The sequence below is a fragment of the Panicum virgatum genome, chromosome 4N (genome assembly GCF_016808335.1).
Source record: "Panicum virgatum strain AP13 chromosome 4N, P.virgatum_v5, whole genome shotgun sequence".
Lineage (NCBI taxonomy): Eukaryota > Viridiplantae > Streptophyta > Magnoliopsida > Poales > Poaceae > Panicum > Panicum virgatum.
In genome coordinates, this window is record NC_053148.1 from 45,392,324 (window position 1) to 45,461,274 (window position 68,951).

Here is a 68,951-nt window from a genome sequence, read left to right on the forward strand (position 1 = left end):
GAATTACAACAACCATGCTATTTATATGCTATAAGATCTTTGAAACATAAAAAAAATAGGATAGTTCATAAGAGTGGCGTAGCCTAGCCAAAGAATAGGGGGCAGCCTTTCTTAATTGAGCTGCTAAAGCAATGAACAATATCAAGTTACTGTTTAACTGCTAAAGCAATGAGCATTGTCAAAAATACTGTTTAATTAGTGGAAATTTTTGCAAGGCAAGGAGGTTATGGCCTTCTATGGGTATAACTACCCTTCCGCCAGTGTTCATAAGAAATATGAAGGCGAGTGCCAATCTCATCCTCTGATTCATTAAGGAACTGGCGAAGCAATAAGCGTTAGTATTTGAGTCTTATACTACTGTTCTTCATCAATTGTTTTGTTTGTTCATATGCATCATTAAAGTTTTAACAGACCTTGTGTAATGATTTTAAAATTTTAGAGAATATCTTGAACTTAAAATAATTTCATTTAGTCATATCTCTTGCTTTTCCATGCAAAGAAGGTCAATATCTAGTTTTATTTTAGGCTAGCCTGGTAAGGAAAGTCAATATAATTATTTGGTAGGCTGGCTAGAGGGGAAGAGGGGAAACGGTAGCTTTTATTTCTTTTTTATTTTTACAAAACTCAATATATACTTTGCAACATAAAAAAACTAAAGACATACTTCTTTTGACCACGCTTGGTGAACCTGTGAGTGCCGAATGGGTTAAAGCAAATTACCTATTGTGTTGAAACAATCAATTTCATGATGGAAAAAGTTTGTATAATTTCTTTAGTATAAATCAAGAACAGGGCCAAACATACACTAAATACTAATAAAACGTTTCTTTCCAATTTTTGTTTTTTGGTAAATTATGGATAAGTTTGGAATTATACTTGACTGGAATATCGAAATTGTCATGGTTGTTTCTGAAAAGTGACTGACTTGTGGGTGTTCTTTACCATTTTCGCAGAATTGAGACCCGACAGCAAAAGGAAAGGGAAAGGCGACGTTTCTTTCTCCTCGTTCCGGCGCCCTACCAGTACCGGGAGTGTGAGCTGCTGTTCTGCTCGAACGCCGCTTGTCGCGCGCACCGCGGCCTCGATCCGACGAGCTAGTAAGTTCCCCTCAGTTCCATAAGTTCATCGGATTTGAAAGCTTGGTTTTCTCGTGATCGCGATTCGGCTCCCTGAGTAGCGTCGCTCCGGCTAGTGAAGTCTTGCCGCTTCCCTGTTTCTTGGATAACTTCTTCACTTTATTACTGTTCGTGATAGATTTCTTGGCAATTAATTGCTCCTCCACTTCGATTTCCTTTTTGCCGGGTTTCTACTGAAGAGTTAAGATCGCCTGGCAGAGCGATGGTTCTGAGCTCTAACTGATATCTAGAAAAGAGGGGAAACACTTTTCTGGATCGATTAATCCAAGATCTTATACTAGCTATTGAAACGAGCGAGGTTGTTGGGTGAAATAGGTGGCCTCTTGGATTCTGGATTGCTGGGACGTGAAATATACGGTAGCTTCTTTGTAGCAATCCCCATTTCGTTTCTTGTTTGTTTATTGGTTGCTTTGTTGGTCAGCTCGATTACCGTGATAGACATCCGTCGAATGTTTCTTTGATCCTGTAAAAGGAAAGATTTTCTTGGATTTTGTGTGACAAGAGGCATCGGGAAGACGGGAACTGGGAAGTGTCTGAAACTATCTATCCTACACAGAAGTTACAGTTAAAAGACACGCTAATGAATGCTTTTCCCCCCTGGGGTGGGGGCCGGTGGGAGCCTATTTCTCTACTGCTCTATTGTTTGCTTCTTGTTGGAATTGGAATATAATCTCTAGAGAATCCCATCAGATCAGTAAGGTCTCATGAAGTAACATAATGAGTAGGAATGCCATCAGGCATTTCCTAGGTCTAATCAGGCAAACAGTGAACGTTAAGGAGTGTAATGCTGGGAAAATGGGTTTTCTTTTAGCTGCTTTGAGCCTTGTTTCCAGTATTTCTTGCAATCCTTTGGATGCATGCTGCTTGAGTTACAGCAATGTACCACTGCTTGTTTTCTCTGAAGCTGATCGCTGTCAATGTTCATTGTGAGGTAGCATGTCCGGGGAACAGGATCATGTTAGTAAAAGCTCTAGCTCAAGCATCAGCAGCAGTACTCTGGAGAGCGAGGAGGAAGTAAGTGTAACCATTGGTAGCCTCCTTGCCCAAGCAAAGAATAGCAGTGGACATAGTCTTGGGAAGCGCCTGTCCCATTTGGGATCAATACCGGTAATCGAGATTCCAGAGTCAGTCAGATGTTTGTTTCTTTATGTAGTTGTACTCTTATTTGCATTATTGAACTTTACATAACTTCATTGGTATAGTACTCAATACTCCCTCCATCATTTTGCTATGGTACCTGATCAAACTAGTAAATTTTGGCCTGCGATTTGTCAACCAATATACAAGTTTCTGTGATACAAAACTGATAGTGTTAAATTTATATTTGGAAGTGTTGTACTCTTAGTGATAATATATCATGAAAGAAGGCAACAACGTTCTCTTTTACCAATTGTGCTACTGCTAAATCGAAACAACTATTCTAATGTCATATTATGTATTTTTACATCAATAATCCTGTAAGTCTGTAATGTCCTTTGCTTTGCACTAGCAGGTTTTCTGCTAAGTTTTATGATCTAGTTAGTAACTCTCTCCTTTATGACAGTACACTCCCCGAATTAATGGAAAAATTCCCAATGTTGATAATGCAACACTGGATCACGAAAGATTGCTGGAAAGGTAAAATATCATCTGTCAGTCTCACTTCATACGAGCAACACAAGAAGCTACACTGTTGGAATTAGTGTTGTGGAATTATACATGTTTTTCTTAACTGTAGCTACAAGTGTTGTGTGCTTTCTTTTATAGTTTATGTTAAGTTCATTTACCATTAAGGTTCTTTTGACAGGTTGGGCACTTATGGTTTGGCTGAATTTCAAATAGAGGGGGATGGAAATTGTCAGGTTTGTTTTTCAAGCACTAGTGTACATTTCATTCCGTTCATTGAATATATTATGCTGCACCATCAGCATCTGAGTCTTCTAGGTTGCTTGTAATTTAGCTCTCTCATAGAGTGCTGCTGTTACCTCATACTGAAAAATTAATTGGTCTCTCCTAGAAGGAAATTTATTTGGTCTGGGTTGTTTGAGCTCAAAATATTAAGCAATCAAGCAATACATGGCTTCCTGAACTCTTCTCTTCCTAAATGATGTACTGTTTCAGTTCCGAGCTTTGGCAGACCAGATATTTCACAATCCTGACTATCACAAACATGTGAGGAAGGCTGTCATGAAACAGGTTTGATTTCCTTGTGGCCTTCATTTCCAGGCTTCCTTTGACCAATAGATACATTACCACACTACATATTTAATCATACGTAATTGTACTGGAACACCCTGTATTTCAGCTAAAGGAATTCAGAAAACAGTATGAAAGCTATGTACCGATGGAATATAAGGTGTATTTGAAGAGAATGAAAAGGTTCCTACTGAACACTGATTTGAGTTGCTCATCAATTCACTGTCCAGAGAGATACTCCTTTTTCAGTTACTTATCTGTATATTCATAAGTGTTTTTCTGCAGATCTGGGGAATGGGGAGATCATCTGACTTTACAAGCGGCTGCAGATCGGGTAATATAGCACTTAAGAGTTAAGAGTTTCAAGCTAGTTGATTTGTTTCTGGGTAAAATTAACTTTTAACTGCATATTTTTCCACATAATTTTCTTATGTATGTAGCTCGATATCCTTTTTCCTATGAACCCAAGGGCAAGTTGTGAAACTAATAAAAGTGGTTGATACTATTGGCTCACATTTGATGTGGATTTGCTTGGTAATCCTCATCAAAGATGCCTCATGTTCCTTTTTTTTTTTGAATTATGCAGTTTAAATTTTAACATCACTTGTTGGTTCATCAGTTTGGTTTTTGCTTGTTTTTACGTTCCCCTTTAGAAATATCTTGTTTTTATTAGTATGTGTTGTTACAGCATAAGTATATCTAATGTCTGTAAACTGTATATTGTCTAACTCCTCTTGTTTCTCTAATTGCTTGCAGTTTGGTGCCAAAATTTGTTTGCTGACATCATTTAGAGACACCTGCTTGATTGAAATAGTCCCCAGGGAACTGACTCCCACGAAAGGTTAGAGCTTGGATTACTCTGGTGCTCCAGTGCTAAGATATTTGGTTTCAAGTCAAATTCTATGTCGTCAGTATCCATTCTGCTCTTGAGATACTTCTGAATTGTATTTTTGCAAGGCCAACTGGATGGTTCCTTTTGTAGTATGTTTAAGTTCGAGGTTCCACAGGAAATTTGACATCTACCCCTTTGCTCGCACATATTTTTGCAGTGCTTTGGCTAAGCTGCTGGTGTGAGGTCCACTATAATTCCTTATATGGAATTGACGGTGTGTATTTTTCTTAGACCTGGGTGCACTAGCAATTTGCATTTTACAAATTTACACCATCGAATTTAGCGGAACCTAAACTGTATTTTCCCGGTTGCTGGTTAGTTATAAATGAGTTCCTTTTATGCAATCTGCAGATCTCTTGACTCGCAAGACCAAGAAGAAGCACTGGCTGTTCTAGGGTTGATTCTGAAGCTTCTCTGAGTAGCCATGTTCTTTGCAGCCAGTGTAGACTCTTTTGTAGTTACTAGCCAGCCAGTACTGTAGCATATCCTGAGCCTACGTAGGCTTTGCCCTCTTATGTACAGTTAATTTCACTCTTGTTGCTCAAAAAATCCTGTAAACCTTCCTCAAGGAACAAACCTGGAACTGCACAACTTTCAGATGCATGAGTCTCATGTTCCTTTTACATGGCGGTGTAGTTTTTGCCTTCGCAATGTACATTATAGTTTTCGTGATCTTTGCAGGTGAATGCTTAATTATTAACACTCTGAGTGTGCTTGCATGAGCTAAACAGCTGACATGTAGAACGTACTACCATTGGCATTTTGATATAGCAGTTGGGGTTGCGTTCTCTTTGATTTTGATTCGGATTCGAATAAAAAACTAGAAAATGCATAGGGTAATTAGAACTTTGGAGGCCAGCACGTCAAATATTTCATCATTCCTACTCGCCATGGCCCATCTGCCGAAACAGGCCATTTTCATGGATAGGCCGGGCCATTTTGGCCCCTAGCCGCGAGTTCAGCCCAGCCCGGGCTGTGCAGAGGCGAGGGGAGGAGAGATGGGGCACGGCCGCACGGCCGCACGCAGCGAGCCAGCGAGCGGTCTCCGGACGCCATTGCTGACGGTTGCAGAAGCTCCCCGTGCGACGAGAAATTTCCATGCGTCCAATTTCCCCGGACCGTGGAGGCGTTGAATCGTGCGTGAGCCATTACGTAGCGTCGACAACCCCCACTCAGCTGCCCGCCGTCCCATCGCCGTCGAAGAGATCCCCGCCTCTGACTTTCTTGTTTCACTCAGCATCGTCCCGCACGGGTGGAGAAACTGAAACACCATCCCAACCAATCCGGAACCTGATTCGGTGGTCACCTCCAATTTCATCAGTACCGAATCCCAGGGCCAATAAGAATCGCTCCTTTTAAGTTCTCTCCGAGCTTAATCTGATCGTGCTGCTCGGGCTCCGAACTTGAGATTGCGATTTGAGGAGTTGCGGGAGGGAGATGGCGCAGAGCAAGGAGGAGTTCTTGGAGCAGTTCGGCGGGGACTACGGCTACCCGGACGCTCCCAGGGGCATCGACGAGCTGCGCGCCGCCGATTTCAAGCGGCTGGAAGGTGTGAATTCGCGACCTTTCCGATTCATATGCGAAAACTTTAAACTGAATTTGTTGGTTTCTTGTTAAAAAGAGAGAGAGAGGCAGAGAGCTTTCTGATGTTTGTTGCCGTGGCTCATGCACTCTTGCACTGGTAAATTTGAGCTTTGTTGTTGTGGCAAAGGGAAGAAGTGATGCCAATTTCGCATTTTAACATTTATGGGAGTTTGCAGCTTACCAGTTTTTAATGATGTGCTGGTATTGAACTTCTGATGAGCAGGGATGGTTTACCTGGACCATGCCGGTGCAACACTCTACTCAGAGGCACAGATGGCGGATGTTGCCAAAGACCTTATGTCGAATGTCTACGGAAATCCCCGTATCCTTAAATTTGGAATTTGTGTTCGCAAGAGACATTGCTGTTTTTCTTTTTGTTGATAGCCATTTACTTAGAAAGTTATTGTGGCTGTGTTCTTTGACATGCTTTTTAGATAGCCAGAGCGATTCAAGCATGGCTACAAGCGACCTTGTCACTTCTATGCGACATCTGGTACTGCATATTATAAAAATTTCAGACTTACCAGTTCTTGTATTTGTGTTTTCAACTATCTATCAACTTTTTATATTCAATGCAAAGAACCTACTTTACGGTGCTGCAACAGTTTTCTGGGCAAAAGAACGCCAATGCTGGTGATTGGCATCCATTATTTATTTTATGCTGAAAATCTTAACTATTTTCATGTCCATTTCAGCCTGTGGTCTAAAATAGAAATACTTGATCACATGTAACTAAAGTTAGACAGGAGTATGGGTATAGTTTGCATGCTTCATTCTGATCTAAGGAAATGCAAATTGATGCTAACATCTTACACCGTTGTATGCACTTGAGAGAAGTTGCAACCAGCTCTTTCTTGCTTTTGATACAAACTTTATCCCCACAGGTCCTAAAATACTTCAATGCATCTCCAAGGGACTATAAATGTATATTTACCTCCGGGGCCACAGCAGCTCTGAAACTTGTCGGCGAATGTTTTCCATGGAGTGGAGATAGCTGCTACATGTACACAATGGAAAATCATAATAGTGTGCTTGGGATAAGAGAGTATCCTACCATGATTTTAACTCTACTTACTGACTAGCTAAGGCATATATCACTTTGCAAGTGCATGCTCTAATGGCAAAATGTGCCATAGCTTGATACTCTGATGCCCTCGAACTCGAATACAGAACAGTTGCTTTCCTTTTCTGTTCCCTTTATCAGTAGGTTCTGTAAAGTTCTCAAATTGAACTTTGTGGAACTGAGTTCTTTTCTTGGTAGCCTATATTAATGGTTGAGAAACTCAAATTGACGCACACTGTTAAAATGCACATTGGTTCAGGGCATCTTTTAGATTTTGTGTGTCCTTAATGTATTCATAGGTATGCTCTGAGCAAAGGAGCTACTGTATCAGCAGTTGATATTGAAGAGGTTGTTGATCCATCAAAGAACCAGGGATGTGATAGTTTGTTTAAGATTTCAAAACGCTCAAACCAAAGAAGAGGTGACGATGTGCTTTTGCATAATTATCAGAATGGAAGCCTGACAGCTATTTCAGGTAAGCACCTTAAAGGTATAAATGTGTTTCTTCAGCTGTGACGCTTTGTTCCCCGATCTGGCTGCTAATCTATAGCCATGCTGATGTGATTCTTATCTCTCTCTTTCTCTGTGGTTCAGGAAACAATTTAAATCTATTTGCATTCCCTTCAGAGTGCAATTTCTCAGGGCATAAGTTCAACCTCAGCTTGGTCAAGCTCATCAAGGAAGGGAAATTCATCGGTACATCACAGCAACAGTAAGTAGGAAACCCCATATTTTGGTCATAACATTGATTTGAACTAAAGAAGGAAGTTTTTTTATTTTTAAAGAGAAGGGATTGGAATCACGGTAGCAGTAGATTCGATGAATACAAGGCCGTACTGTACTAGACAAGTAACTGAATCTGTCTAGCAGTCCTCCCATTTTCCTTGGATTCTGGTATCTTTGACATGCTTATTGAGTACTTGAATTTCAGGGGCCGCTGGATGGTTTTGATAGATGCTGCAAAAGGATGTACAACTGAACCACCAAACTTAACTGTGTATCCTGCTGATTTTGTTGTCTGTTCATTCTACAAGGTAATCTAGGTACAACTATTTTGTTTGGAAGGCCTTGTTTAAAAGATGTAACCAATTGTTATCCTCTGGTGAACTTGCAGATATTTGGCTATCCAACTGGTCTTGGTGCCTTAATTGTAAAAAATGGTACCACAACAAGCAGTTTTCATTTTCTATTATTATTGTGTCATTTCCTTTCCTTCTATTCCGCATACATTGCTTTAAGATATATTCTAGAGGATAAGATAAATTAAGTTGCTACAATAATTTTTACATAGATAATGGCGATCCTCTTCCCAAGAAAGCGGAAAATGCTCTAATGATCTCTTCCCTACTTTTTGTTCTATGGCAGAGGCTGCTGGTTTACTGAACAAGACGTACTTCAGTGGAGGTTAGGACTTTAATGTGCTGCTTAGTTTTGATTTTGTTTGTTTCTTGTCCTGCTTTTTAGTTACCTTTTGGAATTCTTTTTAACATAGGAACGGTGGCTGCTTCAATTGCTGACATTGACTATGTTCAGAAAAGAAAGAGCATTGAAAATGTTCTTGAGGATGGAACAATCTCATTCTTGAGCATATCCTCTCTTCGATATGGGTTTAAGATAATCGACATGCTAACTATTTCAGCTATTGCAAGGTACCTATCAGAGGTTGTTTTTGGTTCTAATGTTCTGTATATGATGTACTAACACAGTTCTTCTCTTGTAGGCATACTGCATCTCTTGCTACTTATGTGAGAAGGAAAATGATGGACTTGAAGCACAGCAATGAGAAAAATGTTTGCATAATCTACGGACAACAAGCTTCTAAGGTACCATAACCCAGTCACTTGATGCCTTTTTGTTTTTTGCTTTTGCTTTCTTCTACCTCTAGGGAGTTATCACAATTAGCAGAAGAGATACACATCATGAAGATAATATGGACTTCTCTTAATTTTTGATAACTCTGCGTATTTATTATTGCTAATAACTTTTGTTTTAGGTGAAAGATCTGAAGATGGGTCCTACAATCACATTCAATTTGAAAAGAGAAGATTGCACCTGGTTTGGATACCGCGAAGTGGAGAAGCTTGCTTGCTTGTCAGGAATTCATCTGCGTGTAAGGGCAAAATTGAGCTATCATATTCCTCTGATCCTCGCTTTCTCTCTTTTTATATGGTTTATGGATTTACCTAAGTTTCACATGATAACTAGTAAACTACGCTTGAAGGAATCACGATTCTGGGAGTCTGAACTATTTTCTTATTGATACTTTTTTTTTTCTGGGCTCAGTTGAGAATGTGAATAAACATTTAGTCAGTATCATCAATGCTAGATTTATGAACAAGTACCATGGTGTAATACACGTCTGCGCGTGTTTTTTTTCTTTTTCTTTTTCATATATTGGAATATCATAATTTTGGGTTATGCAAATATATGCATATGTCAGTTAACTCAAGCTTATTTCAACTGCTTCTGGGATCTTGGCTCAATTCGTTCTTCTGCTGTTTTCCAGACAGGCTGCTTCTGTAACCCTGGTGCATGTGCTAAGTACCTTGGCTTGTCACACTCAGATCTAGTTTCTAATTTTGAGGTACACAATACCACCTTATTTGCTCAACACAACAACAACAATATTATTATGCCTTACAAAAGTAGTGTCTTGCCGACATGTTAGGCTGGGCATGTTTGCTGGGATGATAATGACATAATAAACGGAAGACCAACTGGTGCTGTGAGGATATCATTTGGCTACATGTCCACATATGAAGATGCAGAGGTGCGATATTTTTTTCCATTTTACTTATTTGGAGGTCCATCTCTAAGCTGTTATCTCTCATCTTATAACTCTTTATTTAAATTTTGCTAGGAATTTCTTAAGTTTCTGCAGTCATCTTTTGTGTCCAAAGCTGTAGGATTGAACAATGGCTACATGGTGAATATGGATACTCTTCATTTAGTAGGTAATGACATAATTGCCTTAAAATATGAATCCGATCATATATTGTGTTTTTATATTTTCGCATTCATTTAAATTTTTGACTGATATGGTTTATTATTGCAGATGATTGGAGCCAACAAGCTACTTCAGATATCCGCTTAAAATCCATAACTATATATCCTGTGAAATCTTGCCAAGGATTTAGTGTGCAGGGTTGGCCACTGACAACTGGTGGTATGCATAAATTTCAAACCTAACAGCTGTCTTTCATTTGTAGCTTTGGCTACAATTATTTTGGTGGCATTATATATGCACTTCATAAATATGTTGTCTTTTTTTTTTAACTTAGGTTTAAAATATGATAGAGAATGGCTTCTCCAAGGATCAGGTGGTGAAATTTTGACACAGAAAAAGGTAACTGAAATATTATTTTTTGTCCTTTATGTGTTAAACTTATAAAATCTGGGTGGTGATTTTATGTTCTCCCGAAACCTGAAAGCACAATTTCCAAAGCAAAGTGAGGGCATCATCTGCAACCAGTCGTTACTTTTTGCAAAATAGTTTTATGATTGCCAGAAAAGCGTTCTTTAGGATGCTATGTGCGAAGTAATTTTTATTTATTTGTTTCTTAACTGCTGTATTTATTGCATGAAGTAGAAGTCTTATTCTTTACAGCATAATTAGCATAAGACAAAGGCATGAACATGTCAACATAATATATTTCTTACCAAACATATGTAGAACTGCATTTTTCTAATAGTCTGCTCAAAATCAGTTATCAAATCTGTGTTAAGGGCTTGCATCTAATCTTAGGCAACATTCATTTCAGGTGCCAGAGTTGAGTTCTATCCGCACATTGATTGACCTGGAACTTGGGAAACTCTTCTTAGAGTCTCCAAAGCGCAAGGATAAATTGCAAATATCTGTTCTAGAGAATTTGACTCATATAAGTGCAGAAGTAGATGTTTATGGTCAAAGGTATGATTATGGAATTGTGTACATGTTCACCTTGTATGAGTACGACAATATCTGTTTTCACACTCATCTCTTCTCCCATCTTCTTTTGTATACTATTCCCCATATAGTCAGGGACGACACCACGTTCATCTTTCCTGGTGCGTGTGATAGTCCAAATGAAAATGTATAGTGGAGCAATTACTTGAGAATTATAGGGTTGCTAGGGACATTATAAGGAGGTGCACCAGAGTGCTCTTGCATCTAGCCTCGCCCCTGCATATAGTTCTCTTGATCCTAATTTTCCTTTGGGTTTATTTAGGTTAAATTTATTTGGTGATATTATATCACAGATAGCTTTAGATTTATTGATAATAATGACAAGTTTCGGCAAATTACTTCAGGTATGAGGTGCAAACTTACGGTGACAAGGTAAACTCCTGGTTCAGTGATGCTATTGGACGTCCTTGTACCTTTATGAGATGCACAAGCTCCAAGCACCGTTCCTGCACAATTAACGGCAGGAGAGATCGCCTATGTAGAGATACTCGAAGCAAACTTAGTTTTGTCAACGAAGGACAGCTGCTACTTGTTTCCGAAGAGAGCATATCTGATCTCAACAGCCGGTTAAGTTCAGGTATGCAGTTCTCCTTTCCCCTTATCATAAAAAAGGAAAAAAAAGTTCCTCTGTTCTGTGCCCTGTTTTACTGCGAAAGGACCAAAATGCATGCGACTACCCAATAGGCTTGTACTCGCAGAACCAACCAATATAGCTCTTGTGTTCCAGATTGCTCGATTTCATCAGTACATAGTGTGTACTTTGCATCTATTCTTTTTGGATAACCTTGTTACTATAACTCACTTTGTAGTTACACACTTTCCAGGTAATGTAAATGGTAAGCAACAGATGTTTGTTGACGCAATGAGGTTTCGTCCAAATATTGTTGTCTCTGGGTCTGCATCATACGATGAGGATAACTGGAAAAGGCTTAACATTGGGAAGGCGTATTTTACTGTAAGTGCTTCTCCCTTCAGATTCCATTGTGAGCAGAATTGATCATTTGAGTGCCCACAAGTACCTTTGCCATACTAAGGTGACCATCAAACAGTAAAGAAAAATTAATTGCTGGGCACATTTGCAGAGGCACACTAGACATTGACGATTCGCTGATGTATTATGTACAATGCACACTAATTCTACTTTTGTCAATAGTGAAAATGTAAAAGGGTTAGTCAGTTATCTACTTCGTTAATACTATTGTACTAGCTTTTCAGGCATTTTATCTCATTTGCTGATTCCTATATACTTTTTTCGTTTTTGGATTGGTCCGTGGTGCAGTCTATGGGAGGATGCAACCGTTGTCAAATGATCAACCTATATCAGAGCTCAGGGCAGGTGATCAAGTCAAAAGAACCACTGGCAACTTTAGCATCATATAGACGACAAAAGGTGGGTTCATGTGCTATGATTTGCTTGTCTTTGTTTTTCGGTTCTGTAACTCAACAATTTCACACGTGAGCAGGGTAAAATTTTGTTTGGCATCCTGCTGAACTATGAAGACAGTATGTATGAAGAAGATGATGCCGTTGTAGAGAGATGGATTAAAGTAGGGCAAGAGGTGTATCCTTCTACAGAATGACGTGGGCAGAGATTAGCACAAAGGTTTCACTTGCACAAGAAGCGGAATGGTATAGGCATTCGGAATGTATAGAGTTCTTTTAAAAAAAAGAATGTATAGAGACTCTCAGGTATACCATGTATGTAATAATTTCCTTTTTTTTCATGCCTGTATGTAACACAAAAGGGCTTGAAGCCTGTGTTCCAATCCAAAAAAATATAGAGGGAAAATGAATGAATATAATACGAAAGAAAAAAATGTATATCCAGAAATGGTTCATTTTTTGTAGTTCCTCGGTGAAGTGTGATCAATGTACCAGTGGTATTTGCACGTCGAGGAACTGAATATATGATGCAAATGAACCGGACTCATAATAGTTTGAGATTTGAACTTGATAAGTACTAACTAGGAAGGGCAAGAAAAGAACACGTCCAAGCGTCTAAACCTCTTTACATAATTCGGCAATGGCACTTGTGCCGGTTGTTGCGCCGAGGCGACAGGTGCACTAAAGACTTGGGTGACTGCGAGATTTCAACAGGATTTTGCGGAGGCTCAGGCCTCGGCTGTGCTGTATTACCAGGGGCAAGAGTTAAAGAAAGGGGCAGATCACCAGGGGCAAAGTAAGGGGAACAGGGAAGCTAACAAACGTTATCTCAGATTCAGCCATTCAGGTCATTCAGGTATCATGCAGCAGCAGTTGATGTTAATCATAGCAGCCATACACTATATCCTATACCATTTGTACACAGGAAGGCATCCCACAGAAACGGACAACAAATAAAGGTCAGGACACCAGCTTTAGAGGAGAGGTTAGCGACAGGTTCATGACTTGCTATTCGGCTTTCTTCTCTTGATGGAACAACTTTGCACGGACAACTTTCCTGCATCCAACATATGATATTGCCATTAGACTAACATGCCAAGTAGCATGATTATGGTTCAATGGTGCATGAGAAAAGAAAAGGTTGGATAAGCAGAAGATGACCTTGGAGGGCGATGCTCCTCGTCAGATAACACCTTCAGTAGCCTTTCCTCGAACGGTGTGGTGTGCCAATGAACCCTTTGATCCTGCAAAAGTTGAGTCAGAACCAAAGCACATATACCCTCATATTTTAGACAAGCATTAGTGATAAATGCATACCTCTTTGTATCTGTTGATTGTGTTGGGAATACCATTACCATCCCATGTCTTGGGTAACCTAGGAGTAGGATTCTCAATGTCCCACCCAAGATCAGAAGCATTGAAGCCAGGTCTCTCCGTTACAAAGCTGCACTCATCATATGATTGATTGCCTGCTGCACCCTTAACATCACCTTGGTTCTCAACATCTGTAGTGGAGGAAGATTTCACCCAGTGGGACAGGCTAAAAGCATTCTTTTCATCTGAGTTGGTATTTGATAGTTCTCCGCTATCCAATAATTCCTCAGGAGAGAGTGCTTCTTTTACCAGGCGTGAAAATGATGATGAAGTTTCAGAAAAACCTGATTTAACCACTGAAGTCAAATATGTTTGCTTTGGCTTCTTGACAGAGTCTACTTCCAAATCTTTCCTTTTGGCAGGATTGGATGGTGGCGATGTTGAAGAATCTTCTGTCACTTCCATCTTCTGAAGTCTGTTCTCGATCGGTCTCAGGACCGGGTAGATGAATTGTTTCCGGGTCTGCACATGCTTTCCAGACATAGAAGCCCCTCTATGTGAAGTATAGATTGTTCCAGGGGTCTGCATATCATCCCTGAGAACTAAAGGAGTTGCAAAGGGTGAACCATTACAATCAGCCTGCTTATGTTGCATGTTCTGAAAAGGGTTCTTTCCCAAGAAAGCATGAGGAACTAATTCAACTCCTGGAAGATGCTGGGTGTTGTGGGGATTTTTAGGGGTACCCACAGCCGGGTGGCGGAGCGCACCCGCCTATTCCCAGTGAGGGAGTACTCGGGGAAGTACTAGGCGATGGGGCTGGATCTTCGCTGAGACAAGGACTCAAGAACACTCGATTTAGAGTGGTTCGGGCCGCCGGAGCGTAATACCCTACGTCCACTGGGAGATGTATTGTCTTGGTTGTGTGAATGAACCTATCCTCTGCTGGCCTTGGCTCTTGCCCAGCCTGAGGTTTTCTAGCGGCGCTCCCTCCTTTTATAGATCAAGGGGGAGCGGATACATAGGACGTCGATGCCCCGACAGGTGGGCCCAACGTGAATGCGGCTACAGTGGTAGCGAATCTTTCCTTCGATATGCGTACTGCTGCTCTCCTGTCACAGGGGTCTTCTCTTGTTCCGTCAGCTAGGTGCCCGTTGGAGTAGCGTAGCTTGCGGCGTGGCCTGCTGAGGCTATTATGTAGCGTCATAATGGGTGAAGCCGAGCCGTCGTATCCGACTGTTACGGCAGACTGGCAGACGCGGCATGGGCGGCGCCATCGGCTCCACTGCCTTGGTAATACGCGATCAATAGTGCCCCCTGGTCAGTCAAACGCCTCGGCTTCCACTATATCAAAGTGGATGTCCACCTACTGCAATGAATGCGAAGGTAGGTGGACCTCAATATGGAGACCAAGGACTTCATACACGTGTCGGCCCCGGACCGCCCTGAGGCGGGGCGTCCAAACTTTCCCTTCGAGAGGGGTCCGGTTGCTATCCAGGACCCTATGAGGGGTCCGGGACCCCGCGGGGGTCTGGATTCCTTGGGAGGTCCGGAGCCCTGGCTGCTTGCGCTTGAGCGCCTGTTTTTCCTGGGACACGTGGCGTTCCCAGACCTTCCCCGGCCGCGGAACAGGTCCGGACCTTTGTCGGGAGGACAGGACTTCGGACTGCAGGGGTCCGGCTGTTTGGTTGTAGTCAAGGATGACTACTAAGGCTCTTGCCTAGTCACAGCAAGAGGGGGTACCCCAGTCCTGGGGTACCGACAGTGGCCCCCGGGCCCACCTCGGGAGAGGTATGAACCCGCGGGTGGGGCCACCACCGTGATGTGTTCCGACGCAACTTGATTGCGTTGGTGTGCTCTTGGAGAGAGTGGGCATCCCGGACCCCTGAGGCCGGTATGATTGTTGCCTGGTTTAGGTACTAGAGTGCTCTCCACGGGGCGACGAAGGTGTAGGTTTAGGGTACAGAACCAAGCTAAGCGGCTACACGGACTTCGGATCGCTCAGGGGGTAGCACTACTTCCCGGACCCGGCTTTTGTCGACCGTCTCCGCCGGAGCGGGCCACCGGAGTGGACTTGGAGCGACCGGGGCGAGCGGTCTCCGCCGGAGCGGGCCACCGGAGTGGACTTGGAACGACCGTGGCGAGCGGTCTCCGCCGGAGCGGGCCACCGGAGTGGACTTGGAGCGACCGTGGCGAGCGGTCTCCGCCGGAGCGGGCCACCGGAGTGGACTTGGAACGACCGTGGCGAGCGGTCTCCGCCGGAGCGGGCCACCGGAGTGGACTTGGAGCGACCGTGGCGAGCGGTCTCCGCCGGAGCGGGCCACCGGAGTGGACTTGGAGCGACCGTGGCGAGCGGTCTCCGCCGGAGCGGGCCACCGGAGTGGACTTGGAGCGACCGTGGCGAGCGGTCTCCGCCGGAGCGGGCCACCGGAGTGGACTTGGAGCGACCGTGGCGAGCGGTCTCCGCCGGAGCGGGCCACCGGAGTGGACTTGGAGCGACCGTGGCGAGCGGTCTCCGCCGGAGCGGGCCACCGGAGTGGACTTGGAGCGACCGTGGCTGACAATCCGATGAAGCATGTTACCGGACCTCATAGTAAGGTGCAAAGAAACCAAGCCTTATACTAGAAGAGAGCCCGGGACCTCTAAAGTCAGCAGTCCTGGATACTAGAGTACTTGTAACAGGGTAGTGAAGTACGTAAACTTAGGGTACATTACCAGGCTAAGCCACGCGGAGCTTCTCTACCCCAGGATACAAATACCACTTCTCCAGAGCAGGTCCTTAGGGGTCCGGACCGCCTTCCAGCTAGAAGGGGTGTCTTTACCTGACCACAAGCCAGCAACTTAACTTGGATTGTTAGCAATAAGGGAAACTCCGGTCAAGAGAAAAGAATAGTTAAACCAAGGCGAATAAATGTAATCAGGGTGGAGCCTAGGCAAAACTGAGGAGGAAAATCTCCTTTATTATTGTGGTTGTCACGGTATACATCGGAGGTCGGGATTACGAGGACGGACCTCCACCGCTCCGGACCGCTTTTGCCTGTTTGTGTGATAGGGCCAGAGGTCGGGTTTACAAGGTCGGACCTTGACCGCTCTGGACACACACGTAGACACCACGCTATTACAAAGGAGAAAATCTCTCATTCCTTTCTTAGGAGTAACCTACGGCTGCATGCTATACAGCGTGTTCTTCTTCGGAGGTGAAGGCGCCCTGAACGTGCCTGAACCGCATCATCCAGCATCACCTCGGGAGCTCGGGGGACCCCTCCTTGCCTAAGAGCTGTCACATGCTTACATGGCATGAGACAAATTCTTTGGCTTTGAATGGAAGAGGCCCCCTCCCCCTGCCGTCGCCGTTGCCGATGGAAACCAGAGCCCTTGCGCAGCAGATGGACCGGTGCGACGCGTGGAGAAGTGCGGTCGTTCGCCGGCTTGTCCTTGGTGCTAGCGCCAGGGGCCCCCGCACGAGGAGGCGGGGTCCTGTCTGCAGCAGCACCGAGCAACGCTGAGGTGGATCTCCGGCGCTGGAGACGGCGGGACGACACGGTCAACTTCCTCCGGGATGGCCGTCGGCTCCAGGCTCCATGTTGAGAGAAAGCCTTGAGCCGACACCATGCCACCGCTGAGGAGGCGTGGCCGTTGCTTGAGAGAAAACCTTGAGTCGACGTAGGAGCAGCGGCGCGCAGCGGCGCCTCCGCTGTGCGTTGCTACGCCGGCTCTGAGGTGTCGCGGTGGCGACACACAGCAGGCGCCGCTGCCGTGCGCCGCCGCACCGAGGGCGTCGGAGTGCCGGTGCCATAGCATGCGGAGTGAGTGTGCCTTCCTTCATCTTCAAGTTCGCCGTTGCAGAGGGAGAACACAGCCTAGAGGCCTGAAGATCCAGCCAACGCCTGTCGTCCCCACGGACAGCGCCAAAATGTTGTGGGGATTTTTAGGGGTACCCACAGCCGGGTGGCGGAGCGCACCCGCCTATTCCCAGTGAGGGAGTACTCGGGGAAGTACTAGGCGATGGGGCTGGATCTTCGCTGAGACAAGGACTCAAGAACACTCGATTTAGAGTGGTTCGGGCCGCCGGAGCGTAATACCCTACGTCCACTGGGAGATGTATTGTCTTGGTTGTGTGAATGAACCTATCCTCTGCTGGCCTTGGCTCTTGCCCAGCCTGAGGTTTTCTAGCGGCGCTCCCTCCTTTTATAGATCAAGGGGGAGCGGATACATAGGACGTCGATGCCCCGACAGGTGGGCCCAACGTGAATGCGGCTACAGTGGTAGCGAATCTTTCCTTCGATATGCGTACTGCTGCTCTCCTGTCACAGGGGTCTTCTCTTGTTCCGTCAGCTAGGTGCCCGTTGGAGTAGCGTAGCTTGCGGCGTGGCCTGCTGAGGCTATTATGTAGCGTCATAATGGGTGAAGCCGAGCCGTCGTATCCGACTGTTACGGCAGACTGGCAGACGCGGCATGGGCGGCGCCATCGGCTCCACTGCCTTGGTAATACGCGATCAATAGTGCCCCCTGGTCAGTCAAACGCCTCGGCTTCCACTATATCAAAGTGGATGTCCACCTACTGCAATGAATGCGAAGGTAGGTGGACCTCAATATGGAGACCAAGGACTTCATACACGTGTCGGCCCCGGACCGCCCTGAGGCGGGGCGTCCAAACTTTCCCTTCGAGAGGGGTCCGGTTGCTATCCAGGACCCTATGAGGGGTCCGGGACCCCGCGGGGGTCTGGATTCCTTGGGAGGTCCGGAGCCCTGGCTGCTTGCGCTTGAGCGCCTGTTTTTCCTGGGACACGTGGCGTTCCCAGACCTTCCCCGGCCGCGGAACAGGTCCGGACCTTTGTCGGGAGGACAGGACTTCGGACTGCAGGGGTCCGGCTGTTTGGTTGTAGTCAAGGATGACTACTAAGGCTCTTGCCTAGTCACAGCAAGAGGGGGTACCCCAGTCCTGGGGTACCGACACTGGGTATCTTCAATGCTCAGTTGAGATCGTGCATGATTTTCCTCACATCTGCACATGCGTGGCATAAAAGAAGGCACTGATTTTGTGTTTTCATGATAATGTAACAGAATTTCAGACTTTCGTGTAAATGAGAGCAGTTCGTACCCTTCAGATGTAGTTTCAAATAATGATGCACAGTTTGTTGCTGCTACATCGGTTGGCATGTTATCACACTGCAAGTCCAGAATGAAAGTATCAGATAAGAGAAGTAATAGCGGAGGTGATCTCAGAAGTTTACTCCCACGGTTCCACCCCATTTAGAAGCTCAGCTGGGGTTTCAGATATAGTGCCACATAACTTGAGGTAATTTGCCTGTGTAGAGTTAAGAATGCCATGAAAATTCAACTTTGAAGAGGATAAACATACAATTCCCTCGAGTATGTACTGGCAGTTCATATCTTTCAGAGTCTCACGAGATTATACAAAAATGAAAAATATAAGGGAAAGATTATATAGCTGAAACCTGAGACGCGTACCTCGAGCCTAAGCTCCTCCTCATCAGTGCGACCACCATCAGTCAAATCCTCGTGGCATTTCCCATTCCTTCCTAAACATTTCACAATTGAACAACAAGCACATAAAACACCCACATAACCATAACATCACCGCGCATCCGCCCCCCACCACCACCAAAAAAAAAACAAAAAACAAACGCAATACCTCGGTCGTCGTCCCAGAGCACCTCCGCGGCCCGATCCCCGTGCACAAGCGCATCCTGCACGAGAACACCGAATCGATCATCGCCACGGGACAACCAGATGAGCGCGAAGGAAGCGGGAGGAGGGTCAGGGGCTCGACTTACGCTGGAGCCGGAGCCGCGGCGGGGGCGCGGGCGGAAGCACGCGAGGAGGCAGCCCACGAGGACGGCGTCGAGGAACGCCACCACCGCCCTCGCGATCGCCGCCGCGCACCGGCACATCGCGGGACCGCTCGCGGCGAGCCGCGCTGCCGGTGGAGGCCTAGGGTTTAGCTGCGGCGCCGCGTGCGTGGGGGATCCGGGTGGGAGAGCCGTAGGCGGCTGGAGAGGGGAGACGGCGAGGTGAGGGGAAGCGTTTGAAACGGAACGGGAAGCCGTGGAGGAACTAGGAAGGGAGGGCGTGGGACTACCGAGGGTTCCACGTGGACACGAACGAATTGTGTTGTTGATGGGCTGGGCTGATTTTCGGCTGTCTTGCCGTCCTATGTCCTATCTGGTGTGTTAATGGGCTGTCCTTTTTGTTATGGCGATTTTATTGTTTGGGCCTGCAAAATACAAGGGCTGGGCCTGTGAAGCTTCTTAATTTACTACGGGCTGGGCTGCTGGATCGTCGGCCTAATTGGGGACTATCTCTCTAAAAAAATATCGGGCCCAGAGCCGGACAGCAAGAGCCAAGAAGAGGCCAGGCAAGGCCAAGGCCACGTTGGGCGCCGCCGCGTCATGAAAAATCTCCGGAGCGACCGCGAATTTCCGGCGAATGAATCCCTCTCTGCACCAAGCACCAGGCACAAGCTACTCTGTGTCTCTGTCTAGGCAAGGCACCGCCTGTTTGACAAGCGGAGCCACGAGAGGAGGAAAAACCACACCGAATCATCATCAGGATTCAGGCAGAGACGCCGGCCGTCGTCTCAGCTCGTCGAGATCGCATTTTCATGTGGATCACGCGGCGCCACCGCGCACCACCCGACCACCGCCGCGCGCGCTGCTCCTCGTCAATCCTGCTTCTACACGGCAACCAATTCCCAGTCTCCCGTGAACAGGCCGGAGACTCCTGAACTTTTCGTACTGCGCCTTAACTGCTAGCTGACCTCGCTCTCGCGCTCTGCACTGGAGCCGTCCGCGTCTCTGACCGGGAGGGATTGCCAGTCCCTCGATCTCACGGATTTGATGGACGCGTGAGGAATTGCTATGCCAATGGAGGAGCGATGGGCACGGCCCCCCCGGCGGCCCGCGGCTCCCTCGAGAGGGCGGGGCGGGCATGCATGTCCGGCATCTTGCAACCTCAACCCGGCCGGACAAACCCACGCGCCCGTCGCCGTCCTTGATTTTTGAGGAAGAATTGGCAGTGTGTTCTACTTGTACACACCCTCTTCCGGTCCGACAGAGACCGCGCGCATCTGGAGCTCCGGACACGCGCTCGCAGCGCTGCGGCACCGTACGCCAGGCCGCGAGCCCTTTTCCGGACCAACCCGGCCGCGGGGATGGAGGAGAAGAAGAATTCCAATTCCGAGCCAGTGTCAAGTGATCGGGCCGGCCGGGCCCGGTGGTCCGTGCACGAGGATCCCTTTCACATGCCACGGCAAGTAACACGGGGAGGCAAGGAGAGAAAACTCGCCATGAATGCCGATCGAGATGGCCGATGGGGAGAGGTGGAGAAGAAGAGCCGCCGCCGGAGGGAATCGATCCTCTGGAAGAAGAATTCAACGTGCAGTAGCTTCGTCCGTACGTCGGTTTGACTTCGCCTGTTCTCTCCGAGATCGAATGTTCAGCAAGTTGGGTTTGAAGTTTTGGTGCCGACTGCAGCTAGTAGCCACAGGACCAGTAGCCGCGCTTTGACAAATTCCGGTAAACGGCAGATCTATCCAGGGCACCTAATTTCCGGGAAGATGAGTTTGGAGCGATCATGTCGCTAGTTGCTGTTGATTTCAGACACTGGCCGTTGAAAAATGCACCCAGGTGATCGATTAGCGTACTTCCGTATGTCCCACTATTTCAGCAGTGTACGTACTGCTGCTATTCACTGTTCAGAGATATATATACGGTTCGATCGAAATGGTAAACTGTAAACGCAGTTGATGTCAGGATACATACACAAGAGGACACAGGTACATATACCCTTGATCTTGTTTCTGTTCTGACTCCCGGCGTTTCTCTAGAACATTAATCGTAGCTAGCTCCTGGCAATTCACGCGTACGGTAAATTATTCACTCTCCGTACGGTAAGAAACGGTAAATTGTAAACGCAGTTGGTGGTAGGGCTGGTAGAAAATTGGCTGATTTCGATTATTTTAATAACGTTTTGTGAGAGAGAATAAACCAGAATAGCTCAAAATAAGTCGAAAGTAGATAAGCCGAAACAGCCGACTTGTGTACTTTCGACTTATTTGGGTTATTTCGGCTGTTTGTTTCCGGTTGTCTACTTCCGACTTATTTTGGATTATTTCGGCTGTTTTGGCTGATTTCGGCTGTTTCGGCTTGTCTAATTTCGACTTATTTTAGATTATTTCAGCTTATTTTCTCTCATAAAATGTTATTGAAACAGTCAAAATTAGGCGGTTTTTTACCAGCCAAAATCAGTTCTTCTTATTGTTTTGACTATATGTTCCGATCTAGCATTTCTAGAAGAAGTTAAAAAAGATGTGTGCACACCACTTTGAAACTCTGATCAAGAACATTGCTCTCGCCACCTCGTGCACAAACACTGTAGCAGATTACGACTACACACACCCTACCTGCACACGCGACCTCAGCCGCAGCTTTGCTTAACTGGGAGCTAACCCTTTCTGCATTGGCTTTTTGGGGCCACGGGGCAACCTTTTTCCATTCGATTCGGCAGGGATAAAGTCTCACGAGTAGGCGAGATCGGGAGGAATTCGGACACAACACACAACCACAACACGTGCACATAAAAAAATTTATATAATATTATTTCCTTTTGCTTTTGAAAATAAAGTTGGGATCGAGTTACGTGTGTGCACGAGCTGCTAGCAAATCGACCGGCAGACGAATGAATTTAGTATTAGAACACGTTTCAGATTTCCGAGCACAGCAAGTTTGTACAAAAATTATACATAATTGCAAAAGACATGCATGCCATATTGCTTTATTTGTACTACTTCTGTCCTAAACATAATATACAAACTCTCCTTTCTGAAAAGTTAAATAGTTTTAAGTTTGACCAAATTTATACAAAATATTTTTTAAATATAAATTTGGTTAAATTTTAAATTACTTGACTCCTTGGGAAGTAAGAGTCGCATTATATTTAGGACAGAAAGAGTCAAAGAGTATATATTATTTAATTTCTGATAGGTGCGCCGCCGTCTGATCGATAGTCAATCGAGAGGGTTGCGATACACGATAGCAGCAGTTTTCAAAAGAAGAAAAAGAAAAAAGATACACGTTAGCAGCGAGACTTTGCGATCGAAAAAGGCTGGCGCGTGACGGCCGGAAAGCATGTACGAGCGGCCGCTGTCATGCTGAAACCATGTGAGATTAACAATTTTTTTTGCGGGTCGATTAACAACTGATTGAATAATAATCAGGCGTAGGGTCTGCGTCTAGCTGAGTATTAGGGCGTTTGGTGTGGTGAAAGGAGTGAGGTGTCTGCACAGACTACCCAGTACGTACCCACCAGCTACTATACTAGCTGAGGATAGGATAGGGCTTATCTGTACTTGATCCAGCTCTAATCCTCTTGCCAGTACTGTCGTTTTCATCGTCGGATAAATTATCTTATCCGATTCCCCCAAATTCCGTTCACTTATGTAGCGCATGCATCTGATCTGACATGGGCACTCCGGCCTCCTGTTCAGAAATTGCATATATTATATGCCTCAGCACTTGACTCGTCGGCTTTTGTAGTGTACTAATATATATACACGTATTTGGAGAGGGTGTACTGATGTATGCCTTCAACATGGTCTTGCTTGCAGGCTATGTATAGGAGTACGTAATAAGTCTTTTCTTACCTTAATCATTGTGTTAAAAAAATACTTACTGTTACTTTAACATGTAGATGTACTGTTCGCCATTTATAATTTAACACGACCTTGACAACATTACTGCTTTGACCATCAATTTCTCACATTTATATAATATCAAATAGATTACAACTTTATTAAAATAATCTCTTAGGTAAGTATGTCTATTTGTACTATTGCTTTTGAGAAATATATTAATTACTATTAATAGTTTAAGCTAAAATGTTTCGACTGCAAAAAATTCTGAACAACGATACACTTTTCTTTATACTAGAGGAAAGTGAAAGTACATGATTACTGCATGATTGATTGACTAATTCCTTTCCACTTGATTTAAAATGACACTTCACCAAACAAATTGGGTCAATAAGGTGCTTTCTTGATGAAACATCCAGGAAACTACAGTTTCTAGGAATCTCCATAGAAATGACATTGATCATGAACCTCTAGGGAAACTGCAACAAAATCTAGCTGCGGATTGGATTTCACCCAAGCTCTTTAATTTGTTCTACTCCCTCCATTCCAAATTGTAAGTCGTTTTGTCAAATTAAATATATAATTTTACTATATATCTAGATAAACACTATATCTAGATCAGATAAATGGCAGAACTTATATATCTAGATTTGTCAAAATAACATACAATTAGAACGGAGGGAGTATATATGTGTTCTAATCTGGATAAATAATCCATGGCAAAAAGGGATAAATGATTACGGGAGTACAATGAAACTAAAAACCATAATGACCTTCAAATTTAATGACATTTGATATTTGATAGTGTATACTGCACACAATTTAGGCCGTGTTCTTCTTTATGATATATTAGCCCCCCCCCCCTGCTGAATCTATCTATACAACAATCTGATGTGTAGCAGTGGAAAACACGGCAGAAGAGGCAAAGGAGTGCCTTTAAGTCTATGAGGATTAAAGAGGTTGGCACCGTCTTTAATGACATGACGATGACGGCTCTAGCTATAGGCAGCTTGCTTCAAATCTCGAGCCTTGACTAATTAAACGATCCCCTTCTTCTTCATTCAGTTCATCTTCCATTCCGTGTGCTCCTAAACCTTTGAAGACATAGTACCGTCTGACTGTAGCAGCACTTAACTAGAGCTCAGGCTGACACAGATTAAAGCACAGATCGACGTGATAATTAAGAAGACACAGTGACTACTACAATACCTACATGCAGTTGCTTCATTTCTCAATGATGAGCATATATATTGTACAAATAAATCAAATAATTAATGTGCCGTAGACAAATAAACTCACAAACAAATACATATGATGCAGTTATTTTTTTTCCGATAACACGCAAAAAGACTTTGTTGTTATTGATCTTCTACACGGTTTTTTTCCCTCTCTACCTCATGAGAACACGCAAGAGGACTTGCATCTGTACGGTGCATACTTGTCCTGTGTCACAACGTCGTCCTCATGTTTTCTGAGTGGTTGATCTTGGCCTGTACATGTGTGTGTTCTTGGAACGAAAAGAAGAAGAATAATTGCATGTGTCCTGCGTACGCACGTACGTAAGTACGTGCATGCACTCGGATCGTTCAAACTGTCATCCCTGAGGCCAGGGGCGAAACCAGGACAAAATGATTGGGGGGGGGGGGGCTGAAGCCAACTGCCAGCATACAATCTAGACCAATACTAGAACGACATGTTCATGAAAACATAGATAAGTACATTACGAGAAGTAGCAAAAGACGAATATGAAGTTTTGCCCATTAAAAAACATGAAACCAAAACATAATGAGACGTGCTGACAATGACACCCGTTATTCTTCTTCAATCTTCCCCATGAGGAGCAATCTACACAAGACAAAATAAATAAGTGAACGGGCAAATAATAATGTCAAAAAAATATGAAATTCAAATAGATTTAAGCATACCACTAAATTGTCTTTAGGCACAAGCCTACGACGTTTTTTCATATCTTCAAACCGATGTATGATTTTGTCACTACTAATGCTTCTAAATATCTCCTTCTCAACATAGCATATCATCAAATCATTGAGCCATTCATCCTCTATTTTGCTGTGCAAATCCATCTTTAAAAGAGCCATAGCTGAAAAAACCCTCTCAACCGAAGCTGTTGCCACTAGAAGTATCAATGTGAGCTCAACGAGCCGATAAACTAATGGGTAAGAGGTATTCATGGTTGTCTTGACAATAATTTCAGCAACCTTTGAAAGTTCTGTGCACCCAAGAAACTCTCTATTTCTTTTAGCACGTTGGTGGAATGCTTTAAGTTGACTTGGCAACACCGCAAGATGACCGATATCAAAATCTTCAGCATATATTTCAGCAAGTCTCACAAGCTTATCCACATCAAAATTAGAGAAGGAGTTCTTTGGATTAAGTGAAGCCATGCATACTAACAACTCTGAACTAGATTCACTAAATCGATGATTCATCTCGGTCAAAATGGCATCAATGGCAGCAAGAAAAATCTCAACATGGTAGAAATGCATGTTTGTTACCTTTTGCCTTCTACGTGCAGATGTCCCTCTAGCATTTACCTCCTTATCCATATCTGGCACTTCAATCTCATTTTTATCACAGAATGACTTCACTCTTTTGAATAATGGCTCCCATCCATTGTCCCTCATATCCTGCAAGGTCTCTTTCACACTGTTGTCAGTCGAAACCCACCGGCGAGCAGCGACGGGCAACACGAAGAGCCGGGAGGTTGCTGGGGCGCTGGCAGGCACTGCTCCCTCGTCGACGGCCTGCAATTCCGTCACGCGCCCGGAGGATGTGTGAAAACCGGGCGTGCCACCTGACCTATACCCGATCAGGAGGGTGCGGACGTGCTCCGAACAGTTTCCTGCATACAAAGACACGTGTAAATGTAAGTCCGAGCCGTGGTCGGCTCCCCGGGACGACTCTTGCATCGGCTTTAAAGAGCCGATCGAGTCCCGGTGTCAGATGGGATCTGATTGTATCCAGATATGATGAATAAAGCAAATAACTATAAAACTGCTTCAATTAAATCTAATTGATCTAATCCACGATGGTAACAGCTTCACTGCTAGATCGGAACATCCTACACGTGACTAGGCCTAATGAACATAACAGATAACTAAACCACAACCCAAAACAGAGGCCTAAGAACTAGCAAGAGCCGATTCCCGGAACAATCCCTATCTGGGCTAAGATAAAGCATCTATTACACCACCGGATCATCCAAAAATTTCCACCGCTTCTACACCGGCTTCGAGAAGCAATTCCATCCCTTTGCGAATGGCTTCATATTCCACCAAATTATTGGTGCACGGGGCAGTCATTCTGATGGAGAAGGAGTAAGTCGCCCCACGAGGTGACACCAACAGAATTCCCACACCGCATCCATCATCACAAGCCGATCCGTCAAAGAACATAGCCCAAGCACGAATAAACAATGCAGCAATATCAGTGCTGATCCTGTCCGCAACAAGATCCGCCAGTGCTCGTCCTTTGACTGCTTTTGCAAGCTGATACCGGATGTCGAATTCGGACAATGCAAACATCCATTTTTCAAGTCGGCCTTTAAGGACAGGGGCCGACAGCATATGTTTTATGACATCCGATTTGCATATGACAATTGTTTCCGCCGAGAGCAAAATATGGCGAAGCTTCGTACACGTAAAGTATAAGCAAAGACAAAGCTTCTCGATTTCAGGATACCTCGTCTCGGCGTCTAACATGAGCCTGCTGAGGTAGAAAACCACCCTTTCTTGGCCGTCATGCTTCTGTACTAGCACCGAAGCAATGGAAGTGTCACCGATGGATAGGTACACATAAAACGACCTATCTTGCTGAGGAGGAACCAATACTGGAGGCTTTGACAAATATTCCTTGATTTCATTGAAAGCTTGTTGCTGTTCTGCCCCCCAGCGAAACTCATCATCGGATTTGATCTTTACTAACCCCATAAACGGCTCAATGCATCCGGACAGATTAGAAATAAATCGCCTGACAAAATTAATTTTACCAATGAGTTTCTGCAACTCCTTCTTTGTAGTAGGTGGCTTCATCGTCTTTACAGCTTCTTGACTCTTTAGGCCGATCTCGATTCCCCATTCATGCACCAGGAATCATAGAAACTGACCGGCCGACACACCGAAAGCGCACTTCTTTGGGTTCATTTTGAGCCCAAACCTCCGAGTCCGCTCCAAAACTTGACGCAAATCTTCTAAATGCCCCCCAGCTGATTTGGACTTGACCACGACATCATCAATATAAACCTCTACCAGCTTGCCGATGAGATCATGGAAAATGTAATTCATAGCACGTTGGTACGTTGCACCGGCATTTTTCAGCCCGAAGGTCATAACCAAGTACTCGAACAAACCAACTGCACCTGGTACTCTGAACGCAGTATTGTTCACGTCCTCTGGGGCCATGAAGATCTGGTTGTAACCGGCATTGCCATCCATAAAACTCATCATTTTGTGGCCAGCAGCTGCGTTGATTAATGTTTCTGCAACATGCATCGGGTATTCGTCCTTTGGTGTTGCTCTGTTGAGATCTCTAAAATCGACGCAAACACGCCACCGGCCATCCTTTTTTTGTACCGGTACCACGCTAGAGATCCATTCTGCATATCGGCATGGCCTGATGAACCCAGCATCCATCATCTTCTCCACCTCTTTCTTAACTTCTTCTAGGACTTCGGCCTTCATCTGACGTGCTCGTTGCTAAAACGGCCGAAACCCTTTCTTGAGCGGGAGCCGATGCTCGACTATGCTTCTATCCAGTCCGGGCATCTCGGTGTAGTCCCATGCAAAGCAATCCCGGTATTCTTTTAGCAGTGCAATCATCTCCTCTCGCAAAGCCGGATCCAACTTCTTGCTGATAAATGTCGGCCGTGGCTTATCCCTAGGACCGATGTCAATCTCTTCCAAATCATCAGCTGATGTGAACCCGTATCCGAGTTTGCCATCGTCTGAAAAATCAGCTGCGAACGCAAGCGAGTCTTCATTATCCACAAGATCAGCGGCAAACACAGGGAGATGACAAAAAAATTATTTGGCCAACCGCGTGGGCTGGCCGCTTCTACACTTTCAGTATCATTCGAAACCCAATAGTCGATGAGTGGCCAACTGCCAGGGCAGGCCATCGTGTGTACATGGTGTAACAATTCCGACCACAAACAGAATTTTTCTATTTTTTGGGGCCGATCGCTGGGACCGGCCTTTCTATTACTATTACACCCCGTGGCTTGTCAGGATGCGTCTATTCTGTGAGGCAAGTGGATAAGACCAGCCTCAGTCCGTTTTTTGTCGCCTCGATCCGATCACAGTCTTCTAGGGCGATCCCTGAGATCGGCTCTTGTCCTTCCGCATCCCAGGCGTTCATATCTGCAACCGAGACCTCGCTGGAATCATTTGCAGGGACCACTTCTACTTCATCGCCATCCCATTGGACGAGGTACTGATGCATTGTGGAGGGGATACAACAGTTGGCATGAATCCAGTCCCTTCCAAGCAGCACTGTGTATGTACTCTTGCTGTTAACGATGAAGAACGATGTTGGTACAGTCTTGTGGCCCACTTTCAGCTCCACGTTTAGGACCCCCATCGCCTCTGATGGCTGTCCATTGAAGTCATTAAGCATCACATTGGTCTTGATCAGATTGGCAGAAGAACGACTCAATCGGCGCAGCACAGAGTATGGCATCAGGTTGACTGCGGCGCCAGTGTCGACCAACATCCTGTTCACAGGCTTGCCATTGATGAAGCCCTTGAGATACAATCCCTTCAGGTGCTTGTAGCTTTTCTCCTTGGGCTTCTCGAAAATAATTGGCCGTGGGCCGAGATCCAGCTGCGCGATGGCCGATTCTCCCGGTTGGGGTGCTCGAAACTCTGACGGGAGCACGAACACCATGTTCACATCAGCCGATGTCTTTTCATCGGCTTTTGTCTGCTTGGGGCGCCACTCTTTTCTTGGAGGGCGCCTCTCCTCCCTTTGCGGTCGCCTGAATTGCTCCACGAGATCCGGACGCGCCTTCCTCAGCACGTCGAGGTACTTTGCTTCTGCCTCTTCCAGATTGCGCAAGCGCTGTACTCTGCGCTTCTGCAACCGATTAAGCCCGTCAGGACACCACCGTGGGCGATGGTACCTGTCTTCTTCCTCTGGCTCGGAATCACCCCTGGATGGGCGCCTCACATGGTCATCCTGACGCGTTCCGGGCCCCAAGCGCCGGAACACTGATGTCTTGTCCTGCTGGTGTCCTCGAGGCCTGCACTCCAAGCAATCATCTATAGTAGGTAATCGGCTCATGCCGGAATTCCAACAGTACCTGAAGAACGGGCAATGCCAGTGGTCGTGTATAGCCTGGCACCTCCCCAATGTCCTTCCTGAGCGGTGCTCGTACTCGTCTTCTTCCGATTCATATCGGCGACGTAGCTGGTACTGGTACTGGTATTTTTCCAGAAGCCGATTAAAAGCTGGAAGCTGATTGCAGATGTGGCACACCTGCTCTTCAGTCACATGCCGCTGTTCCAGCTCACGTTCATCTTGCGGCCATTTGCCAGAAGCGGCCTCTCTCCTCTGCTTATCATGGCAGCGCATGGGTCCCACCATGTTGATCTGGAATGCCAAGTCCTGGCCCTCGGATTCGAAAGCTGATAGCTCCACCACGTTAGCTTGCGGGAAGGGCTTGGTGTCAACTTTCATCGTGTGTTGAGTCAGGATTAATCGGCCTTGCTCGATAGCCGATTGTATCTGACGACGTAGCTCCTTGCACTCACCCGTGGAATGAGTGAACGAGTGGTGCCATTTGCTGTACAGTCTTCCCTACAGCTCTTGGGGCGTTGGTAGCTTGTGATTTTCCGGGAGCTTCAGCTGTTTTTCTTTAAGGAGCAGATCAAATATCTGCTCTACCTTGGTCACGTCGAAGTCGAAGCCCTTCACAAGCCCCTGCTGCTTGACCCACTTGCACGGGACGGGGTTTGCCCCCCCGAGTCCACTCTGCCACGGCCACTTCTTGCTCTTCACCAGAGTCATCAGATTCATCCGCCTGGGCCATGTTTACATGGCGCTTGAACTTGTCCTGGTATAGCTCAGGATGATAATGCTCGTACGCTGTAAGCTTCTGCACCAGGTGCGCCAGAGATGTGAACTCCAACTGAAAAGCCGCATCCTTGATCGGCTTAGAGAGTCCCAGGACAGCCAGACCAACTGCCTCCTTCTCTGTGATGCGCGACGAGTAGCATCAGTTCTTGACCTCCCTGAAGCGCTGTATGTATTCTGACACAGTCTCTCCTCGCTTCTGCCTGACTTGGGCGAGGTCGGCAATTCCAGCTTCAGCAGCCTCCGAATGGTACTGGGTATGGAATTGATCTTCAAGCTGCCTCCAAGTCCGAATCGAATCCGGAGCCAGTGATGCATACCATCCAAAAGCTAGGCCTGTAAGGGATTGGCCGAAGAACTGGACCCTCAATGGATCCGACACTAAGATCATCCCAAGCTGCGTTAAGTATCGGCTCACATGCTTGATGGAGCTGGCTCCCTCTGACCCGTTGAACTTGGTGAACTCCGGGAGCCGATACTTGGGTGGCAGTGGGATCAAGTCATAGTTGCTTGGATACGGCTTGGAATAGCCGATCGCTTTCCTCTTGGGCAGGATGCCGAACTGGTCTCTCAGTATCGCACTGACCTGCTCCACACTAAGAACTCCTGGGGCCGATGGCTCAGCACTCGGCCCAATAGCGTACTTTGCCAGCCACGCTTGTTTTTCTGCGTCTGCTCCAGAAGCTCCTGGGTTCACCATCTGCACCGAGCGTGCTGGACTGACGCTGTCAAGGATGTAGGCGCACGTGTAACCGTGCGGAATCTCCTTGGGTGGCTCGGTGAGGAACTGACCTTCTCCAGGATCACCGCCGACCTTGTGGACGACGTAGATCGGCGAGCTCTGTGGTCTGGGAGCTGCAAATGAGAATGGCAGTTGCGGACTAGAATGCAGTGCAGCTTCCTCTGTGTGACTCCCCAGGATTGGCCCCGATGGAGAGTACTGGTTCTTGATTATCTCCTGGATGACGCGATGCGCCATGCGCTCGAGTTCGTTCATCAGGCTCTGAGAGTGCCGATGAAGCGCATGGGCCACCATGTAGTTCATCTCCTGATGCAGGGCTCTGGTGTGCTCTTCAGATGGTACAGACAGATCTACATTGTCAAGAGCGCCTTCTGGTGAGAACCCCTTCCACCTGATGCCATGGTTGCGAGTCTTCTCAAAAGAGCCGATGAGATCGGCTTCCAGCAGAGCTTAAAACCTCATCATACTTCTTCTTGTGTTCAGGAGGAAGCTCTTCATATGTGACGGGCTTGGGAGCGGGTTCTTGATCTTGAGCTCCAGTCATTGTTGCAGTGGACGTTGTTGCCGAGAAGGGTCCCACCAGGCGTGCCAGAATGTGTTGTCAGTCGAAACCCACCGGCGAGCAGCGACGGGCAACACGAAGAGCCGGGAGGTTGCTGGGGCGCTGGCAGGCACTGCTCCCTCGTCGACGGCCCGCAATTCCGTCACGCGCCCGGAGGATGTGTGAAAACCGGGCGTGCCACCTGACTTATACCCGATCAGGAGGGTGCGGACGTGCTCCGAACAGTTTCCTGCATACAAAGACACGTGTAAATGTAAGTCCGAGCCGTGGTCGGCTCCCCGGGACGACTCTTGCATCGGCTTTAAAGAGCCGATCGAGTCCCGGTGTCAGATGGGATCTGATTGTATCCAGATATGATGAATAAAGCAAATAACTATAAAACTGCTTCTATTAAATCTAATTGATCTAATCCACGATGGTAACAGCTTCACTGCTAGATCGGAACATCCTACACGTGACTAGGCCTAATGAACATAACAGATAACTAAACCACAACCCAAAACAGAGGCCTAAGAACTAGCAAGAGCCGATTCCCGGAACAATCCCTATCTGGGCTAAGATAAAGCATCTATTACACCACCGGATCATCCAATCCGTTTGCAAGGCCTAACCTAGCAGATACTACGCCAACTCTTAAGATAAGAGCAAACCAGAACAGATCAAATCTACTAAACATAAAAGAAGCAGGGTGTTGCCTCTGTGCAACTAATTCTATGCGACAAGAACTAGCATGAGATTGAAACGAGACTGCACAGAGACAACATGATATTCGTAGATGACAAGCAACGAAGCACAACAGATCTACTAAAAGCCATGCTACGAACATCAGGATAACTAGTACTACTCGCCATAAAAAATGCTTCAGTACGAGTAACACCAAGGTAGAAGCAAGAACAATACCGCCCTGATCGCAAGAAGCGATCAGGGCAGCATGGCACTCACTTGGATGAAACCCTAGGATTAGGGGTGGCGATGCGCCGAGAGTTGTTGTTTGCGAGACGTGATGACGCTCTCCTTACGAATAACAAAGTATACATATTTATAGTCCGGAGACTTGGGAAACAATCTAAACTAATCTTGTCCCGATCGGACTCTATCTCTAACCTTGAACTAAATCTAAAGATACATGGCCCATGTGGCCCAGATGCTCACGCAGGAGCCAATTTACAAGTCTTCTTCAGTCTTCTGCCTTAAGCCCATCTTGATTTCGGCCCATAAATTAACCCCACACACTCATGATAGAATGCATTGCCTCGACAATATCTTGATCCTTTCTTTGCAAAGCACGTGACAAAGTATCTGTGGTGCTCAATATTTCAATCATCAAATGCATGATGAACACAAAATCAAAGCTTTCCATTTTACTAATCAGACCAAAAGCACCACCAGTACATGTAGGTTTAATGGAATCTTTCTTCACAATCTCAAGCACCTCCAATATAGCCTCCCACATAACCAAAATACGAAGCAATGTGGCGTTCTCCGGCCATGCACCTATGCGGACTTCGTCGCTCTCGGCTGCCCGCGGCCACGCCGGCTCGTCGCACGCGTGGCGGCCTCGCCGCACGTGGCACGCCGCCTCCTCCGTGGATCAGGACCGCGGGTCCGGGGCTCTGAGCGGCTGGCGTCGCGGGTTCACAGCGGCGCGGGGCGGACTCCGGCGCGCCCGGCCGCCCGCAGCTAAGGATGGATTCGGATGTCTGGAAATCCGAATTATCCGTATTCGTATCCGCTAAAAACGCAAATATGGATATCCGAATTCGTATTCAAATTGAATGTGGATGGCAAATGGAAAGCATCCGAATTCGATTACTAAATCCGGATCCGGATCCGGATATCCAAATTTCTGTCGGATCCGGATCTGAAACCGGATGTATCCGCTATCCGCTAACAATTTCAGCCGCGCGCTCGCGCACCCGCCGCTCGCGGACTTCGCGCCTTTTCCTCCCGCTCGCGCCATCGCTTCGCGTCATGATTCCTCTGCCTGCGAGCGCAAAAATCCTTTACCCGCGAACCTTATAACCTTATCCATCCATGTACAGCTCCCATTTTCTCCTCATCCAAAGGCAAAAATTCCCCACCGTGCACCCTAACCCTACCTGCTCGGGCCCGGCGGCGTCGGCGCGACGGCCCGGCGCCGACGGCGCGACGGCCCGGCGGCAGCGCCCCCGACGGCTGCTCGTCCTCTGGTCCTCCCACGGCTGCTGCTGCTCCTCCTCATCCTCCCACGGCAGCTGCTCATCTCCCCCGGTGGTCTAGTCTGCTACTCCATTGCCTCGCCAGTGAAGGTCTGCGCTCTTACTTCCCCTCCAAATTTGTGCACCTACGGCAGCCCCTCCTCTGATTTCAAGGTGACATTTTTTTATGTTTCTATGTTTGGATCATGAACTTGGTGCCCTGTATGATGAACGACAGAGCATATATGGCCATTCATGTGAAAATGTGTTGATGTAAAATTATTTTTCTATATTTTTACCTCTCCTGATATGATGTTTGTTATGCTTCTGTGTTCTTGAGCAGCTGTGTCATGCTTCATGCTTTTATGTTGTTGAACTGCTGTTTGCCTAGTTGATCTTTGTGGTTTGCCAAAATATAGATAGAGTAGCTTGTTAAACTGTTGCAAAATTAACTAATGTATGCTTTAAATTTGAAAAAAAAGATAGCTATAATATCAGATCCAATCTAACAAGCCTCTCTAATACTTAACCTCGTGTTTTAGAGAATTGGAATCAAAGGGACAGGTGAAGCATATCAGTAACCATGGTTTCAAGAAACACAAGGTCATCAAGAAATAACCAGGTATTTCATTTTTAGGCAACCTTTCCCAAAAAATTAATCTATCAACTGAAATATGTAAATGGATTGAATCTATCAACTTTTACAAGAATTTCTTCGTTGCAGAGGTCAGCGACATCTGTAAATGGAGGAGAACTAAATGGCATTGCTAATGCGAATGCAAGTGAGAGGGACACAGAGGTTAATATTGAAGCAAGTGGTGCAGCTAATGTTGTGACTGAATCTGAGGCTGCAGCAGGAGGAACTCCACCCACCAGAGTCAAGCGTGCAAAGAAGAAAACTTCACCTATTTGGAAGCATTTCACTGAAGTTTTTGTTGAAGAAAAGGTGGATGACATGGTTATCAAGAAGCCGAGGGCAGTATGCAAGTATTGTGATGATGTTCTTAGTTCCCAAAGCAATCAAGGTACCACACGCCTATGGAATCACTATCATTCATTTCATGATGAAAAAAAATGAGAAACCTAGCATAAAGAAACTAAGTTCAGATTCTTTGAAGTATGATGAGGAGACTAGTGTTAGAAAATACTATCTTGCAATTATCATGCATGAATATCCAATCAACTTTTGTGAGCATGAGTATACAAATGATTTTATTAGATCTTTGCGCCCAAATTTCCCAATAATGGGCCGCAAGGGCAGTAGGACCAATATCATGGATATCTTTCACAGTGAGAAGAAGAGTTTATTTGACTTTTTCTCCACTCTTGACTGCCGCTTTAGCTGCACCATGGATTTGTGGACATCCAATCAGAATAAGGGGTATCTATGTGTGACTTGTCATTTCATTGATGATGAATGGAGGATACATAAAAGGATTATAAACTTCATGCATCTTAAAGGAAGGCATACATGAGCTAATTTGAGTGCTGCATTTATGCAAAACATGGCCTCTTGGAACCTTGATCATAAATTATTTGCATTGACCTTGGATAATGCCTCTTCAAATGATGTTTGTGTGGACACGATCGTTTCTATCCTCAAGAATCAAGGTTCTATACATTGTGGTGGCAAGTTCTTTCATGTGCGTTGCGCTGCCCATATTATTAACCTCATTGCTAGGGATGGTGTGAACACAATTTCAGCTGTTATTGCACACATTCGTGCATTAGTAGTTGCTATTAAGAGCTCACCTTTGCAAGAGTAGTTGTTTTTTAAGCAAGCTGCTGATTTGGGAATATTAGAAAGAGGTCTTTCTTTAGATGTGTCCACTAGATGGAATTCAACCTACCTAATGCTAGCCGATGCTCTTCACTTTAAAAGAGTTTTCCAAAGGCTTATTCTACTCCATCCTGAGAAATATGGTCAGCATGCTCCTACAAGAGAAGAATGGGACAATGCTGCTTCCTTATGCAACTGTTTGGAAATCTTTTATGAGGCCACTAAACTTTTGTCAGGATCTTATTATCCAACAGCAAACTTGTTCTTTTCTGAATTTTGTGAGATTAACCTCAAGATCACTGAGTGGCTCAAAAGCAGCAACAATTTCATTGTTTCCATGGCAAAGTCCATGAAGGAGAAATTTGACAAGTATTGGGAGATGAGCAATACTGCTCTAGCTGTTGCATGCTTCTTAGATCCAAGGTACAAGATGAAGGTGGTTGAATTTTATTATACTGAGATGTCAGATGAATATGGATATGATGATATGTATGAATTCAAAAGAATTTTGAAAAATCTTTATGAATCTTATGCCTCTATGTCCAGTTCTTCTACAACTAGCAATGTGCAACAAACTCAAGTTAGAACTGCTAGAAATGCTAGAACATCTCAGTGCTATGCAGACTTGAATGAGGAGCCAAAGAGAAAAAGATTAAGTTCATTTCTAAGGGAAAACACTGAAGTTGGCCAAGAATAATCTGAGTTGGATCAATATAGCAATGAACCATTGCTGAACTGGAAAGAAGATAACCACTTTGACATTCTGAGCTAGTGGAAAGCCCATGGTGCAAACTGTCCTATCCTTGCTCGAATTGCAAGGGATGTTTTGGCTGTTCCCGCATCAACAGTGGCATCTGAATCTGCATTTAGTGCTGGAGGAAGAGTTGTTCACAAATATCGTAGTCGTTTGGACCCTCATGTTGTCGAGGCACTTATTTGCACAAAGGATTGGATAAGGGCTACATGGAAAGGTATTTTTCACCTCTATACTTCTCAGTACTGTTTGCTTGTATGTCCAGTTGGTAGATTAGTTGTTGCTGATTTTTCCCATGTAATTGTTGTCTATTCTTTCAGATCCAAGTGATGTATCTTCAATCATTGATGATTTATCTGGTTTAAGTATTCATGATGATGTCGACCAAGATGGAGGTACATAAACTATTTAACTTGACTACATGATGTTAGTTTCAGATGCTCAGATTTATTTGTTTATACATATCATCATTCATGATGTAGATACTTCTAATGCTGCTGACCAAAATGTCGACGGTGACAACATTGTGGAACTGGAAGATGTTTAGGATTGCTCTCTCTTTAGGTATTCACTATTCCCTTTGGATTTTTTATTAGATAATTGTGTCAAATCTGTACATGTGTTATTAACAAATTAACGTTTTTTTTGTAGGCAATCAGAGGTGCTTGACCTTTTTGTGCTAGTTGTGCTACTGAGTACTACTACTATTGTCTGCTGCCAGCTCCTACTGATGACTGCTACCAGAAAACACTTTAGTTTTAGTTCACTTGAGTTGAATGTCATGTACTTTGTTATCTAATTTAACATTAATGGTCGTACCATTGTTATTAAGGATGGATTTCACTTTGATTTGGTATGGTACTGTATGAAGAACCCATATTTTAGTTTACTTTGATCTATGTAGTACTTTGATTTTAATTCGAGTTGGCTATCTATGAAGTTGACACTAATATCTTATTCGTCTAGATTAAATTTTAGGAAAATAATTTCGAGTTGATTCTGAGTAAACATCCGAATGCGAATTCGAATTTGAACCATCCGTTTTGTATTCGTATTCGAGAAGATTCGGATTCGTATTCGTATTCGAATTAAAATGTGGTAAAATGTGATATCCGGATTCGAATTCATCCGTATCCGATCCGAATCCATCCATAGTTGCAGCGCCTGGTTCCAGATCCTGAAGGGAAAAAACTGTGAGATTTGCTACAATAATTGTAAAATACCAATGAGTATTTTCAGATTGTTTTGCCTTGAGATTTTTTTCTGACTGTTGATCAAGGGAAGGTATTTACAAATATTTAATTAAATTAGTATTCAATCACACTTTTTAGTACTTGGTTCCACATTTTTGTACCACCAGGTACACCATACGATTCTATCAGATGGATGACTCTTATTTTTTTAATCATTGTAAAATTCTCCAAAACTGTAACTTTATTTGTCAAAAGAAAAAAAACTGTAACTTTTGCATCTGACATTCAGGCACCAGCCCTCCCTATCAAGGTAATCATCGACCTGAAGGCTGGAGAGATCAACTTCATCGGCTCTTCATTAACAGAGTGTAGTGTTGTCCCTACGACCCTACCTTCTGGGCCTGTCCACACTCCAGCAACGAGGAGCATGGGATGCGTTCCTTTCTGCTCGCCGCCGGAAAGCCAGCACCAACCGAAAAGGTTTCGTGATTTTTGCAGCGCAGGCGTTGGTGAGAAGAGATCGATGGGTGCGAGAGAACAGTGTCTCTGATGGTTACAGCCGGTGACCAACTGGGCGGCGGAGGCAAGCGACTTTTAAGCCGGCAAGTGAAGGAACGCCTCTCGCTTGATCGCCTCTTCCTTGCGGCAGCGTGCACGGCGAGTGTTACTGAGTAGCTAAGCAGTCAACATCGTGGCAGGTTAAAACGGAGCAGTATCTTCTGCTGCAGGACAATGATACGAAGATCCGGGCGTTACAGTTGCATGACAACTCAATGCTCATACAGTAGTAGCTCGGAAGCGAAAGAATGAAAAGGCGCAGCCTGGATGTTTCTGAAAGAAAGCAAACAGAACCGAGCTGCGCATGTATACTCAGAATTGCAGGGTTAACAAAAGATGACACTTCTTTTTGCTGCCTGATCTAGGTTAACAAACTAAGGATGGACGCCACAAGATCATAGTAATGGGTCAGCTAGTTTGTTTTCGCACCACTTATCCTACTTCTAAACCTCCCAAGTCAGTTTATTTTAGAACTTGTTCAGTTAATCCCTTTCACAAAAGGATTGAAGCGGATTAAGAGGGATTTAACTTGTTGGGGATTTAATTCTTTCCACCCCTCCAATTTCCTTCAAACCGAACAAGCTTGAGTTTCCGATCCACGAGATCAACAAGGTTTCCGCCGTCGTCGCCGGCCAGCGCCGGCGGCGGCCCCGCCGTCCCTCCCTCCTCCCTCTCTCCTCTCCCACCTCCCCCTTCTCCCGCTCAAATCCAAGCCCATTCAGCCCTCTCACCGGTGTCTCTACTCCCGCCACCGTCGGGCTCGATGCCGGCTGCCGGAGGCCGGATCCGCGCTGCCCGTGGCCGGATCCACCCCTCCCCTCGCCGGATCTGCGCATCTCCGGTTGGATGCGCCCCGTTCTTGCCACCCCTTGGCTGTGACAGCCCAGGTTTTTAATTAGCTAATCAAAGGTTGTTAGCACCAAATCATGCATTATTAATCAGAAAACTTTGAAACAAATGGCTGAATGTCAGTGTGTCCAGGTGTATAGGTGCTTAGGTCGAAAACTTTAAATAGTTTTTAAACTGATGCAAGTTTGCTTATGAAATTTCATAGACACCTCACTAAAATCATAATAAACCAAAGTCTAGTTGAAGTCATCGGAAGAAAGTGAGTTTTTGCACATGAAATGATAAGTCGATCCGCATTACTTTTTCTCGAATAATTAATTTCAGAAAATGCTGAAAAGATCCGAAAATACAAAGTGCAAACCATAGCTTAAATTAATTTTGCCCAAAACAAAAGTTGTAGAGTTTCATATAACAAACAATTTTCATGTTTAAAGTTTTTCAAGTTAGCACACAAAATTTGGAGAAAAATTCGTAAAACCATGTGTATAGGGTAATTTCTTTTGCATTTAAATTTGAATTTGTAACTTTCAAACGAAAACTCAATTGGGAAAATGCCTGAAACAAAAGTTGTAGGATTTTGAATTTTGAACAACTTTCGTGTTCAAACTTTTTCGAGCTTCCATTGAAAATTTTGAGAAAATTTAAAGTCAACTCTCTGACTTCTATCTCTTTCTCTCTCTTCTCTCTTTTCTCCCTCCTCTGCTCTGCTTCCTTGCTTCCCGAGCGCAGGGCAGAGCAGCTCGCTGCGCTGCTGCTACCCCCGCCTGCCTCGTCGCTGCCCGCTGCTCGTCGAGCACGTCGCATCCTGACGCCCGCTCGGCGACAATGCCGCGACGACAAGCCCGTGGCGCCGAGATCCAGCTGCGCGATGGCCGATTCTCCCAGTTGGGGTGCTCGAAACTCTGACGGGAGCACGAACACCATGTTCACATCAGTCGATGGCTTTTCATCGGCTTTTGTCTGCTTGGGGCGCCACTCTTTTCTTGGAGGGCGCCTCTTCTCCCTTTGCGGTCGCCTTACTTGCTCCGCGAGATCCGGACACGCCTTCCTTAGCACGTCGAGGTACTTTGCTTCTGCCTCTTCCAGATTGCGCAAGCGCTGTACTCTGCGCTTCTGCGACTAATTAAGCCCGTCAGGACAGCACCATGGGCGATGGTACCTGTCTTCTTCCTCTGGCTCGGAATCACCCCTGGATGGGCGCCTCACGTGGTCATCCTGACGCGTTCCGGGCCCCAAGCGCCGGAACACTGATGTCTTGTCCTGCTGGTGTCCTCGAGGCCTGCACTCCAAGCAATCATCTATAGTAGGTAATCGGCTCATGCCGGAATTCCAACAGTACCTGAAGAACGGGCAATGCCAGTGGTCGCGTATAGCCTGGCACCTCCCTAATGTCCTTCCTGAGCGGTGCTCGTACTCGTCTTCTTTCGATTCATATCGGCGGCATAGCTGGTACTGGTACTGGTATTTTTCCAGAAGCCGATTAGAAGCTGGAAGCTGATTGCAGATGTGGCGCACCTGCTCTTCAGTCACATGCCGCTGTTCCAGCTCACATTCATCTTGCGGCCGTTTGCCAGAAGCGGCCTCTCTCCTCTGCTTATCATGGCGGCGCATGGGTCCCACCATGTTGATCTGGAATGCCAAGTCCTGGCCCTCGGATCCGAAAGCTGATAGCTCCATCACGTTAGCTTGCGGGAAGGGCTTGGTGTCAACTTTCATCGTGTGTTGAGTCAGGATTAATTGGCCTTGCTCGATAGCCGATTGTATCTGACGACGTAGCTCCTTGCACTCACCCGTGGAATGAGTGAACGAGTGGTGCCATTTGCAGTACAGTCTTCCCTACAGCTCTTAGGGCGTTGGTAGCTTGTGATTTTCCGGGAGCTTCAGCTGTTTTTCTTTAAGGAGCAGATCAAATATCTGCTCTACCTTGGTCATGTCGAAGTCGAAGCCCTTCACAAGCCCTTGCTGCTTGACCCACTTGCACGGGACGGGGTTTGCCCCCCGAGTCCACTCTGCCACGGCCACTTCTTGCTCTTCACCAGAGTCATCAGATTCATCCGCCTGGGCCATGTTTACATGGCGCTTGAACTTGTCCTGGTACAGCTCAGGATGATAATGCTCGTACGCTGTAAGCTTCTGCACCAGGTGCGCAAGAGATGTGAACTCCAACTGAAAAGCCGCATCCTTGATCGGCTTAGCGAGTCCCAGGACAGCCAGACCGAGTGCCTCCTTCTCTGTGATGCGCGACGAGTAGCATCGGTTCTTGACCTCCCTGAAGCGCTGTATGTATTCTGACACAGTCTCTCCTCGCTTCTGCCTGACTTGGGCGAGGTCGGCAATTCCAGCTTCAGCAGCCTCCGAATGGTACTGGGTATGGAATTGATCTTCAAGCTGCCTCCAAGTCCAAAACGAATCCGGAGCCAGTGATGCATACCATCCAAAAGCTAGGCCTGTAAGGGATTGGCCGAAGAACTGGATCCTCAATGGATCAGACACTGAGATCATCCCAAGCTGCATTAAGTATCGGCTCACATGCTCGATGGAGCTAGCTCCCTCTGACCCGTTGAACTTGGTGAACTCCGGGAGCCAATACTTGGGTGGCAGTGGGATCAAGTCATAGTTGCTTGGATACGGCTTGGAATAGCCGATCGCTTTCCTCTTGGGCAGGATGCCGAACTGGTCTCTCAGTATCGCACTGACCTGCTCCACACTAAGAACTCCTGGGGCTGATGGCTCAGCACTCGACCCAATAGCGTACTTTGCCAGCCACGCTTGTTTTTCTGCGTCTGCTCGAGAAGCTCCTGGGTTCACCATCTGCACCGAGCGTGCTGGACTGACGCTGTCAGGGATGTAGGCGCACGTGTAGCCATGCGGAATCTCCTTGGGTGGCTCGGTGAGGAACTGACCTTCTCCAGGATCACTGCCGACCTTGTGGACGACGTAGATCGGCGAGCTCTGTGGTCTGGGAGCTGCAAATGAGAATGGCAGTTGCGGCCTAGAATGCAGTGCAGCTTCCTCTGTGTGACTCACCAGGATTGGCCCCGATGGAGAGTACTGGTTCTTGATTATCTCCTGGATGACGCGATGCACCATGCGCTCGAGTTCGTTCATCAGGCTCTGAGAGTGCCGATGAAGCGCATGGGCCACCATGTAGTTCATCTCCAGATGCAGGGCTCTGGTGTGCTCTTCAGATGGTACAAACAGATCTACATTGTCAAGAGCGCCTTCTGGTGAGAACCCCTTCCACCTGATGCCATGGTTGCGAGTCTTCTCAAAAGAGCCGATGAGATCGGCTTCCAGCAGAGCTTAAAACCTCATCATACTTCTTCTTGTGTTCAGGAGGAAGCTCTTCATACGTGACGGGCTTGGGAGCGGGTTCTTGATCTTGAGCTCCAGTCATTGTTGCAGTGGACGTTGTTGCCGAGAAGGGTCCCACCAGGCGTGCCAGAATGTGTTGTCAGTCGAATCCCACCGGCGAGCAGCGACGGGCAACACGAAGAGCCGGGAGGTTGCTGGGGCGCTGGCAGGCACTGCTCCCTCGTCGACGGCCCGCAATTCCGTCACGCGCCCGGAGGATGTGTGAAAACCGGGCGTGCCACCTGACTTATACCCGATCAGGAGGGTGCGGACGTGCTCCGAACAGTTTCCTGCATACAAAGACACGTGTAAATGTAAGTCCGAGCCGTGGTTGGCTCCCCGGGACGACTCTTGCATCGGCTTTAAAGAGCCGATCGAGTCCCGGTGTCAGATGGGATCTGATTGTATCCAGATATGATGAATAAAGCAAATAACTATAAAACTGCTTCAATTAAATCTAATTGATCTAATCCATGATGGTAACAGCTTCACTGCTAGATCGGAACATCCTACACGTGACTAGGCCTAATGAACATAACAGATAACTAAACCACAACCCAAAACAGAGGCCTAAGAACTAGCAAGAGCCGATTCCCGGAACAATCCCTATCTGGGCTAAGATAAAGCATCTATTACACCACCGGATCATCCAATCCGTTTGCAAGGCCTAACCTAGCAGATATTACGCCAACTCTTAAGATAAGAGCAAACCAGAACAGATCAAATCTACTAAATATAAAAGAAGCAGGGTGTTGCCTCTATGCAACTAATTCTATGCGACAAGAACTAGCATGAGATTGAAACGAGACTGCACAGAGACAACATGATATTCGTAGATGACAAGCAACGAAGCACAACAGATCTACTAAAAGCCATGCTACGAACATCAGGATAACTAGTACTACTCGCCATAAAAAACGCTTCAGTACGAGTAACACAAAGGTAGAAGCAAGAACAATACCGCCCTGATCGCAAGAAGCGATCAGGGCAGCATGGCACTCACTTGGATGAAACCCTAGGATTAGGGGTGGCGATGCGCCGAGAGTTGTTGTTTGCGAGACGTGATGACGCTCTCCTTACGAATAACAAAGTATACATATTTATAGTCCGGAGACTTGGGAAACAATCTAAACTAATCTTGTCCCGATCGGACTCTATCTCTAACCTTGAACTAAATCTAAAGATACATGGCCCATGTGGCCCAGATGCTCACGCAGGAGCCAATTTACAAGTCTTCTTCAGTCTTCTGCCTTAAGCCCATCTTGATTTCGGCCCATAAATTAACCCCACACACTCATGATAGAATGCATTGCCTCGACAATATCTTGATCCTTTCTTTGCAAAGCACGTGACAAAGTATCTGTGGTGCTCAATATTTCAATCATCAAATGCATGATGAACACAAAATCAAAGCTTTCCATTTTACTAATCAGACCAAAAGCACCACCAGTATATGTAGGTTTAATGGAATCTTTCTTCACAATCTCAAGCACCTCCAATATAGCCTCCCACATAACCAAAATACGAAGCAATGTGGCGTTCTCCGGCCATGCACCTATGCGGACTTCGTTGCGCTCAGCTGCCCGCGGCCACGCCGGCTCGTCGCACGCGCGGCGGCCTCGCCGCACGTGGCACGCCGCCTCCTCCGTGGATCAGGACCGCGGGTCCGGGGCTCTGAGCGGCTGGCGTCGCAGGCTCACGGCGGCGCGGGGCGGACTCCGGCGCGCCCGGCCGCCCGCAGCACGCGCGGCCTTGCTGCCACGCCGCCTCCTCCCGTCCTCCGTGGACCGCGACCGGCGGACCACGGCCGCGGGTCCGGGCGGCGGCGCGGGCAGGGCACAGCTCAGATGCGCCGTGCGCGCTGCGCGGAGCGCGTCGCGAGACCCTTCCGGCTGCCTCGGTGCTGCCCCCGGCCGCAGCTCTCCCACCAGCGACCGCCGCCGTGAGCCGTCCGCTCGTCGACCGCCGGGCGCCGCCGCCGCCGGACGCGAGCAGAGCAAGCCGACCGAGCTGCTGCGTGCCTGCTAGGGATTTGGATGGCACTGTGATTGGGGGAACTACTGGACTTGGGCTCTTTTGGATTGTGGCCTTGTGAGTGGACTGAATGGGCTTGCGGGTGGCTTTTTGGGCCGTTCAAAAAATTTTGTGCTGTGCTGGGCTGTTCACTTGGCCAGTTGGCCCACGTCACGAGCAGGTCGTCTTTTATCTCCAGCAGCCCTCCAGCCCCCATTGTTCATCCATGGAGTCTAAAAATTAGAGGAGGGGCCGAGGGGAGATCCATGGGCTCCCAAGCAGTAGGGGGGGGGGGGGGCTTGAGCCCCTCTAGCCCCCTTGGATCCGCCACTGCTTGAGGCGACAAGTGTACACATGTCGACCATTTCGGCAACAGTTTCGTGGCCAATTGAAGCTCCTCCTCACGACAAAGTTACCGTAGTCGCATCTCGAGTGTAAAGCCTAGTCATCTAGGCAGCGAGCTAGATGGTAGCCGTGCGTGAAGTCTTCCATGTGGACGATAGCTGCTACAGTTAGAACAAAAGCGCCGACGTCTGCTTTGACGTATGCTATAGGCTCCTTCAGATCTTTGTGTGAGCTTTGTTTGTGGGAGAAGGGTTTTATTTTCAGAACGCTGAACATCCGTATAATAAGCAAACTCTCGGTCAATCTTAAAATAAATGAATTTGGTAGGTTGGAGCTTAATTAAAAGGATTAGTGAATGGATGGGAATAATCAGCAATGTTTGCCCAATATATAACATTAAAATATATTTAACATTGTTTTGCATATACATATACCTTGTAACCGTTACGTCACGGGTTATTGAAACATTATTGCACAGTTGTAGAATAATAATCTCTGCCATCCTTTCGTTCATAAAATAATAATAATATCTGCCATCCTACAATTGGTAATATGATTTTTACTAATAATTCCAGGAATTTAATCTTCTACGCAAAGCTCAACAAGTTCACATTTAAATGGGGCTAAATAAAGGTGATGTTAAGAAGAAACATCCAAGAATGATGTTTGCTTTTCCACGCACTCAGAAAACTTTTCATTCACAAAGAATCTTCAAGATTTAAATTGTCATTTTTTTCATGGCATATTTATTAAACTTTTTTCTAGATCAGTGTAGGGAAACGATTTTGTTCTTGTGTGTAAAAATGCCCCGGCTTCTAGGAAATGTCTCGGAGGGGAAAGAATTTCAAAAGATCGTGTCCTTGTCCCTATCAGAGAGTCGAAGTGAACCGAGGATATGGATCCATGAATTTGGATTGGATGTGATATGGATGCAACTTTTCTCTCCCCCTCTCTTTTTGCCAAGATGACAAGGATGTGGTCCGAAGTCCACAATTCAATTCCCGTACGTAGAGAATGCCTGGCCCTACCCGTGTCCTATCATTTTCTCGTGATGTCACCGGTGTAATGTTGATAGGTAATTGCAAACTGCTGCCTTGACTTCACTCAAGGATTCTATATATCTTGCAAGGTTCCAATACCAACCACAAGAACTCTTCATTTTTTTATATATATAGTTTTTGGCCTTACATTTTTTATATATATAGCTTTCATCAAGAATAATAACTTGACATTACTGACAGGAAAGTTTTTGGCATCTCTCTTGAACAATATATTCAAATTAATGACGTAATATAATTTTGCCCGAGGACATATCAAAATGCCTTATATTTCAGGACGGAGGGAGCATATAAGCAGACACGCACAAATTAATTCTCTGGTTAGAGCTACCTTAATTATCTTGTGGCCTGTATTTTCGGTGAAAATTCGTTGCCTATAACCTATGTGTCACCACCTATCACGCAAGCAGTGGCAATATAATGCAATCGAATTTCTTCAAGGGATCCCATTCCAACATGCTTTCATACATGCTTTTTGACATGGAAGCGTACGGTGCCAGCGCCACTTGCTGAACATGCAAGTGTAGGAGTTAGCCAACGCCTATCACATTCGTTTCCCATTCATTGGGGAAATCAAGGGCCCCAGGAGTTGAATTGACCTTTAAGCCTTTAAATCATGACATCTACTGTACTCCTGAATTCAAATTCATATAATCTAGTACATATATGAATGCGAGAAAATTATTAGACGCACCAGACAATACTCCGCACTGCTAGTTTTCTCGTATAAATTTGTCAAACCTGCAACCCACAGATACAGACAGGGACTGTTATTTAATTTACGCGTTGAACAACTGAATTAAGCACCGAAAATATCAGGTCTCCGTTCCTTTTTGTCAAACACGAGAACTGTTCACCAGTCATTTTAGGTAGACCTAGACAACATAATGAATAGAGATAGCTCCATATATGAAAAATGCAAGGACTGTTTGAATTATACTTGTTGGTTGTCTCATGAACATGGACAGCGCCCACTACTATAAAACAGGCCTTTGTTCCAGGCCATTTGTCCCGGCGGCCTTTGGGCTCGGGACGATAGGTGGCTTTTGTCCCGGGTCCAACGGCTAGCCGGGCCAGCGGGGGGGGGGGGGGGGGGGGGGGACAGGGGCCTTTTGTCCCGGTTGGAGACACCAATCGGGACAAAATGCCCACGTAGCCTTTTGTCCCGGTTGGAACCACCAACCGGGACAAAAGTCACCCCTTTTGTCCCGGTTGGTGCCTCCAACCGGGACAAAAGGCCTTGGGCCCCTTATCCCCTTTCCTCTCCCCCCGCCCGAACCATTCAGCTCACTTGTTTTCTTGCTGTTCTTGGCTCGGGATAGAGGAGTTCTTGCTCATTTCTTCACCACATTTGTGAAGATCTTTGATTCCCCATCCATCCATCGGCGCTAAAGGTTTGGGGCTTGTTTTTCTCTTCTTCCTTGGCTTGTATAGCTCATTTCATGCTTTAGAAATAGAGAAAATGTGTAGCTAGCTCATTTCTTGGATATTTAGCTAGCTAGATTGCATATGTAGGTGTGATTTTGTTTTAGATTTAGATGAGTATGTGGATAGTAGAAATTTTTAGAATGAGTGTAGACACTTCATGTGATGTACTTGTATATATAACCATATTGTGGATAGTTGATTTTTTTATTCATGAATGAATTAATGAAATGAGTATATTATAGAATTTTTTTGTATTATGAATGGATTATTTTGACACTCTAGTGATGTATTTAATCTGGCTCACATTGAAACCATCTAGAAGCTAAAAAATCTTTATTTCGAAACAAGTATACGTCGTTAATCTCCATCCAACGGTGATGACACTACCTTTCAGGGATACACGATGCGCTATAAGGACGTCGCAAATCGGTTGGTCGCATCACCAGCACTTCCGATTGATAAGAATACAGCATTTGACGCAGTCAGCATGCCCGTTGTTGTACTGAGAGCATATCAACGAGCATGCTGCCTGTGCCAAGTGTTGTGCCTATTAATCGTAAATGTTGGTGCTGCGACTGGCCGATTGGTGACATCCTTGTACCGCACCGTGTCCCCCCGAAAGGCAGTGTCATCACCGCAGGGTTGAGGTTACTGACATATACATTTTCAGAAATAAAGGTTTATTTTTCTTCTAGAGGGTTTCTGGATATTGAAAAGAGTGTACTCCTGGAACTGAAGGGTGTCAAAGTAATTAGAAGTTATAGAGATTTCTTTCAATTAATTAGAGATTTCTTGAGGATTAATGATACATTTCGTCTTTTTTATATGATTTCATTGTTATTTGCAAGAGTTATTAATCTGATCATTGTAATTGTAATAGTAAATATTTTTTGCATTGTAATGGTAAGAATTTATAATTTTGTGGAAAATAAAGGTATTTTTCAGTAAAATATGGCTTCAGCAGCTGGAGGAAGTGGCGCCGGTGGGGGTGATCGTTGTCCTTCTGGAGAGAAGGGCACAACTCGAATAGGTCGTCGGTCCAAAAAAACCTAGTGCTTTTCATAGGGCAGCGCTCCGTTATTTGGAAAAAGAATATAGAGAATGTATGGCAAGGGGCGAGGAACATCCGTTTGATCTTGAGGATTTATTGCGGCGTTACGGTTCGTCACCACCAAACTCGGAGGCTGAACAAAGTGCTAATGTACATATCACAACTATACTTATTTGTAGTGACAATCATATTTTCATCTGAATCTATATGAATACTATGAATGTTTTTTTATAGCCATCTGGATCATCGTCGCAGCAGAAAAAGACGAAGCGAGGCCCAACAAAAAAACTGGAAGGGCGGTTCATTAGAACGGAAGTTGGTCCAGATGGCGAACCGATCGCTCCAGAAGCTGCCGCCAAAAAATTCATAAGACAATCCGGTTGTATTGTCAAGGACCATATCCCGATCAGCTTCAGACTCTGGGAAGCTTACAATCCAAGCGAGGAACGGGATGCGGTACCCGAAAGAGAAAAAGAATGGTGCTGGCGGGAGCTTAAGAAAAACTTCACGGTTCCAGCTGAATCCGAAGAGATATGCAAGCGCTGGACCCTGAGTAAGATGGCCGAACAGCTGCAATCATTCAAGAAAATTTTAACGAAGAAATATACCAAGATCGGGACCACACCCGTATTTACCGGCGAGCTCGAAAAGCTCAGGGGTCACTGGGATGCATTTGTGGAATACAAGTCTTCAGAGCTTGGGCTTCAGAAGGTGCAGAAGGCCAAAGACAACGCCTCGAAGAAAGTGTACCATCACACTCTAGGCCAAGGAGGCTACAAGCTTGCAATACCCAAATGGGAGAAGATGGAGCAGGATCTGCTTGACAGAGGCATCCAACCTACGACCTTGAACTGGCCTGAAAGGTCAAGGACCTGGTTTTATGGTCACGGGGGAAGCTTGGACCCATTGACTGGTGACTGCATCTATGGGCCAAACATCCAGCGAGCAGCCCAGAGACTACAGGAGGCCATGCAAGCAGCGGCCGAGGGAACATTCCAGCCAGATAGAGAGAGGGACGAGCTGACTTACGCCCTTGGGAATCTAGAGCATCCGGGCCGCACAATAGGCAAAGGCGTGGTTCCGTGGAAGTATGGGTTCAGGGATTACATTGAATCATATAGAAGCCGGCAAAGAAGAAAGAATGATGAGCGGGAGCACATGCGAAGGCTAGAGGAATGGCTCATGTCACACGATCAAAGACTGGAGGAAGAGGTTCAATGCCAAGTGGCCATAGCAATGAGTCAGCAACAACAAGCGCAAACGGTGCCTCCAGAGCCTAATGTCGCAGCCGATCACCTGTCTCAGCGGAAAAGCAGCTGCGCTTCCACAGACGTCGCTGTCGCCGAGCCAACGGGGATCCAGGCTGCAGTTGAAGCGTCGGCCCCGCAGCGATTTCCAGTAGATGAGATCACCCAGCGAACACCTTGTGACATGCAGACTGCCGTTAAGAACTTAATGTTCACTGTTGCGTACGGTACCACCATGCCAACCCAACCAGGCGACGTGTACCACGGGCAGCAAATTCCGCCTGGATACACACGAGTTGGCGTGGAGCAGGTGTGCCAGGGTTGGGAGATGCTCAAGCTTGATATTCCTGGAGGCGATGGGGAGAGGACACTAGCAGAAGCCATTCATGGCTACATCCTATGGGATAAGCGCTACATTGTCCTAAAGTCGGATGATCAAACACCAAGACCAGCATCTCAGCATGCCTCTCCAAGGCCGGCATCTCCGCAAAACTCCCCAAGGGCAGCACTGTCTCAGCAAGGATCACCGGCACATTCTCCATCACCATCATCTCATGCGCCGATGAACACTCAAGCGTCACCGTCGCCTCCATGGTCACCCCCTCCGCCGCCGGCAAAGAAGCAGAAATGGCCGCCGGCAAAGAAGGTAGCTGCACCGGCTAAGGAGCCTCCAAAGAAGAAGGAAAAGGAGAAGAAAACCAAGGAGGCTCCTATTAAACCCTGGGACATGAGCCTCGAAGAATGCGATCGGATAACTCAAGAAAGAGTTAAAGAGCACTTCAAGCCGAAGCCGAAGCCGGAGCCCGAGAAAGTCATAAATCTGATAGATTTGAAATTTTTTAAGGGAATGTGCGAAGCAAATAAGAGAAAATTCATTCCGAGAGACCCCCCTTCAGACTACAAACGCACAATTATCAAAACTACTGAGAAAAAGAAGAGACAATCAAAGTCGTCGTCGTCCGACGTTCCACAGCTCGGAGCCCAAAAGAAACAATCAATAGAGCCTCTTGTAGTGGGACAGACGACGCAAGAACAAGACTTTGTTACATTTTTGAAAGAATCAAACCTGACGGCGGCTCAGATTGCAGGGGGAGAAGATATTCCAAAGGCCGATGTGGTCGTCAAATGGACGTTTGAGATCGGCAAAACTCTTGTACCCCCGAAGTAGTGTCTGTACTTCCAACGCAAATGTATAAGCTGCACCAGCACTACATGCGTGTGATGGCCGATTGCATCTTCATGCAGGGCGCAAAGATTAAAGATGACGATTTCTTACGGGGGGAGGCCATTATATGGATAAACTGGGAAGAAATTTACCAACTATTCCATCAGGAGGCCCTCGACATCTCTATGGTCGGCTTGTGGGTTCTGTAAGTATTTTACTCTTCTTACGTATTGTTTTGCATGATCTCAACATACTGATCTCTTGATTTATTCGGTATCATGTAGAATGGAGATACATACTTGTAGAAGAAAGGGATACTCTCACCTCGGCTTCATCGACCCAATTACTTGTAATTGGAGGCTTCTACGTGACAATTCCGATGAGATATTCCAAAACTTGTCCAAGTACATAAGCGTTCATCACAACAAGCAAATGATATTATTTCCTTACAACTTTGCGTGAGTGATTCCTTCCGTCTAACTCTTTCTATTTTGTAATCGAATTGTTTAAACCTTAACTACCAAGAACTGCCTCCGTATAATCTTGCAGTGAACACTTTGTCCTAATTGTCATAATTCCCGAGAAGAGCCTACTCGTGGTTATGGACTCATTGAGGAGACCTCCAGAACAATACGAAAATCTTCTTAACATGATGAAAAAGTAATTCTACCACTACTCCGTCGATGACCGATAATTTGAATCACTTTGTTACTTGACTATAATTATTCTAATCATGCACAGGGTTTGGAAAGAATTCGCTAAAAATCATCCAGGCAAATTTGACAAGGAATTGAAGATCAAGACAGATTTTTCGGTACACACTTGGATGATTCGTTGCACGATTCATTAGTTTTATTATATATTCATGTAAATACCTGATAATTTCTTCTCTCTTAAAGTGTATGAGGCAGAAACCAGGCACTGTATTGTGCGCATACTATGTATGCGAGAACATCCATGGTCTGGTAGGTCTTCCAAAGGGCTGGACATATTGGGAGGAGGAAGTAAGTAAAAAACTTGTTAATATTTGAACTCGTATTTTAATTAGTCGAAATTAATTATCCCCTTTTTCCATAGGTCGGGGAGATGCGCGATAAACTAATACCGGAGGAAAAGATTATGGCGATTCAAGAACAATTCTCCGGATTTATTGTTGAGCAAGTCCTTGATCCAAAAGACGAATTCTACTATGATGGAATATCTAATATTGACAATCACAGCAAATATGACAATATACGCGTATATATGTAATTAAGAACGAATATACCTATGTAAATATATATGTGTGTCTATGTATTAAATTTCTATTTATGAGTATGTATGTATTAAATTTCCAAAAGGCGAATTCTACTATGTAATTAAGAACGAATATACCTATGTAATTAAGAACGAATATACCTATGCAAATATGATGGAGTATGTATGTATTATATATATAAGCACTTCAATAATATATATGTGTGTATATATATATTTATATAATATTGGTCCTAGACATTTTCATATGTAAAGGAATTCACATGTATAGATATGTGTATACATATATATATAAGTGAATTAATTTATATATGAAAACTATCTAGGACAAATATTATATAAGTAACTATATATATATATGTATATATTAGTGGAGATCATACACACTGAATTCCAATACATAAGTTTAATTGAAATGCAAAAGTATAATTGAAATAGAAAAAGAATTGAGAAAAAGAAAACATGAAAAAAGGACCTTTTGTCCCGGTTGGTAACACCAACCGGGACAAAAGGGTGCGACAGCCACGTGGGCGCTGGCTGCACCTTTTGTCCCGGTTGGTGTTACCAACCGGGACAAAATGTTCTCTTTTGTCCCGGTTGCCAGACCCGGGACAAAAGGGCACCCCCTTTTGTCCCGGACTGGCGTTCCCGGTTGGGAAACAGGGACAACAGGGGTTTTCCAACCGGGACAAATCAACATTTTTGTAGTAGTGGCCCAGCTTTTCAGAAACTGGGGCAACCTTATATTATACTAATTTTCTTCTCAGTGCTGCCCTTTTAGAGAGCTAAGTGAGCATGTTTGACTGGACTAAGTCAGAAAACTCAGCCTACTCTCTCTCTCTCTCTCTCTTCTTCCTCTTCTTCTCCTTCACATTCCATCTGCCATATAAGTACACATAGATTGTGCACGGTAGGCAGCAAGCAGGTACTTAATATATGCGCTACGAGGTGTTCGTCTTCGTCATCGTTCAGCCAAAGTCTCAACATATATCTCTCTCTCTATATATAACTGGTACTAGCTGCCATATATATATGTATATATATGAAAGCTAGAGCCTGAGAGAAGCAGCTTGCTGGCCGGGAATAATAGTGGTGAAGAAGGCGCTGTAGGCCGGAGAGAGAGAGAGGCAGCAGCAGGGAGAATGAGAGGGTTTGAGAGGAAAGGAGTCCGGCAGTACAACTGGTCGGAGGTGCCGCGGATGCGGTGGACGGAGGAGCTTCACCGGCAGTTCGTCGAGGCCGTCGAGTGCCTCGGTGGCCAGGACGGTGAGTCTCGAGATTCCTTCTATATATCTCCTCAAGAAGCTTGTGCATGTACGTAATAACCATGAAACATGATGCTTGAGCTAGGTGATTATTACTTGCATGCATGGACGAGCTATGATTTGATATGGATCCACATAGTTTCTTTCATCTTTTGGTCTTGAGATCGAGGCATAGTTTTTTTTTCTCCAAATTTATTAATTCGATCACTTCGTGGTTTTGAGTCTATTAATTCCGAGAGCTCCTTAGTTATTCTGTAGGTTGTTAGGCAGGGTTTTGTCGTTGCTGGAGTCCACCGGGCAAAGGAAAAAGGAAAACACGTGATACGCATGTTTGCATGATGAGCATCCATGAGATCGTTTTTTCCTTTAATTTTATCATCTATATAGAGTTTTTTATTTTTATCTTGTATATGCAATATAATAGTAGCTTTCTGTGAGCAACATCCAGTGACTAATCTTAGAATCATCGCATGATATAATTATATACGTACTTTATTGAGATGATTATATATGTATGGCAAAGTTTAATTTCATTATTTCTTTAACTGATTATGATTGCATCTCTTTTAGGTATTTTTGTCTCAAACTTACATATCTGCATTGTTTTGAATTTTCCTCTCATTCTTTTACTGATTTTTCATACTGATTGATTGTGTGGGCATTCAGTTTGCATATGGTTCAAACTATATATTCTTTTCAGATTCATGGTATTGATGATACTCAATACCATGAAATACATATGCATGCATATGTCAACGAAAAATGATATTGATGGTACTCATCAATTCATGAAATACATATGCATGCATAATAATCAACTCAAGTAGTTATTATATTTTCAGATTCTATGATTATGTGATCTATGGAATCACAGCATATATGGCACATTCTTTGAATTAATTGATACTGATCTTGTCATAATTTATTAATTTTGAGAGATCATGCTTAGCTTCAAAATCAGTCGTATTGTGTGTTGATATCGTTTTCTTTAATTTTTTTCATGCAGAAGCAACTCCTAAACGAATTCTTCAGTTGATGGGCGTGAAAGGAGTTAGCATATCTCATATCAAGAGCCATCTTCAGGTATCTTCACACGATTTTGCTTGTGTCTGACAGAATATTAACTAGTAAATATGTAGTGAAATCAGCTAGCTTCTTATGCTAGTTCTAGCTATTTGAAGATAACACAACGTCGTACGTTTCTTCCAAAAATGAAACGATCAGATGTACAGAAGCTCTAGCAACAGCAGCAGTGCCCATCAGTCCAGCCTCCAGAAGTCGACATCAAGCAGCAACAGCAAGCGCGTGTTCTTGAACCGTGAAGATCACTGCGCCTACGCGTCACCGGATGGAAACACGGCAGCTTCAGACAAGAACATGTACGCCGCCTTGCTCCGCGGTTGCAGTCAGTCGTCACCATACCAAATAATGTAAGCGTGAAGCACATATCAATCATTAAGTAACCCGGCCTCTAATGAACAGAATCTAATTTGATTTGATCTGTACTTGCAGACCATCGCTACAGGAAGTATTCAGAAGCTGGGAACAAAGTAGAGGGCGTGTTCCTTGGAACTCCAACGTGCTGACAATAGAGAAGGTAACATGAGATGCAGACAAAATAATTTTACTTAAACAATGCATGTGTCTTACATGCATGTACCATTCCCTAGAAGCTTCATCTTGGTTGTATGCATTAGGTGGCAGGCTGCCGAACTGCCAAACTCCCCATACTGCCGTGGATTGACTGTTAATGTGCCCTACTACCTTGTCCAAAGCCCTTCAGATAGCAATTTTTAAAAAAGTTTCTTAAGGAATAATGCTTCCAATTGGTACTGAATTGTTACACCTCACCTGCTGCTTGTGTATCAGGCGGCGGTTAAGCCAAGTCACACTACTTCCAACAAGAGGCCTGATGAGAAGCAACCGGACTGCGACCTCACGCTGTCGATCGGCCTGTGGGAGGACGCGAGCAGCGACGCCGACGGCTCGAGCACGATCAGTGAGGAGCTCCCGGCTCCGGCAGCCGGTGCTCGCGGTGTCGCCACCGTGAAGGAGGAGGACAGCAAGCCGGCACTGAACCTGGACTTGACCATCTCGTCGTCTTGGCTGGCGTGACGCCGGCCGGCCGGCACACTCACGTAACGCTCGTGTACAGTTGTACGGACACATGCAGAGTTAGTAGCAGAGATTGTGTGATCAGGCTTCAGTAGACTGCATATGGCGTGGTAGTCCGATCCTGATAGGTCTCTCGGATTTTCGTGTCATCCCCTTCGCCACTCCGATCCGTTCTTGTCATTTTTTTTCTTTTTAGATTTTTAAATTTTCGGGTTTGTTCGATTAGGAATCGGGGCTTCAGACGACAATGGGTGAGGAATTTCTGCTCTCCTTTTCTTTCTCCTCGGGAGAAGGCGTTGCATACCTGAATTCCTCACCTATCATCGTCTGAAATGTTCTATTTCTGATCGATCTCTAGACTCTTAGAAAGGAGTATGCATGTTGCTACTACAAGCTATTTCAGTAAAAGGCATATATATATATATATATATATATATATATATATATATATATATATATATATATATATAGGACAGATATACATATCGATCTTGAATTTACTATTTTCAGTTGCAGAAAATATCTCCATCCTCCAATCTTGCAGCGAGGCTGCTATGACTGTTTCTATTGTCGAGATTATGGCTGTATCTCATTTGGGGTCTGTTTCATTGTTTACTTGAATGCTCAATGAACAACAACTGAAATAGTTGGTTTCTATGTTCTCTACAGCAACTTCAGTTTACATTTTGTGAACTTTCGGATGCATGATAGAACAGAAATAAATGTTGGAGATAAGATGGACATAGAGAAATTAGTATGGATGCAGAATGTTCATTTTCTTGAACATGGTAAAAAGCAAACACTTATATACGCACGCAAACTCTACTCTATGAGCACCTTTCAGAGGCTTAGAGATTGGTGAAATCACTACATCGTTGTCAACGAGCATGTTACCTACCCTTGAAAGAATATCATCATTAATTCCTAAAATAAATTAAGAAAAAAAGAAGCTAATTGTTAGGGATATAACCTTTTGTATCTCGTGACAAGATCGACTAGATAAGCACCCACAATGGGATTGGCCAGCTCCGTGTCCTGCGAAGGAGGTGGCTTGAGGTGGTAAAGGATCTTAATTTTAGATTTAGATAATCTAAGGGTCATCTTATACAATTTTGAACTAAAAATATTAATGACCAAGTTGGACTGTGAAGAAAGCATTAGGACTATGGTCCATTACCACCCCTAGGTCCACCTAAGGGAGTTGACTTGAGATGCAATGATATGGTGGATGGATTCTAGTCGATGGTTAGACAAGTCATGATTGTAATTAGATTCGATATAGTATTTTGTAACCAACTAGGAAGTACAGGCAACCGATTCGTAACGTTACACCCAAATATAAGGTGGGCACCCTCCCTCCCTTCCCCCCCTCGAAAACCCTAATCAAACAAGCAATACAATCCCTCAACATATGTAGCTGTTCGCACATCTAGGGAGTTGAATGTAGCTGTTGGGGTTTGGAGTGTAGAAAATGAAGAGTCTGTTGCAATGAAATACTCAATATGAAGTGGAATCTTTATGGAGAGGCAAATAGAGAGTCAAATAAAGAGTCGAAAATGGAGAGAGCTGTTGGGGTTTGGAGTGTAGAAAATGAAGAGTCTGTTGCAGTGAAATACTCAATATGAAGTGGAATCTTTATGGAGAGGCAAATAGAGAGTCAAATAAAGAGTCGAAAATGGAGAGTCTCTTGGAGATGCTCTTATGTTACCATCGGCCAAAACCTCTTTAAAAGACTTTCACTCGTGTGTGTGTGTGTGTATTTACATCTAGTTCTCGGCTTAGCAACTCCCTCCTCAATCTACCATTGCTGGTGCTCCCTTGGTGGATTGTCGGCCACGAATGATGACACTAACCAAATAAGTGACAACTTAGCAGGCACAAAATATTATTTATGTGACTATTTTTTAGCATACACGTGGAATATATTTAATAATACTCATACCACATGAAAAAAAAACTGCATGGCTGCAAAAAGCAACATTGGGTAGTGGTGAAAATGTGGATGCATGACTCCATCCATTAGGGATCAAGTCCTTGTGTGCACATACTTGCATGTTTGTTGTAAGCATTATTCCTAGTTAAATCTTGACAAGCTTCCTTGAGCGAGAGATGGTGATATTGGTGAGGACAGTGCGCAGTTGGGAATAAATGAGAAAAACAACTTTTTTTTCGGGGGGAGGGGGGGGGGGTGGCGGCCCCTTTGAGCTTCTACAATGCTCCTCTCCCTGCACCTACACATCCGTATGTGTAAATGTCTCACTTCTCCACAACCTCAGTTCTATCCTTTAATGTCTATTTGTGTCCCTACTGATGGCGACCTCTTCTTCCTCTTCGTACTGGATAAGGCATGGTGTGTAATCAATGCCATCGCCTCCCTCCTCCACCGAAAATGCCAACCGCTAAACTCTGGAAATAATAGCTACCGCTGCCACCACTTCCTCCTCATCCTCATCCTATCAACCCACGGTGGTAGGTAAATCTGCTGCACCTGGACCGGCGGAGGTGGCACTAGAGGCTGCGCCTAGCCTCGACGCCCACAAAAAATATAGAAGATGATGCACGCCATGAAAATTGCACATATCCTTGAAATCATGATCGCAAAAGATTTCAGTGTGAAGAAGCTCTCGGTTGTGCACTACTAGAAAACGTGCCATGGGAACCGGTTGGAAACAGCCTTAGGCACCGGTTTTCCAACCGGTTCCCCCAAACCGAGACCAATGGCGTCACCCTAAGACCCCGGGTATTTAACCCGGTGCCTTAGGCATCCATTGGCACCGGTTGGAAAGACCAACCGGTACCAAAGAGGCTGCCACGCTGACGCAAGGTGGCAGCCCCTTTGGTACCGGTTGGTCTTTCCAACCGGTACCAATGACCTTTTCCTTTATTTTTCGAATTCCAGTTTTGTTTGTTATATTTATTACTGTTTATTCTTTTATAATTACTAAACCACTCGAGCTCTACAGTACTATACATTCATTGGTCGTACGTACATGTTTGTTTTCAGAGAATGTTTGAAACTAACTAAAAGTAAAATGCGAGCATATAATTAAGCTAATTAGATGAACTAATATATTTACAAATATACAAACATCAAGGCATCACGTTTAGAAATATTTACAAATGTACAAGTCATGTTTGTAGTCCAACTACTGGGCCCCTCAGGAGGTCGATGGAAGTCTTCTATAGATGTGACCGTCGTGGTAGAACTCGCATCTAGGATCTAGGATCTCGTTCAAAATGAATCCGGCGAGCTGCCCGCACACGGCATTGATCCGATCGGTAGAGTAACATTCTTCCCCCCATTTGAGACATCTATCATTTAGGAAAAAAGGATTAACATCACGTGTGTTATAGTATAATTATGAAAATGTACTAGTGAATGGTTTGTACATACTCTTAAGTCCTCCGTAGTAGGCTTCCCGCATGGAGTCATGATGTGCAAGTAGTCGCATACGTAGTAGTCGCATACGTAGTACCCGCACCAATCAATTCCTTGTGCTTGTCTCGCACACTTAAGGAGAAACAAATAAATTACTCAATTTAGAACAATTTGGAATTACTTAACTAGACAAATATTTGTGAATCAACATACCGGATAATCCATTTTAACGTTCAGTTCGGGCCTCCATTGACCACGTCCTTTGTTCGTTTTCACAAATTTTTTCCACACCCTGTGCTCAAAGGTAAGTTTGATATTCAGGAATTGTTATTAACAGAAAAATGATTTGATTGTGCAAACTGAACTTACCTGTTCAAGGGGTCTATGATATGTTCGATTGCGGATTTCTCATTGAGACAAAGACTACAAGATTGCCGGTCTCTATGGAAAGTATGAGTAAAATCCAATGATAACTGCAGATATAGATAGGATATATACATACATGCATTAGGCGACTTAGTATTTATTTAGTAATATAACAGAGGATTGAGTCGACCAAGGCTTACCCAAAGTTGTATGGTATGTATATATAGAATTTGAAATTTTGCCTAGTCAACAAATCGTACATGTTTTGGCATGTGTCCCTGTAATTTTGGTTGAGCATTTTTTGGTTGACTAGCAACGGAGACATGAAGCCGATCTGATGGTGCCATCCTTGTTTTCGGCTTCTTTGAATCTCCTGTCTACACGATACAATAGAAATTATATAATGCACACAGATAATTATATTCTTGTTAACAAAAAGTATTAATATAGAGGTAAGTGATACTTACAGAACCCACATGGTGATGATAGAGGCGTCGAGGGCTTGTCGATGGTAAATGTGATATAAATTTTTGAAGTACACCCAGAAGTCGTCCTCCCCGCGGAAGAAATCATGGTCACGATACTTGACTCTAAACATTTTGCCTTCATCATTCGACATTTGCTGGTACCATCTATGCAAATTGAACATCTGCGTGCCTAGACTTTTCTCCTCTTCCTCAGTGACAAAAGGTTTTCCATGCTCGAATGGAGGAAGAACGCGAGCGACAGGGATTTCTACTGCCTCGTCTTGCCCCGTTGCCTGCTCTAGCGTCAATCTAGTTTCTCAAAGAAACATCGCCACCTGTAGGTCTGCCTGGAGTTGTACGTCCGTCGGGTGTAGGACTGGCAACCCTAGAGGGGCTCGAGTTCTTTTTGTTGTGTGCCAAGCTGAGGAATGATCTTGTTACATTTTTTCTTCAAATTTCTCACCTTGTGTGCCTTTATCAGAGTACGATCAAAGTCCGAGGGTAAGCTTTTCGGTTTTGGTGGGTTGTCTAGGTTCGCGAGAGGCTTTTTCCCTAATTCTAGAGGAACCTTTTCCCTCGGCGGGGGGACTTTAGGCTTCAACTGTTCTTTTATATTTCAAACAGTCTCCTCTTCCAACTCCTCAGCGGTCTTCTCGTAGGTCAATTTTCTTTCAACCATTTTCTGCTTCTTCTTTGAGGGTCCAGCCGCTGGGAGGGATGCTGTCTTTTTCTTTCCTTTTTCTGGTGCAGGAGGAGTTGGAGTACTTGTGGCCCTTTGCCCCAGCGAAGACGGTGGTGAGGGAGCTAGTTGTGGGGACGGTGGTGAGGGAGGCCGCGGAGACGGACGATCGGTCTGCACGGGAGCTGTTGTGCTTGCAGTAAGTTTGATGTCGGCCTTGCGCCATAGAACGACCACGTGCAGTGCGTCTCCCAATGTCTTCTCTCCATCCCCTCCAACGAAGTCGAGCTCAAGATCCTCATTGTTTCCAACTATCTGCTCAACTGTGACGGTGGTGTAGCCAGGGGGTACCAGCCTTCCATAAATTCAGGGGCAGGGCTGATCCGTATGCGACATGAATGGATATATTCTTTGCTCGCACAAGAAGCTCACACGCTATCGGCATGGTGATATCATCCACTAGATACCTCTGGTCATCTACCACCGTTGGCTCAATCTGGGGTTGCTGTTCAGCTTGTATGTCGGGCGCCGCCATGGATGCACAGCTGCTGCGTCGCTGAGAGGCCGGGCTTATCACAACATCTAGGTGTGACCCAGCAGTGCCCCTTTGGCTCAGTGCTAGCTGTACTACCTCATTGACCCTAGCGTCCATCTGAGATTCCAAGGACGCAACCTTCTTGTTCATCTCTTTTTGTATGGCACGGAGTTTCTCTTCTTGTTCGGCTTTGCTCTTTCGGTGAGTCTTGTAAGAGGAATCTCCGGCCCAAGCAACTTTCCATGGGACCACGCCGATGCCGCGGGCTCGTCCAGGGTGTTTTGGATTCTTTAATGCCCTGGTCAGCTCATCATTCTCCCTTTGAGGCTGGAATGTTTCTTGTTGGGCCTCATCTATTGCTGTGACCAGATCGCGGGACACTTCTTGCATATGCTCGGGCGCGACCAAAGTTCCATCCAACTGGTTTAGTGTCACGCCATTAGCAAATAACCACCACTTGGATCTATCCGGCAAATCCCAAGTCGTCGGCCTGATGCCTCTGTCCATAAGGTCCTGCTCCATCTTCTGCCATTTTTTATTGCCTTCTTGTACCCTCCAGCCCCAAGGTGGTGGCTGTACTTCTTATTTGCTGCATTTGCCTTGGCCTGTTGGGATTTTTCTTGGGCTTTCTCTGATAGTTTGTATTGTTTGAACTCCTCCCAGTATGGTTTAACTTGAGGAAGATCGTCCCAGTTCGGCTCCTTATCCTTCTTAATGTAATTATTGTACAACTTCTTCTTAAAACTTGCAAAGGCAAGGGCCATCTTTTTCAAGGCACATTTCTTCACAAGTTCTTGGTCAACTCCTTCTGGAAGAGTGAACATATCCTTGAGTTCTGTCCATAATATTTCCTTCTGATGTGGAGGCACGGCGTGTTGCTGTTCTTCTGGCTTGCTCGATTTCCATAGTCATGTGGTGATCGGAATTCGTGCCCGAACAATAACCCCACATTGGTTGACAAATTTCGTGCTAGCAGCCTCTGGAGCACTTGGACAACCCTCTGCATCCACTTCTGTGACGACCTGTCTTCCCTCCATTTTCTTGGTTGGCTGACGTCTCCCTTTTAATTGGCTCAATGAAGTCGATGCGGAGGTCGACTAAATTACAGAAAATATATGTTAATCGCAAAACTAATCTACCGAAGTCACCATGCATAATTAAGATACGTACTGGAACGTGCTGCTGACGGTTGGGCGGCGGCGCAAAGTCATCATCTTCTTCTTCGGCATCTCCAGACATATTCAGGAACGAATCAGCTGTCCTAGCCTTTTCTTAACTGATTGGCTGGGTGGTGTTGGCCCTCGTATCTTCGTTTATTGCGTCCAACATGTATTGCCTGGTGACCTCGTCATCACCGAAAAGGTCCATCCTTAACTGAAATCGTATAAATGTGTAAGAGTTGGTGACCATCCTTAACTGAAGCACGAGAATTTAATTCTTTAAACGAATGTGTGTGTGTGTGAGAGAGAGAGAGTGTGTGTGTGTCTTCGAGAGAGAGAGAGTGTGTGTGTGTGAGAGAGAGAGTGTGTGTGTGTGTGTTTGAGAGAGTGAGTGTCAGTGTGTGTGTGTGTGTGAGAGATATAGCGAGAGGTCGGGTGTGCGAGAAGGAGCGAGAAACCGTTTATGTGATCGAAGGAGACAACGAGAAGTTTGCGCGAGTGTTTGCGTGAGTTAGTTTTAAATAAAAGTACAAAAATTCACTATATAAGGACATGTACATATCATAATGATATATTTGAATTAAGAATTAAAAATTACATGTACATCTCATAATGACATATTTGAATTAAGAATTAAAAATTACATGTACATCTCATAATGACACATTTGAATTAAGAATTAAAAATTACATGTACATCTCATAATGACATATTTGAATTAAGAATTAAAAATTACATAATTGACATGTACATTAAATAAGGAAATACAAATACACATGTCAAGAAAAAGTAATTAAAGGAAACACTTAATATATAATACAGAAAACATTATATCCATAATTAAATTCTAAGGAAATCTCTATAATTAAGCTTGAGGATAAAACAAATTATAGCACAAGCAAAACTAACATTAAACATGAACTAATATTTTTCCTCTGAAGATCTTGATTTAAGTAAACTAACAAAATTTATTTTGCATTTTTAGCATTTTTCTGTAAATTTCTACACATTTTCATATATTTCAGCCATTTAAACAATAAAATCAAGAAAACCCTAAATCCTAAACGTGGCTGACGGCTGGGCCCTACCCGTCAGTGGGAGGCCCAGGACAGCCCCTGCCAGTGCGCGCTGTGGCCACGGCCGGTGCGGCAGCCAGCCCTGGTCGCGGCAGTGCGATCCCTGCCTGCGGTGGCCGGCCGGCGGCGCGGCAGGGTAGTCCCGCGGCCAGGCCGGGCCGGCGGAGCAGGAGCACCCAGCGGTGCACCAAGGGCCTGCGCGGGGGCGGCCCGCGACGGTGCAGTGGAGGCCATGGTGGCCGCGGCGGCGTTCTGCTAGCGGTGGCGCGAGAAAGGGATGGGAAAGGGGTCGGGGAGCGGGAAGGGATCGCAGGGAAGCTCACCGCGAGGTTCGATCGGACGGAGGAAGGCGCGTCGGTGGAGGAGACGCGGTGGTGGACGACCGAGTGGCGGTGTCGGAGGGGGCGGCAGAGGACGATCGTCGGCGGAGTGGGCGTCGAGGAGGGTCGGCGGACGATCGGGGGTGAAAACTTAGTGGCGAAGAAGTGGGGAAGAAGAGTGAACAGGGCAGTACATTTTATACCCAGAAGCCTTTGGTACCGAGTGAAAACCCCACCCAGTGTCTAAGAGGGCCTGATGCACCGGTTGGGAGTCCACCCGGTACCAAAGGAAACCCATAGGCAGCGGGTGGAGAATTCACCCGGTGCCAAAGGCCTCAACGGGCGGGAAATGAAAAGGGCCTAAGGCACCGGTTGAAGTGAAAACACCGGGGCCCCTGACGGGCCTGACTCATATGAAGAAAAGCCCAACATGCTCCCTGGGCCGGGCGCGATGCGGCCTACCAGCCCGCCTAGGCGGTTGCCTTCGTTCCTAAGCCAACATAGTCGGGAGCCCGACCCCCGGGACACGTGGCGGCTCCCCGACCTAGCGCCTCGGGTCAGAACCATGCCGGACGACCCGGGACGTGCGCATCAAGAATACCACTCACCCTGATAGGCGTGCTGGCCAAGACAGGCCCCGGTACAGGCTCCATGATGCCAGCTCTCCTTATCTTGCGGCGAAGGCGTAGGCTACAGGGCTCCCTGACATAGGGGCAGCGCCGCCCGCGCGGGCCCCGTGACACAACAGGAGAGGGTGTCAACGGACGTCCCCTCCCACACCGTAATGATGGTTGCCCCTGCGCACCACTCCATTACGCCAGCGGGTGTGACCGGACACCCCCTGTCTGGCCTCGGTAAGGCTCCCCTCACCGGGCAAGCTGTCCTACGGATAGGGGCTACGCGATAGAGACGCAAGGTAGCCCTATAGATAAGGGACATAGACCCAGGCGGATAAGACTGGAGATGATCCCCGAGCGCCTGTCCGAGTGACCAGGCCGCCCCGACTAGCCAAGGATGGGACAGTGCCTGGACAACCCGTTGCCCAATAAAACCAACCTGGATCAAGCCACCCCACTCCCGACTGACCGAGTGGGCCTCGACGATTGACAAGGACGAAGAACACCCCGGCGGTGCTAAGACACAGCGCTAGATATATGTAAATGGGGGGCCCACCTTGGACTTGGACTATAAAAGGGAAAGCCGCCCATGTAGGAAAGAGTTGGACTCCTACAGGTTCGACACTGCTTGACCAGCTTGTTAGCTCCCCTTTGAACTTTGAGCACCCGGGCTCGAGAGCAATAGAGCAAGAACACCACCCCCATATTGGACGTAGGGCACATTCGGCCTAAACCAGTCTAAATCCCTGAGTCTTTGTGTGCTAGACTATATCCGATCAAGCGCACAACAAATGAGCAATCGAGTAGTTTAGTAGTCGCCTATTTCCCGCAGCTACAGTTTGGCACCGTCCGTGGGGAGCACTTTGTGCATTCACTGCTTCGGCGATCGGATGGTTTCGATCACCCCATTCGCCACTCCGGCGGCGAGCCACGGCGACACGATCCGCTTCGGCTCCCTGGAGTTCCACGCGATCCCCCGCGATGGATCGTGGGTGCCTCCACCATTTCCGCCTTCCCAGACCTTCCGATTCAGGAGTCTAGAGTTCGTCACCGACCAGCTCGGTGCACTGCACCTCGGCGAGGAGGAAGCCGCCCCGGCGGCCGCGGAGGAGTCCGCTCCTCCTCCCAAGCCTCACAAACTAAAGCATCGGTAGTCAGTTCACTGGTGCATCAGGAAACGCAGGCTATCACAGCCAACCCGCGCGGTGCTCCGCCGCATCGCGCTCATGATGGCCTCCAATCCCGCTGTCGAGGACATCAACCTTGTCCTCTTCTCTCTGGCCAACGTCTCTCGGCAGCTCGCGGGCGGACCTCCGCTCCCGACACCCCGCTCGTTCTCGGAGCAGCTCCCGTTCGGCCTACGCAACTCCGCGACCTTCTACGCTCAGGAGCTACACAAGGCCGCCCAAGGGCGCCAGCCCGCATCGCAGTTCATGGGCATGACGGAGAGCTACCCCGACTCTGTCCACGACCTCCTGTGCTACATGGATCCCCTGAGTGATTCCTCCAACACGGGAGAGAACAACCTGGAAGGAACATCCGCACTGCCGTGCGTGTGCGCCATGGCCGACAACGACCCACCGCCGGAGGTGGTGCCGTCTCAGCAGACGCACACCCCGCCGGACCACCGCGAGCAAGCGCTCGCCAACGCATAGGCCCAAGGCGAGGATCTCCGTCGTCGCCAACAGACGCCCCCACCCGTGGACCAGCCTCCGCGGGCTCCCTCCGGGTCAAAGGGGATAAACCCCACGGGCTCCACGCGTCAGCGCGCGGGGAGTTAAACGCGACATCATCAACGACGCCCGCATGCAACTCTCGCAAGAGTTCCATGCAGATTAGAACATCGTGGCGGCCGCGATCCTCCTACAGATACTGCCAGAGCCAGAGGATCCGGCCCAAAGAAACCTTCACCGCCAGGTGAGAAACCTGGTGGAACTCGCTGCCGTCCAGCAGGCGGAGAGCTCCTCGCTGCACCGCCGACAGGCCGCTGCATCGTGTCCCACTGGCGGCGCGAGCCACCGTGGGCGGGAACCATTCGAGGTATAGAACCCCCCGCTGGCGCCGTAGGCCAATGTAGGCGGCGCGCCAGACCCATCGGCGGCATCCGCTCCTCTCCCGCCGAGGCCACCGATTCACGACCGCGTCGGTCCCAACTACGACGCGCGCAGCGTGATCCAAGGCTGGCAGCAGGCGAGGCATCACACCGACGTCGACCGCGTGGCTGCTCGAGCAGAGGACGTGTAGGCATACGCACCCAACCCGGAGCGCTCACCGCTCTGGCGAGGGGGACGCCCCTGCTACCCTGACGTGGATCGCGACCGGAGTCTGAGCCCGGACCCCACCGGACCAAATGCCTTTTCCAAGGCAATTCGTGGGGCGCCTTTCCCCCAGCATTTTCGGCCGCCGGCAAACATCGTGAAATATACTAGTTATACGAACCCCGGTGTGTGGCTGGAGGACTATCGGCTTGCATGCCGGGCCGGAGGAGCAAACGACGACCATTTCATCATCCAGTATCTCCCAATATGCTTGGTAGAGAACATCCGCGCCTGGCTGAAGTTCTTGCTCGCCGACTCCATTGGCAGCTGGGCAGACCTCCGGAAGGTGTTCATTGGCAACTTTCATGGCACGTATGTGCGCCCTGGCAATTCTTGGGATCTCAAGAACTGCCACCAGGAGCCCGGTGAGTCCTTGCGCGACTACATCCGGCGCTTCTTCAAGCAATGCAACTCACTCCCAGGCGTCGTCGACACCGACGTCATCAGCGTGTTCCTCAGCGGGAAGCACTGCAAGACCCTGGTCCACAAACTGGGGTGCCAGAAGCCGCACACCACGCACGAGCTCTTGGAGATCGCCACCAGCCATGCCTCCGGCGAAGAGGCGGTCGGGGCCGTCTTCGAGCGCGACCAGCATGCGGCGAAAGCGAAGTGACATGACCGCGGCAGGCCTTCCTCAAGCCGCGAGGATAGGAAGAACAAGAAGAATTGCCGGCCTCCCGCCACCGGCGAGGTCGTGGTGACCGAGCACCAAGATAAGCGCCCTCCTAGAAACGACCACTTCAACCAGCTCCTGGAGATGCCATGCACCAACCATGGCTATCCGGTGAACCACAAGTTCAAGGATTGTGATATGATGAAGCGTCTCCTTGGCAGGACAGCCAAGACCGACAGCGACGACCGCGACAAGCGGCCCAATGCCGACCAGGACAAGGAGAAGCCGGCAGAAGGAGCATTCTCGAACGTGAACCAGTGCTTGGTCACCATCGGCGGCCTAGAGGATGAATGTTCCCGGCGATTGCAGAAGGTGCGGCTCCTCGAGGTATGTGCTGCCACAAGTTCTATTCCTAGAAAGTTAAAGTGGGCGTCCACGCCCATCATTTTCGATCAGGATGACCATCCGGCCAGCATCCCTCGACCTGGGAGCTACCCTCTCGTCGTCGACCCCATTGTCAGCAACATGCGCCTGTCCAAGGTGCTGATGGACGGGGGCAGCACCCTCAACATCCTCTACATCGACACCCTGGAGGCCATGGGGATCCCGCGAGCCTGCCTGCGGGCCTCTCTCTTCCCCTTCTACAGCATCTTGCCGGGCATGAAGGCGTACCCAGTCGGCAACATCGACTTGCCGGTCACGTTTGGCAACAGAGCCAACTTCCGCACCGATACCCTCACGTTCGAGGTGGTGCACTAGAAGGGGGCGTACCACGCCATTCTCGGGTGGGCCGCCTGCGCCAAGTTCATGGCGACGCCCAACTACGCCTACCTCAAGCTCAATCTGCCAGGCCTGAACAAGGTCATCACAGTGAGCGGCTCCTTCGAGCAGGCCTACATCAGCAGCCGCGAGTACTTCGACCTCTCCACCACTGCGGCGAACTCGACTGAGCTCGGCCAGCTTCGCGCCACCACTCCCGAGTGCTGTCCTGACCCTGGCAAGCCCAGCCAGGCACTAGCCGTCGTCTCAACTGATGAGACCAAGTCGGTCGTGGTCGACGACGCCGATCCAACCAAGACGGTGCGGGTCGGCGCCCAGCTGTCGACCAAATAGGAACACGCAGCGTGTACGTGTTCTTGATCAATCAAGTATGAACGTATCTCACTAGGGTTACAAAATTTGACGAAGCTCAATGCAACAACAAGGCACATATGTAAAAATTTGGTATCATAAAGGTTGACATATGACTCTGGTAGGATAGACACGTGGAGTTGTAAAGTTATGGAGGTTTTCCTTTTTTTAATAAAATTTCCTAGACATATAAGCAGATAAAGCAAGGATTCTTTCATCAAACCATATCTCACTTTTCAACAACTTAACAATTATGGGTTCCCTAATATATGATTGACAAGTTCAAGTTTAACGAAGACTAAAATGTATGCAAGCCAATCGTAAAGAAGCACACTACCAGAGGATATCTTTGTGTTTAATTTTAGTGATTAGTCATGTATATCAATTAAACTCATAGATTGGGGAGAATGAGGGGTATGGTGCTCAAACTGTCGCAATGGAGAACAAATGGGGGCTAATGTTGGTTGACCAAACCTGAGGTTTTGCCAACCAATGCTAGTACCAGTTTGTCTCGGCCTTTTGCTTGTTGGTTCATTCGGTGTTGTGCATGTAGTGTAGGAGATCTTGAGTAGATGGGCATCGAAGCTCTGAGAGATCTTCCCCACACTTGTTCTTGTACCTGGTGCTTTATTCAAAAACAATAATGTGGAAACAAATAATGGCTCTGCCGATTTTAAGAACCAGGGAGCCCTAAAATTTATTGAAGCTAAAAGTTAATCTCACCATGATACTTACTCAAGCAAGGCTTGATTCTAGTTGCATTAACATGATGAAGTTGTGGAGTCACGGAGTCACGGTGTGTCTCGCTTGTGGAGTCACAGAGAGGCGCTGAGTTGTCACGGCGTCCGGGCCCTAGAGCCTTGGCTGGGTCACTGAGACACGCAGGGTGGTTGTGATGCCCAGCCCCCGAGCAGGGTCGCTGGCGGAGTCACAGAGACGCGCCGAGTTGTCACGACGTCTGGGCCCTGGAGCCCAGGCTGGGTCACTGAGACACACTAGGTGGTTGCTGCTGGAATGTTCAGAGCATATTCCCAATTTGGTAAAAATCAGAATGTTATCTCCCGACCGGATCTGATGCAGCTGACAGGGAGTGGGACTATCAAAGGCAACAGTAAAAAGAGAGTTACCGTTCCCCGTGCATCT

General features: G+C 46.4%; 6 protein-coding genes across 13 annotated transcripts; 4 read left to right on the top strand and 2 right to left on the bottom strand.

The window, feature by feature from the left end:
• Positions 1–942: 942 nt before the first annotated feature.
• On the top strand, positions 943–4,875 carry LOC120671605 (OVARIAN TUMOR DOMAIN-containing deubiquitinating enzyme 11-like). Of its 3 annotated transcripts, none has more exons than XM_039951989.1 (10): positions 943–1,097; positions 2,072–2,243; positions 2,680–2,753; positions 2,923–2,977; positions 3,237–3,311; positions 3,421–3,494; positions 3,597–3,645; positions 4,068–4,152; positions 4,361–4,417; positions 4,555–4,875. In XM_039951989.1, exons 2-10 carry the CDS (start codon positions 2,073–2,075, stop codon positions 4,596–4,598), a joined length of 684 nt encoding a protein of 227 aa, XP_039807923.1. In that variant the 5' UTR covers positions 943–1,097; position 2,072; the 3' UTR covers positions 4,599–4,875. The 3 variants fall into 3 exon arrangements, with proteins under 3 accessions (XP_039807923.1, XP_039807925.1, XP_039807924.1); XM_039951991.1 differs by having other exon boundaries at positions 954–1,097; positions 2,041–2,243; XM_039951990.1 differs by having other exon boundaries at positions 956–1,097; positions 2,068–2,243.
• A 326-nt stretch (positions 4,876–5,201) lies between these two features.
• LOC120671603 (molybdenum cofactor sulfurase-like) lies at positions 5,202–12,634 on the top strand. Of its 3 annotated transcripts, XR_005673678.1 has the most exons (23): positions 5,202–5,752; positions 6,011–6,109; positions 6,222–6,280; positions 6,672–6,832; positions 7,150–7,340; positions 7,445–7,562; positions 7,782–7,884; positions 7,965–8,010; positions 8,216–8,254; positions 8,343–8,499; positions 8,571–8,673; positions 8,844–8,960; positions 9,357–9,434; positions 9,519–9,620; positions 9,711–9,804; positions 9,906–10,016; positions 10,132–10,196; positions 10,612–10,760; positions 11,141–11,373; positions 11,621–11,751; positions 11,879–11,964; positions 12,076–12,186; positions 12,260–12,634. XR_005673678.1 is itself a non-coding variant. In XM_039951983.1 (22 exons), the coding sequence occupies exons 1-22, from the start codon at positions 5,641–5,643 to the stop codon at positions 12,374–12,376; spliced, it is 2,496 nt and encodes an 831-aa protein (XP_039807917.1). In that variant the 5' UTR covers positions 5,203–5,640; the 3' UTR covers positions 12,377–12,634. The 3 variants fall into 3 exon arrangements, 2 of the variants coding, with proteins under 2 accessions (XP_039807917.1, XP_039807918.1); XM_039951983.1 differs by lacking the exon at positions 11,879–11,964 and having other exon boundaries at positions 5,203–5,752; XM_039951984.1 differs by lacking the exon at positions 11,879–11,964 and having other exon boundaries at positions 5,203–5,752; positions 7,150–7,325.
• A 418-nt stretch (positions 12,635–13,052) lies between these two features.
• LOC120671604 (protein JASON-like) lies at positions 13,053–19,550 on the bottom strand. 4 transcript variants are annotated; one of them, XM_039951986.1, is made up of 9 exons: positions 19,289–19,550; positions 19,147–19,201; positions 18,963–19,033; positions 18,592–18,659; positions 18,453–18,495; positions 13,681–14,213; positions 13,497–13,632; positions 13,341–13,423; positions 13,053–13,236 (listed from the first exon to the last, which is right to left on the bottom strand). In XM_039951986.1, exons 1-9 carry the CDS (start codon positions 19,403–19,405, stop codon positions 13,188–13,190), a joined length of 1,155 nt encoding a protein of 384 aa, XP_039807920.1. In that variant the 5' UTR covers positions 19,406–19,550; the 3' UTR covers positions 13,053–13,187. The 4 variants fall into 4 exon arrangements, with proteins under 4 accessions (XP_039807920.1, XP_039807919.1, XP_039807922.1 ...); XM_039951985.1 differs by having other exon boundaries at positions 13,497–14,213; positions 19,289–19,549; XM_039951988.1 differs by having other exon boundaries at positions 13,497–14,213; positions 18,592–18,798; positions 18,963–19,029; positions 19,289–19,306.
• A 5,233-nt stretch (positions 19,551–24,783) lies between these two features.
• LOC120670433 lies at positions 24,784–25,757 on the bottom strand. The gene is made up of 2 exons (XM_039950526.1): positions 25,068–25,757; positions 24,784–24,987 (listed from the first exon to the last, which is right to left on the bottom strand). The coding sequence occupies exons 1-2, from the start codon at positions 25,707–25,709 to the stop codon at positions 24,964–24,966; spliced, it is 666 nt and encodes a 221-aa protein (XP_039806460.1). The 5' UTR covers positions 25,710–25,757; the 3' UTR covers positions 24,784–24,963.
• Positions 25,758–52,552: 26,795 nt separating this feature from the next.
• On the top strand, positions 52,553–55,537 carry LOC120671609 (myb family transcription factor MPH1-like). Its single transcript, XM_039951995.1, has 5 exons — positions 52,553–53,033; positions 54,039–54,115; positions 54,257–54,462; positions 54,545–54,629; positions 54,902–55,537. Exons 1-5 carry the CDS (start codon positions 52,910–52,912, stop codon positions 55,145–55,147), a joined length of 738 nt encoding a protein of 245 aa, XP_039807929.1. The 5' UTR covers positions 52,553–52,909; the 3' UTR covers positions 55,148–55,537.
• Positions 55,538–67,484: 11,947 nt separating this feature from the next.
• Positions 67,485–67,790, top strand: LOC120669455. The gene has a single exon (XM_039949203.1). It carries the CDS (start codon positions 67,485–67,487, stop codon positions 67,788–67,790), a length of 306 nt encoding a protein of 101 aa, XP_039805137.1.
• Positions 67,791–68,951: the final 1,161 nt, after the last annotated feature.

What these genes read in the sequence shown, in the direction of transcription:
- LOC120671605 (XM_039951989.1), top strand. Translation starts at nt 2,073, where the DNA reads ATGTCCGGGGAACAGGATCATGTTAGTAAAAGCTCTAGCTCAAGCATC. An exon ending in CACGAAAGATTGCTGGAAAG is followed by an intron (nt 2,754 to 2,922) that starts GTAAAATATCAT and finishes TTCTTTTGACAG; the next exon opens with GTTGGGCACTTATGGTTTGG. An exon ending in AGGGGGATGGAAATTGTCAG is followed by an intron (nt 2,978 to 3,236) that starts GTTTGTTTTTCA and finishes GTACTGTTTCAG; the next exon opens with TTCCGAGCTTTGGCAGACCA.
- LOC120671603 (XM_039951983.1), top strand. Translation starts at nt 5,641, where the DNA reads ATGGCGCAGAGCAAGGAGGAGTTCTTGGAGCAGTTCGGCGGGGACTAC. An exon ending in CAAGACGTACTTCAGTGGAG is followed by an intron (nt 8,255 to 8,342) that starts GTTAGGACTTTA and finishes TTTTTAACATAG; the next exon opens with GAACGGTGGCTGCTTCAATT. An exon ending in TGTCAGGAATTCATCTGCGT is followed by an intron (nt 8,961 to 9,356) that starts GTAAGGGCAAAA and finishes GCTGTTTTCCAG; the next exon opens with ACAGGCTGCTTCTGTAACCC.
- LOC120671604 (XM_039951985.1), bottom strand. Translation starts at nt 19,405, where the DNA reads ATGTGCCGGTGCGCGGCGGCGATCGCGAGGGCGGTGGTGGCGTTCCTC. An exon ending in AGGAGGAGCTTAGGCTCGAG is followed by an intron (nt 18,660 to 18,962) that starts GTACGCGTCTCA and finishes CTGGACTTGCAG; the next exon opens with TGTGATAACATGCCAACCGA. An exon ending in GAGGAGCATCGCCCTCCAAG is followed by an intron (nt 13,237 to 13,340) that starts GTCATCTTCTGC and finishes TGTTGGATGCAG; the next exon opens with GAAAGTTGTCCGTGCAAAGT.
- LOC120670433 (XM_039950526.1), bottom strand. Translation starts at nt 25,709, where the DNA reads ATGGATAAGGAGGTAAATGCTAGAGGGACATCTGCACGTAGAAGGCAA. An exon ending in TGCCTAAAGACAATTTAGTG is followed by an intron (nt 24,988 to 25,067) that starts GTATGCTTAAAT and finishes TGTCTTGTGTAG; the next exon opens with ATTGCTCCTCATGGGGAAGA.
- LOC120671609 (XM_039951995.1), top strand. Translation starts at nt 52,910, where the DNA reads ATGAGAGGGTTTGAGAGGAAAGGAGTCCGGCAGTACAACTGGTCGGAG. An exon ending in ATATCAAGAGCCATCTTCAG is followed by an intron (nt 54,116 to 54,256) that starts GTATCTTCACAC and finishes TGAAACGATCAG; the next exon opens with ATGTACAGAAGCTCTAGCAA. An exon ending in ACGTGCTGACAATAGAGAAG is followed by an intron (nt 54,630 to 54,901) that starts GTAACATGAGAT and finishes CTTGTGTATCAG; the next exon opens with GCGGCGGTTAAGCCAAGTCA.
- LOC120669455 (XM_039949203.1), top strand. Translation starts at nt 67,485, where the DNA reads ATGGCGACGCCCAACTACGCCTACCTCAAGCTCAATCTGCCAGGCCTG.